Source organism: Mytilus trossulus, chromosome 11, assembly GCF_036588685.1.
Source record: "Mytilus trossulus isolate FHL-02 chromosome 11, PNRI_Mtr1.1.1.hap1, whole genome shotgun sequence".
Classification (NCBI taxonomy): domain Eukaryota; kingdom Metazoa; phylum Mollusca; class Bivalvia; order Mytilida; family Mytilidae; genus Mytilus; species Mytilus trossulus.
This window is the reverse complement of record NC_086383.1, coordinates 8,835,339-8,907,427: the sequence shown is the minus strand read 5'-3', so window position 1 is coordinate 8,907,427 and position 72,089 is coordinate 8,835,339. Positions and strand designations below refer to the sequence as shown.

General features: G+C 32.2%; 3 protein-coding genes across 3 annotated transcripts in view; all 3 read left to right on the top strand.

The window, feature by feature from the left end:
• LOC134691694 (uncharacterized) overlaps positions 1-13,473 on the top strand; it is a 32,333-nt gene extending 18,860 nt beyond the window's left edge. Inside the window, exon 2 of the mRNA XM_063552255.1 lies at positions 12,677-13,473. Coding sequence (XP_063408325.1) covers positions 12,677-13,463 — 787 coding nt within the window. The 3' untranslated portion in view covers positions 13,464-13,473. The remainder of the gene's footprint in view (positions 1-12,676) is intronic.
• A 6,296-nt stretch (positions 13,474-19,769) lies between these two features.
• Positions 19,770-20,572, top strand: LOC134689700 (putative nuclease HARBI1). The gene has a single exon (XM_063549667.1). The coding sequence runs from the start codon at positions 19,889-19,891 to the stop codon at positions 20,570-20,572; it is 684 nt and encodes a 227-aa protein (XP_063405737.1). The 5' UTR covers positions 19,770-19,888.
• Positions 20,573-24,878: 4,306 nt separating this feature from the next.
• Positions 24,879-71,334, top strand: LOC134689699 (uncharacterized). Its single transcript, XM_063549666.1, has 37 exons — positions 24,879-25,188; positions 26,041-26,419; positions 32,027-32,074; positions 36,383-36,492; positions 37,962-38,029; positions 38,846-39,018; positions 40,272-40,505; positions 41,253-41,327; positions 41,946-42,173; positions 42,835-43,059; positions 43,574-43,735; positions 45,499-45,723; positions 46,670-46,822; positions 47,714-47,944; positions 48,779-48,874; positions 49,365-49,475; positions 49,959-50,069; positions 51,199-51,325; positions 52,253-52,372; positions 52,731-52,780; positions 53,301-53,493; positions 54,256-54,536; positions 55,580-55,722; positions 58,104-58,260; positions 59,054-59,158; positions 59,723-59,863; positions 60,251-60,595; positions 60,904-61,020; positions 61,308-61,472; positions 63,656-63,789; positions 65,817-66,033; positions 66,647-66,757; positions 67,203-67,313; positions 68,736-68,903; positions 69,323-69,676; positions 70,224-70,292; positions 71,039-71,334. The coding sequence occupies exons 1-37, from the start codon at positions 25,027-25,029 to the stop codon at positions 71,158-71,160; spliced, it is 6,021 nt and encodes a 2,006-aa protein (XP_063405736.1). The 5' UTR covers positions 24,879-25,026; the 3' UTR covers positions 71,161-71,334.
• Positions 71,335-72,089: the final 755 nt, after the last annotated feature.

The window sequence follows — 72,089 nt, the reverse complement described above, 5'->3', positions numbered from 1 at the left end:
ATGTCTGAAACTAAAGCAAAACATTAACGGTTGCATTATTTCATGCATCAATTAATCAAATACAAATATCAGGAAAGCTACACAGGCTCTTTGTAGCCTCTAGTTGTGTTTCCTTGTTACATGTTTGTTGTTATAGAGATTATAACACATTTTTGACTATTGTACCCCTATTTTTGACATTTTTAACTATCATAAAATTGAGAATGGAAATGGGGAATGTTTTAAAATGTTCACATATTGTTGTTAATATAGTGAAATTTTATACGGCTGTCACCCAAGGGAGAGGTTCAGAGAATATGTACATTATGTAATGAGGGAATAGAGATGAGTTACAGTACATATATTGTTCATCTGTAAAAATGCTGATGCAACTGCTCTTAAATCAACGTTTATACCAAATTATTAGGTTATGAATCCAAGCAAGAATATATTTACTGGCTTGCTGTCTATATGCAACGTACAAGTTCAAAGGAAATTATGAAATATTTAAACTTATTATACCAATTGTCCTTTGTGATATACTATGTATTTATGTTTCGTCTGTCCTGTCTCGCTATGTATTATCTCATGTTTGTATATATTGTCCTCTTGTACATCTGTATGAGTCTGAGGTTATGAATAAAATCTTCAAAAATCTTGAATCTTGAAACTATATCTATAAAACCAGATTTAAACTACCGTTTTATAAGGAAATGATTTTTTCCAAGTCAGGAATAACATGGAAGTTGTTATCCGTTCATTTGATGAGTTTGGGCTTTTAATTTTTCCATTTGACTTAAGACTTTCCATTTTCTTCGGGGTATGGTATTTTCTTATTTTACTTTCTATATTGTTCAATTATATCCGTGTCGGACTAATGGGGTGTCAGAATAATGGGGTTTCGGACTAATGGGTGTCGGAATAACGGGCTGCCCCGATCCAGGGCCAGCCCCGTTATTCCGACACCCCATTTTGGATCAATCTGTTCTATGATAGGGTTGTTTTCTCTTTGACACATTCCCCATTTCCATTCTCAATTTCTTACGGATAGATTTAACTGTTTCAGTATATCTCTGACAGTCAAAGACATATATAATGTGTATCTAGGACTGCTGAGTTTGTCTCCCCTTGATGTACAACACTGTCTACGGAAAGATTGAACTGTTTCAGTATATATGTGACAGTCAAAGACCTATATAATGTGTATCTAGGACTGCTGAATTTGTCTCCCCTTGATGTACAACACTGTCTATGGAAAGATTGAACTGTTTCAGTATATATGTGACAGTCAAAGACATATATAATGTGTATCTAGGACTGCTGAGTTTGTCTCCCCTTGATGTACAACACTGTCTACGGAAAGATTAGACTGTTTCAGTATATATGTGACAGTCAAAGACATATATAATGTGTATCTAGGACTGCTGAGTTTGTCTCCCCTTGATGTACAACACTGTCTACGGAAAGATTAGACTGTTTCAGTATATATGTGACAGTCAAAGACATATATAATGTGTATCTAGGACTGCTGAGTTTGTCTCCCCTTGATGTACAACACTGTCTACGGAAAGATTGAACTGTTTCAGTATATATGTGACAGTCAAAGACATATATAATGTGTATCTAGGACTGCTGAATTTGTCTCCCCTTGATGTACAACACTGTCTATGGAAAGATTGAACTGTTTCAGTATATATGTGACAGTCAAAGACATATATAATGTGTATCTAGGACTGCTGAGTTTGTCTCCCCTTGATGTACAACACTGTCTACGGAAAGATTAGACTGTTTCAGTATATATGTGACAGTCAAAGACATATATAATGTGTATCTAGGACTGCTGAGTTTGTCTCCCCTTGATGTACAACACTGTCTATGGAAATATTAGACTGTTTCAGTATATATGTCTGACAGTCAAAGACATATATAATGTGTATCTAGGACTGCTGAGTTTGTCTCCCCTTGATGTACAACACTGTCTACGGAAAGATTAGACTGTTTCAGTATATATGTGACAGTCAAAGACATATATAATGTGTATCTAGGACTGCTAAGTTTGTCTCCCCTTGATGTACAACCCTGTCTATGGAAAGATTGAACTGTTTCAGTATATATGTCTGACAGTCAAAGACATATATAATGTGTATCTAGGACTGCTGAGTTTGTCTCCCCTTGATGTACAACACTGTCTACGGAAAGATTAGACTGTTTCAGTATATATGTGACAGTCAAAGACATATATAATGTGTATCTAGGACTGCTGAGTTTGTCTCCCCTTGATGTACAACACTGTCTACGGAAAGATTAGACTGTTTCAGTATATATGTGACAGTCAAAGACATATATAATGTGTATCTAGGACTGCTGAGTTTGTCTCCCCTTGATGTACAACACTGTCTACGGAAAGATTGAACTGTTTCAGTATATATGTGACAGTCAAAGACATATATAATGTGTATCTAGGACTGCTGAATTTGTCTCCCCTTGATGTACAACACTGTCTATGGAAAGATTGAACTGTTTCAGTATATATGTGACAGTCAAAGACATATATAATGTGTATCTAGGACTGCTGAGTTTGTCTCCCCTTGATGTACAACACTGTCTACGGAAAGATTAGACTGTTTCAGTATATATGTGACAGTCAAAGACATATATAATGTGTATCTAGGACTGCTGAGTTTGTCTCCCCTTGATGTACAACACTGTCTATGGAAATATTAGACTGTTTCAGTATATATGTCTGACAGTCAAAGACATATATAATGTGTATCTAGGACTGCTGAGTTTGTCTCCCCTTGATGTACAACACTGTCTACGGAAAGATTAGACTGTTTCAGTATATATGTGACAGTCAAAGACATATATAATGTGTATCTAGGACTGCTAAGTTTGTCTCCCCTTGATGTACAACCCTGTCTATGGAAAGATTGAACTGTTTCAGTATATATGTCTGACAGTCAAAGACATATATAATGTGTATCTAGGACTGCTGAGTTTGTCTCCCCTTGATGTACAACACTGTCTACGGAAAGATTAGACTGTTTCAGTATATATGTGACAGTCAAAGACATATATAATGTGTATCTAGGACTGGTGAGTTTGTCTCCCCTTGATGTACAACACTGTCTACGGAAAGATTAGACTGTTTCAGTATATATGTCTGACAGTCAAAGACATATATAATGTGTATCTAGGACTGCTGAGTTTGTCTCCCCTTGATGTACAACACTGTCTACGGAAAGATTAGACTGTTTCAGTATATATGTGACAGTCAAAGACATATATAATGTGTATCTAGGACTGCTGAGTTTGTCTCCCCTTGATGTACAACCCTGTCTATGGAAAGATTGAACTGTTTCAGTATATATGTCTGACAGTCAAAGACATATATAATGTGTATCTAGGACTGCTGAGTTTGTCTCCCCTTGATGTACAACACTGTCTATGGAAATATTAGACTGTTTCAGTATATATGTCTGACAGTCAAAGACATATATAATGTGTATCTAGGACTGCTGAGTTTGTCTCCCCTTGATGTACAACACTGTCTACGGAAAGATTAGACTGTTTCAGTATATATGTGACAGTCAAAGACATATATAATGTGTATCTAGGACTGCTGAGTTTGTCTCCCCTTGATGTACAACACTGTCTATGGAAAGATTGAACTGTTTCAGTATATATGTGACAGTCAAAGACATATATAATGTGTATCTAGGACTGCTGAGTTTGTCTCCCCTTGATGTACAACACTGTCTACGGAAAGATTGAACTGTTTCAGTATATATGTGACAGTCAAAGACCTATATAATGTGTATTTAGGACTGCTGAATTTGTCTCCCCTTGATGTACAACACTGTCTACGGAAAGATTAGACTGTTTCAGTATATATGTGACAGTCAAAGACATATATAATGTGTATCTAGGACTGCTGAGTTTGTCTCCCCTTGATGTACAACACTGTCTACGGAAAGATTGAACTGTTTCAGTATATATGTGACAGTCAAAGACATATATAATGTGTATCTAGGACTGCTGAGTTTGTCTCCCCTTGATGTACAACACTGTCTATGGAAAGATTGAACTGTTTCAGTATATATGTCTGACAGTCAAAGACATATATAATGTGTATCTAGGACTGCTGAGTTTGTCTCCCCTTGATGTACAACACTGTCTATGGAAAGATTGAACTGTTTCAGTATATATGTCTGACAGTCAAAGACATATATAATGTGTATCTAGGACTGCTGAGTTTGTCTCCCCTTGATGTACAACACTGTCTACGGAAAGATTAGACTGTTTCAGTATATTTCTGACAGTCGAAGGTAATCTATATATTAGTCACATTGATGCTCTTAATAGTTTTCTGTTCGGTGTGAGCCAAGGCTCCAGGTTGAACACTGTCCAATGACCTATTATGGTTTACTTTTACAAATTTTGACTAGGATGGAGAGTCATTTCATTGGCACCCATATGACAGCTTCTAATATCTTATAATACCTTGATAATTAGCTTAAAATGTGTTTTGTGATTTTATTTCAATCATTCATCATCAATTTCTTTGTGGGTTTAAATCTATAAGAATATTTCTCAACACCTTACTGTTTCTTTAAAGAGATATATTATTAATTTGTATATTTTGACTAATTTGATTCATTCCAGAATAAAGTCACATGTTTAACAATTTATTCAAAGGTTGACTGAAAAGGGCAAATTAAAAAGTGATATATTTGTTGACTTTAATTGTTCTTAAACTGTAGTCTAAAATGCAGATATATTTGATATTTTTTAGTGTTGGATGATAGATTGTTCCAGTCTTGTATAGTATCATAGACAAAGCTGTTTTTGAACAGTTTTTAATATTTGGTATAGAATAATCAGTATGTGCAGCACTTCCAATATTATGATTATTCAAATAAAAATTTTCACATAAAGACTGTGTATTAGATACATAATTTAATCAAAGTTGAGTAACTTAATCTTTTACACATAGCATATTAACATTATCTAAAAATCACATGTAATTCTAAACCCTGGACCCAGACCAAGGAAGTATCTCACCAACTTATTCTATACAACTTGCAATTTTCTTGTTTTCCCTCAGCCCACACTATTATACCATGAAGAACAAGATTAATCGAAATAGCATTGTATCGGAGTCGATGCCAGAGTCATCATTGATATAGTATGGAAATATTTGGCATTCTATAGAAAAAACTCTATATTGTAACACAGTAATTTTTTTGATGTTGGAAACTATTTGTTCACAATATTAAAAAATAATAATTATGAGATCTCCTAAATATTTGATAAAATCTGACAATCTTATAAGGTGATCATTACATTTTACATGAAAATTGATATTTTGTCTATTTTTTTTTTTGAAATGCTGTTTTTCCTAGAATAAAGAATGTATATCTTTTTATCAACTATGTGGAAATAATGTCTGCATTTTTATGAGTATGTTAATAAATAATCAACATAAAAAAAATCATTTATGTCTTAATCAATATTGATTGACATATCATTCATATATGTTAAAAATTACAGTGGTCCAAAGATACCTCCTTGTGAGACAGTTCCTGAGCCTATCATGGATTCTGAATTTTTGACATAACATATTTAAATGTACAAATTAAATTCTATCAATAAGGTAAGATCTTAAATGGTCTACAGATTAGTCTACAGATTGAACACCCATAACTTCAAGTTTGAACATAAAATATTCAACAGATAATATAAATATATACTTTTCAAATTCTTGGTTTTTATCACATTGAGAGATTTACCTTTTAGGATTATTAAAAAACCATGGACTTTAAGGTGGTATCTAACACTACAGGGAGATTACTCTGTAAAATCAGCTTAACATTTTAATTATGTGATGTTGTAAAAGAATATTAAGCTTCTCAATGATCAAAATTAGTGTTTTGTCAAACCAGTGTAGTTTGTCTGATATAATGTTTGGTTAAAATTGTTTGAAATTCTGAAATTTTTGTCAAGGGGTCAAAGTAAATACTTTGTCAAAATTTTAAGAAAAGTAAACCAGCCAAATTAATTTCAGTGAAGGTGTTGGATACCACCTTAAAAAATTATTGCAATTATTTTATCAAGATATAAAAAAAAACAGACTAAAGATGACATAGTCAACATTTAACCATATTGTTGTAATCTTATGATGAATGATATTGATAAATAGTCCTGAAAGTAATAGATGTGTGTTTTTGTTCATTACATACTAAATAATAAATTGATAAAGAGTCTAAACAGTACAACCAATTGATCTTTCCAATGGATTGTTGTTTTTTCCGCATACAGATAATTTAATATGGTTAAAAAAGTTATTTCTTGTCATGTATGACACTGTATACTTCAGTTTTTTTTATCTGGCTATTAAATTGTTCTACCACTTGGCTGTTTAGGTCTTTGTATTGTGGAAAACTTCTCATTTCATAGCTATCACTGCAACCTGCAATACAGGATTATAGTCCAAAGTATAGAAATTGAATGTGCTGCTGTTGACAATATAATAATGAATGTGATTATTTGAAATGTACAATAAGTCATGTTTATGCTATGATGAAGCTGGCTATATTGATTTTTATTAATATATTTTAATGAATTTCAAGAACAGAATATAAATTTCAGCCATCTTACATTCAAATCATTTAACAAATATTTAGCAAGTAAGCATGAAAGTGAATTTAAAAAGTAAAAGAAAAGAAATAGCTTATAAAGCAAAAATATATTATGACAAAACAAGTGCTTTTCAAAAAATGTCTTGGGCTAAGGCTATTAAATTACCAAAATGATTATCCCAATGAAATCCATCAACTTTGAACTGTGTATTTTTGAAAAAGTGTGGATCACGATTTAAGAAGTATCAATGAAGATTGCAGACATTGTCATAGATGATGAGTTCAGGAGCTGAAATAAAAAGTCTAGCTTTAAACATACAGTTAGATTAAAGAAATGAGTACCACATTTTGCAAATAACCTTCTAATTTTCAAGCATTGGGATAAATATCAACAATTTCTAAAATTAACATATCATATTGCATATAAATACCTACAACAAATATATTGTTTGAAAAGCAGGTTGTGACTAACATTTAATATGAAATGGAATATTAATTTGTATGGTGTAAATAGGTAAACATAGAAGGGAGATAATATTTACAGTCCTACATACATATTTTATATGTAGAGAAGACTGATAACCTTAACAAGAATCTGTAAATAAGTAAACATAAAAGGGAGATAATATTTACAGTCCTACATACATATTTTATATGTAGAGAAGACTGATAACCTTAACAAGAATCTACAAACAGGTAAACAGAGAAGGGAGATAATATTTAAAGTCCTAGATACATATTTTATATGTAGATTGACTTATAACCTTAAAAAGAAACAGTATATAGGTAAACAGAGAAGGGAGATAATATTTACAGTCCTACATACATATTTTATATGTAGAGAAGACTGATAACCTTAACAAGAATCAGCAAACAGGTAAACAGAGAAGGGAGATAATATTTACAGTCCTAGATACATATTTTATATGTAGAGAAGACTGATGACCTTAACAAGAATCTACAAATAGGTAAACAGAGAAGGGAGATAATATTTACAGTCCTAGATACATATTTTATATGTAGAGAAGACTGATAACCTTAACAAGAATCTACAAACAGGTAAACATAGAAGGGAAATAATATTTACAGTCCTACATACATATTTTATATGTAGAGAAGACTGATAACCTTAACAAGAATCAGCAAACAGGTAAACAGAGAAGGGAGACAATATTTACAGTCCTAGATACATTATTTTATATGTAGAGAAGACTGATAACCTTAACAAGAATCTGTAAATAGGTAAATACAAAAGGGAGATATTATCTAAAGTCCTAGATACATATTATACAGGCACATTTGTACTTTTGACATTAACAATAACCTTTACATATATAGTCAGGCATACAAGGGAGATAATATTCACAGTCTTAGAAATATATTAAATAAATTCTGAAAGTTAATGTGAATTTTTGAATGCAAATAATGTGATTGGACCTTTACCAGAACCTTTAAACACATATAGATATGCAAATCCAGATTCAAAATTATGCCTAGACTCACAAGGATATTTATCTTGACATGTAGATTGACTTATAACCTTAAAAAGAAACAGTATATAGGTAAACAGAGAAGGGAGATAATATTTACAGTCCTACATACATATTTTATATGTAGAGAAGACTGATAACCTTAACAAGAATCAGCAAACAGGTAAACAGAGAAGGGAGATAATATTTACAGTCCTAGATACATATTTTATATGTAGAGTAGACTTATAACCTTAACAAGAATCAGCAAACAGGTAAACAGAGAAGGGAGATAATATTTACAGTCCTAGATACATATTTTATATGTAGAGAAGACTGATAACCTTAACAAGAATCAGCAAACAGGTAAACAGAGAAGGGAGATAATATTTACAGTCCTACATACATATTTTATATGTAGAGAAGACTGATAACCTTAACAAGAATCTACAAACAGGTAAACAGAGAAGGGAGACAATATTTACAGTCCTAGATACATTATTTTATATGTAGAGAAGACTGATAACCTTAACAAGAATCTGTAAATAGGTAAATACAAAAGGGAGATATTATCTAAAGTCCTAGATACATATTATACAGGCACATTTGTACTTTTGACATTAACAATAACCTTTACATATATAGTCAGGCATACAAGGGAGATAATATTCACAGTCTTAGAAATATATTAAATAAATTCTGAAAGTTAATGTGAATTTTTGAATGCAAATAATGTGATTGGACCTTTACCAGAACCTTTAAACACATATAGATATGCAAATCCAGATTCAAAATTATGCCTAGACTCACAAGGATATTTATCTTGACATTATCATAGAAAAGTAGATTTAGATCTTTCTGTTAAGTTTTTTTGTAAATATCAATTTTTATGTATACATGTAAGTGTCAAAAAGGTGGTTTATATTAATTTGATAAATGTCTTTTTAGCCTTGTGAGTTTCGTCCCTTTCTAAAATAAATTAATGTAAGTTCATATGCAATTGGGACTCATCAGTAGGCATTGCATATGATTTCAAAAAAAAATATTGAAATGTATTTATATACTTTGTATGTATGTTCCTCGCAGTTTAAATATTAAAATTTAAGGGGCTATAAATACAGATTTCACTATTTTTTTGGTGTAAATGAATTTTATCTTATTCCCAATCCAAAAAAAATAAATGATGTATAAAGGAACAATAATAACCTACTCTCTTCTTTAAATTATGAGTGTAAAAAAGGATAATAAAATTTAATGTATATTATGCAAGTTATGGCAGATGGTAAATAAGTGAATTCATCATATTTTACTTCAAATAAATATTAATATATCTGACTGTTTCGTAGCTTTAAGATAGCATAAGTAATATCAATTTCATTCAAACTCAAATTACATTGTTAGCAAGTAAAGATCTGCTTTGAAACTGCTACTACACTCTGAATCTTCACTTGTGCCTTCACTTCCATTTGCTCGTTTCATTTTTTACTATTATTTAAACTTCCTTTCTGTAATCTCTAACCTAGCAGCACCTTTGAAGTATCCAGAGGATTCTCTCCTTCTCTACATGAAGATTTAAACCTATGTTCAGTTTTAAATCTAGTTTTCTGAAAATACAGTTTTTAATTATATATATATTTTAAGTCTTACTAGCATAATAAAAAGAACAAGTTTTTGAGAGTATTGGGTGGCAATACACAGGGCTCACACTACTTCAGAATGATAGGGAGAAGCTACTTTTCTTTTAAAAATTGAGAGGGAAATAGGTGAGATTTGAAAAAGCTTTTGTTTGCTCACTGCACTACACTACAATCATGACAATGTTGTATATTTTTTACTATTAATACATTAAGGGTCATTCTTTTACTGTGGATTCATTATTATTCGTTGGATACCTTTTTCGTGGATTTCGTGGGTACAGGTGAACCACCAAATTATATGCCAATAAATAACAAATTTATTATAGGTTCGTCTGCAAAGTTTGACAAAACCACGAAATCAAATATCCACGAACATGCAATTTTTTCTCAATCCACGAAAATTGATACCCACGAAAATAAATGAATCCACAGTATATTGTTAAAATTGTACCTGGATATACAATTAAAGTAACTGTTGTTTAATTTTGTCATATCAAGTGTTTTTGTAAAAAAGGCAATTAATTATAAATATCTTTCAATAATAAAAACATACATGACATATATCAAAAACGAAAAGAAAATTGTTATATCAATTAAAAGTCGATTGAAAAACTACTATGTTATCATGTTCATGAAGCAAAGTATTTTTCATTAAACAAGAAACAACAGTTCAGCTCTGACATTTTAATATATAGATTCTACCACTGCATCGAGTGAGATAATATATTTATCCACTCCAGACAGTTAAATTTTCAATTTAAAACGTGAGGCTCGCTGAGCGTTTTTAATATTTAAATTAAACTGTCGAGAGTGAATAAATCTTTTTGATTTTCAAACAATATGCAGGCAAATGTATTCCTTCTTTATGAAAAATCTGCAAAAATATGTGTTCTTTCTATGTGACGTCATCACATCATTTTTTTCTTTTGGGATCAATTTTAGTCTGTCATCAGTGCCATTCTTGTGTTTGTAGTCATTATCCCAACTATGCAGATTTCAGTTAATGTTAGTCCTTTTCCAATGAAATCCCTACAAGATCTGTAGTTGTACAACAATATGCCCAATAACTTGAATAGCAGCCCCAGACAAAGAAAAATTATACAAAATAAACAGTGTTGTTTTGATCTGAGCGTCACTGACGAGTCTTATGTAGATGAAACGCGCGTCTGGCGTATTAAATTTTAATCCTGGTACAAAATGAGCGTCTGGTGAATTAAATTTTAATCCTGGTACATTTGTAACTTTAATAACGATTGTACATGATATTGCGAAAAAAATGTGACATTTTTAATGCAAAACATGAACAACAAATTACTTCTTGAAGTGCGAAAGTGAGTTGGGCGCGAACGGACATGATACCTTCTGACATACACCTTTATATCACTATTAGCCTTCCTAGCTGGCCGACCTGGCCGCTCGACCTTTTGACGCATACAGCAATCACTTTTCCATTGTGGTGTCACATATTTTGTTTTATGACGTCAAAAATTTACGGGAACCTGTGTGATATCCAGTAATGGCGGACAAATAGCGATAAGGTGTATTGACTCAAGATGCAGGATTTAATGCATCATTGAAGAACACTTAATAGCCTTCTGCTGTTGTTTACACTTTAGTTTGGTTATTGTCTCATTAGCATATTCCCATTTCCTTTCTCAATTTTACTATCGGGAGAATTTTATCAGGGAGTTGTTTACAAAGCAAAAAAACGCTGTCATATTATTATTACAATTAATTATTTTTACATCCAATGCTTCCTTGGTGTCAATCCACAAATTATTTACCTTCATTTCAGCTTGAAACCATAAAAGTCAATAGGTGAAGTTACTTTCTTATTATATCGTTTTTCAATTTCAATTTAAAATCAGTACTCGATAGTTCTATTTATTAACCCAAGATTAAAATTCTTATTATTTTATCTCACCTCTGAAGAGTACATAATTGCAACAGCGAATTTCATTGGTTAAAATCACTGTGACGTCGCAGTCCTTCAGTTCAGTCCAACCACATATTTTACGCTTGCTAATAACTCAAAAATAACTCAATCTGAATAATCATAAGAATGGATGACAAATGCGACTATGCATGTTACCTATAGGACACAGAGGCATGATGATTGATTTATTGTGGAAGGAAGAGAAGCGACACCCAAAATGAGGTCTTCTCGTTTAATAGTATAGATGATAACTATATTTAGTAGGTGCGAACCTCGCAATGTCCTCATGTCCGTCAGACAGTTTTCACTTGACCTCGACCTCATTTCACGGATCAGTGAACAATGTTAAGTTTGAGTGGTCAATTCCATATCTAAGATACTATAAGCAATAGGTCTAGTATATTCGGTGTATGGAAGGACTGTAAATATGTACCTGTACATGTCCAACTGGCAGGTGTTATCTGACCTTGACCTCCTTTTCATGGTTCAGTGGTTATAGTTAAGTTTATGTATTTTGGTGTGTTTTTCTTATACTGTATGCAATATAGGTATACTATACTTGGTGTATGGAATGATTGTAAGGTGTACATGTCTAACTGACAGGCGTCATCTGACCTTGACCTCATAGGGTCAACTATATTTGGTGTATGAGAATATTTCATGATCTAAATGTCAGTTGTTTAGTTTAGTTTAGTTTTCTTGGTTAATGTTAAGTTTACGTGACAGTCGTAATAAAGCTTTATATTTAGGACTATCAACACAATATCAATGATAAGTAAAGATGGCGAGACATTTCAGCGTGGGCACTCTTGTTTCAACATCCGACAGAAATATTATTTAAGAAATCGATTTTTTTGAAAGTTTGATACACCTTTGAATTTCGTTCAACCCATGTGACTTAATATGTTTCTTTACAAATAATTTTTTGCCATTATTCAATTTGTATATTCCTCAAACCCCACACAGACGCTCATAAACATAATAATCTTGTTATTTACCGTACTAAATTTTCAGACATACTGAAGAAGAGAATGTAAGGGAAACAAGGAAAAGACCAACTGGGAAACCGAGAGCCAATCAGAATGATCCACTAATTGAAGAACCAGAGGACCGCCGTGGTTCTCCCATAGAGGAGCCCCGGAAACAACGGGGACCTGTGATTGAGGATGTTACCGGCCCAACGCGTTCAGAAACAAGAAACGTCGACAAAGAATCAAATGTTTCGAGAAGACCACTTCCTCCGAACACAAGAATATTTGATGAGCGACAAGCAAATATCAATACGCAGAAAGTTGGACCAAACTCGTTAAGCAATCATGGTCCAAGTGAAGATGATTATCAGACAAACAATCAATATACTACCTCAGAAAAACGTTCATGGCATTATAATTCATGGAGAGATTCGGGACAGAAACCCTTAGAGAAAGGGGGCAATGTTAGAGAATATAGGTATCGTCCATCGTCGCATAAATTGAATTCACAAAAGACTGTTTTAACAAGACCTGATAAAAACAACAGTTTAAGAGAGAAACCAGCAGAAAGACCAAGAAGATATGTATTGGTTAAAAAAAAGATGGATGACAATTTTGACAATTCTATTCCTAGAAAGTACAAAACGGACGAGGAATCAAAATTAACCGAACAAAACACGAAAACGGACAAAGAATCAAAATCAGACGGCCAAAACATAAAAACGAAACCAAACATTGAAAAGACAAAATCAGCTGTAGAAACGAACAACAATAGTACCGATGGTTCTACTAATGAAATTGTAGGAGGAGTACAAATGTGGATGCCATGAATAGACGAATTAACACCTCACTAGAATGTTGTTTTTTTCTGAAAATATAGATACTTTTTTTTTTTAAATCTGCTTATTTATTGTTAGAAAATCCCTAAGCATTTGCTTTTTATTTGTACAAAGGAAAACAACATCAGAGAGACCGCTTTGTTGATCACGAGTGAAAGTTGTCCATGTTTATAGGCAATGTAAAGGTTCAGGATCCGATACCGATCAGTTGTCCTTTACATGCACAGATGATACATATAACTGACTTGAACCCCTAGCCAAGTCTAAGGTGACCTGCCACCATGCCCTCTTGATGTTTCCAAAGTTTGACTCTTAAGATCAACTTTTACACTTGATGATTAGGGACAACATTGCATTCACCATCTATATCCGTCCGATAAACCGATAAATATTGTCGTCCCACTTTTCTCGATTTAAAAATTCAACATTGTCCGTTTATTCAGTCCTCAAACCCGCCCATCATGTCCCAGGGCTAAGCGATGGTCATATCGTGTAAATGAACACACTTCCTACATGCTACCATCACGGACACTGAACTGCAAGCTCTTGACTAACATGGAACAAGCGGGGTTATAAGCTTTTTTCAGATGAAGGAATAAAGGTAAAAAAAAAGGGAGGCAGTTGAAAAACAAAATCTAAAGACAATACTGTTATTGAAGAGAAAACATACGAAAAGACAAACAATAGTTCATAAAATGTAACGATTAGAAAATTAAAACTTTTTAAGCTGGGATAAATGCGAAAACCGTTGATAAACAGTCTCATTGGTTGTCATTGTTGATGTGGCTCATAGATTAAACCGTTGGTCTTCCAGTTTAAATGATTTTATACTAGTCTTTTTTTTTGGGTCCATTTGTAGCTTGCTGTTCGGTGTGAGCCAAGGCTCAGTGTTGAGGACCGTGTTTCGACCTATAATGGTTTACTTTTACAAATTGTGACTTGGGTGGCGAGTTGTCTCATTGCCACTCATACCACATCTTCTTATATCTATCAATACTATTGCGGTAAGGAGTAGGAGGATTCTCAACAAGGATCTTACGAAGAATGTTATCTAAAACAAATAAATAAGGTCACTTCAACATATAACCACGATATCAACTTTATACAAATAAATAGGTGAAATGACTACCTGTTAACATTTACATATCATAAAATTAATGTCACTTATCACAGAGAGAATCTAAACATTAAAATACACCTTTATGTCATAACAAACATATACCTATCTGTTGATGAAATCTACAACAAGATGGTAAGTAAATTATACCTTACAACTAATTTGAAATACTGCGGTAGGATATATAACGGATTCCTTTCACTTTTATTACTGAAAAGTACATATTAACATATTTGATGGCTATACATATATACTATAGTCGAAATGACTAATTGAACTATTAGTACGTGTAATGTTGTCTTAATTGTAGTATTGTACAGATGTCTAAAATGGTCTTCGTGTACTTATCTCTATTTTAAAAATAGATATCTGTGTGAGGGTAAGATTTCTCCGAGAGTACTAGCTAGGGGACTTTATAAAAACTAATACGGCAATGATTATGTGTGATCAAGATAAAATGAACTATTCTGATACATAAGTCTGTCTGTCTGTCTGTCTGTCTACAGGATTATTGGTTAGTCTATATATACTGGGTTTCCTTTGTATGAATTCGTGCTTTTTTTATTGACAATAATAAAATGCTCAATGTTGTATACTATTCATTGTTTATCTCTGAATAACCATTAAAACATTATACTTCATGTTAATATGCAGATTGGTTTGCAACCAACAATCAAAGAAATGGAGCATAAAGACCGACACCTTGCACCCCGCCCCTAAAAAAAAAGAAAACAAAATCAAACTAAAAATAGAAAACGAAAACCGCAACGACACCTCATAACTCTTATATGAGGGAATAAAATTTTATATTATTACAGGTTCTACACACATAAGTCAACGAAACAATGTATGGTATTTCATTTTTTTTCTCTCAAATCTGTTCTGGCTGCAAAAACAGGAAATTTTACACATTTTTCTTGCTATCAATTGTGTTTGATATATCACTTAACATAAAAAGTAACGTTTACTTCCGTTAGGCAATGAAAGTCAGCAAAATTAATTCAATTTATAAAAAACGAAATTTCATGTAGTTGTGAAATACCAATTTAAAGAGAAAACACGTCTCCTGTTTTTACACTACATTAGTGTATATGAATACAAAGTCATTTCCATCGTTCAATTTTTATAGTTAATCGCAATGTGCCGTATGAAGCCCCTTTCGTATACCATTATGCATGGTAAACAAAACATTTGAGACAACTTTTGGCAGTATCTGCCGACTAGAAGAACCGCGTTACACATTATTTTATTAAGTGTTTCTGTTCTCGTATGAATAAAAGAAGATATGGGGTACACTAAAAAAAAAAAGTCAGACACAACAACCAAAAGAAACAAAAACAAAAACGTCTCAATATACAGCAGTCAGACCATTACTGAACTATACTATGAAACAAATAACATTAAGTATGTAAGTTCTAACACATTTAACATAATTATTATTCGGAATTAACACAAAACACTGAATATATAGTAATTGTTTGAATAAATATAAAATCAAGGAAATATTTTTACACAACTAAAATAAGTTGACTTCCGAGTTATGTTTTAAGACTATCGTGCGTATTTTCTTTCAACTTTTTACAATATTTTAATCAGAGGTCACGAAGTTACAGCCATCCGTGATTTAATATTAATTGGTAAACGACATAATTCATTGCAGTTAAAATTATAAGACATTTTTTGTCTGTTTGTGTACATCATTGTATGACAAATTCAGTCATGGCGTTCCATACCATTACATGCATAAGTGAAGGTTGCGAGTCCGGAAAATATATCGTAAATCTTTTACATATATATGAAAAAAGCTAAGACCTATCAAATCGTCCCTAAAAAAATTATCGTTCATATATTGTTTAATTTGGTAAATTTCTACAGTTTTTTGGCGCATTGATTGGTAAACCCCTAACGTCCAGTGGCAAATAGCTCATGCATGTTAAGGACGACTTAGTACACATGCATTATATATATACATGCATTGCCAAATACTATGATGAAAAAATAATAAATGGTTTTTAACTTTCTTTAGATATCTCTGAGGCACAATCGATCCATAAAAGGGAATAAAATCAATGTCCCGTAACCTAACGTTTATACTAAGTCAGGACGATCTTTTTACGTGTTGTTGTTAACCGCAATGGAATGTCAACGAGCATTTTTTGAATTTTTAAATTGAATACCCGATGATTTTGGAAAATAATTTCAGCATAATTTTAAAATTACGTAATAAAAAGAGCACCCGTATACTGAATAGATTGATACATAAGTAGTGACATGCTGAAATACCCTTTATTTATTTTATGGTTTAAAGATTTATTGCTACTACGGGTATAAAAAATCAGTTAACCGTAAAGAAGAATTTAAACTTTGTTGATATTTATTCAAAGGGAGCGTTTTTGTGCATCTGAATCAGACTGTTTATATAAAAACAACATGTTTGAGATTTAAAGTTATTCCTCGTCTAGGATTTAAACAGCATGGATCTTAAATTAAACGGAAAGCGGGTATGTCTTGATTTATATAGGTAGTTAAAAAAGATAAGTAGGTCATTTAGAGCAGCTATAACCCGGCTTTTTGTAATTATATATATATAGCACAAAAAATGACAAAGGTCACGGTTAAAAAAAGCTAGTGTACATAGACTTTTCTCATAGATATTTGAGATGAAGATATAAAGATCTATATATTTTGTGTTTTACTGCTAGCGCTGTTGTACTTCAGTCTCATCCCACATCTCCTTTTTCGTAATCATAATGATTACACGAAAAAAAGAATGAAAAGAGAAACATGTGTATAATGACCATATATATACCACATTTTCCACATTTTCCTATATATATATGTATATATAAGAATAATACCCAATGCATATCGACGGCCACGCACGGTGATTGGAAGACATTTATTTAAATCCTCGGCTTCTATTCTCTCTTTTACAAATTGTCTTCCGCTACATAAGTTTTTCATAAGTAATTTTTGACGCACAAACAACAGCTACATATAACCAACCCCCTTTACAACTATTTTACAAAGAAACTTATGCTTCCTCAGTTTGTCATAAGTAATTTTGACGCACGAATAATAACAAGTTTTTCTCGTTTAGGTCTTCACACAACCGTCTAGCCACATTCCACTGTTTTTCATTTTCAGATTTCCCCAATTTTACCAAATTTGTAAATTAAAGTGTCTCCTCAATACGAACAATGCAACAGTTTTACAAGATTTTATCGCAAGTCACATAAAATGGATGAGTTCATCCTGATCGGCGTAATAAACTGTGGTTGGTCATCGTCAAATATGATGTCAACAATTTTGAAGTTTTTCTTATCAAATAAAAATAAAGTGGGTTGTATTTTCTTTCAATTACAAAATTGAAATACTCGATTAACATTTACTAGTAGGATCATTAAGATTACTTCATCATAGTCATCTACAGGGTAGAATTTTAAATGGGTTAGGGAACATGTTCTCGATGCTTAATTGTGAATAAAGACACCAGTTTTTAGTTCTAGACGTAAAAGACATACATTTTGCTACAAAAAAAAACAGCGTTCTTTCTAAAACATTGATCTACTGCGAATAAAAAGAGAAGTGGGTTAACAACCCAAACAACATAATCGGACCAGAGACGATTAAGATCATAATAGTTTGTGTAAATACATGTCTATTGTAGAAGACTGTGCAGCATTGCCGTCAAAAGTCGATGTTGTTTTAAGGAATTAGTTTTGATAATTGCTTGCTATGTTATTAACAGAAAACCTATGTTTCATTTTCTTTATATTTGATAGTGTATAACGGTAAACACATTTCGTAAACGCATGTTTAACTTATAAGCGTCTCCTTGTCCTTGAAAATGACTTTTCTCATGATAATTATAGACGACAGTGACCAATATTATACAAGGAATAATGCGTTTGATAATTCAGTTTAAATGCTTATTTTATTTGTACCTATATATTCTTTAAATTTCCTTGTGACACAGGTGTTTTAGTACTTACATAGGTCTTATGTCGCACTATTTATCAAAAGACTTTTAAATTAGTCTGGCTTTTATGTAAAATTTAAATTATTTCAATAAATCATATGTTTGTTTGTGTGCTACCGTTACATAATAACGAGGAAAACAACATCTGATCGTCGTAAATCATTTAAGTTTCACTTCTTTGTACTTAAAATTTTATATTATTATAACGGGTATAAGTTAACATCAGTTTTTTTTTTTTAAATTCTGATATTAAATTTTTGTGGACATCTAATTACTCTCGTCAAATTTTCAAAATATTACGATATAGACAAAAATCCAACTGACTTGTTTCGTTGTTGTTGGGTCTTGTACGCACTATCACGTGTACAATTCCTGCCAAATTGTTTTAACTTAATATCATAGATATATACAGGTGTTTGCAATATTTCAGGTGAGATTGAAGATCAGTGCCGATCAAATATTTTTGAAAGAGTTATGGTCCTTTAAAATCTAATATATATGGAAAATTGCACAGTAAGCGCTCTTGAGCCTTTATTTCTCTAAGACATTTATAAATTGTGAAATTTATTTATGTAATTAATGACTTCGGTAATCTAGAGTATGCATACAACACATATTGATGAGGGGGGATAGGACCTTTATCGGGACTCCGGGATCAGGTGTTTTTAAGCTCGGGATTTAGGGATTGACCCTTACGGGTTCTGGGAATCCTTTTTTTTTTTTTTTTGATTTCGGGACGTCGGGATTTACTTTATTTAAATTCGGGACCTCGAGATTTCGTTTTTTTAAGTCCGGCATTTCGGGACCAGGACCCCTCCTCAGTCCCCCCCTCATTGATGTACATGCAAATTGATTAGTTTGAGACCACTCTGACTTGCCCTTGGACTTCTTACTTTACTGATCAGTTTGAGACCACTCTGATTTGCCCTTCGACTTCTTACTTCACTGATTAGTTTGAGACCACTTTGATTTGCCCTTGGACTTCTTACTTTACTGATTAACTTGGAGAAGATCGTTCACCGTAAGTTTTCAATACAGACCGTGCAAGGTCTGTATAGCCAGTCAAAATCGTTTTTAAAACTTCCAACATCTTCGGGACATTGCACTTATATGCACGTACTTGGTGTTTAATTACCTTCTCGTGCTCAAAACAAAAACTAATCGTAACTCTACGATTGTCGTAAGGTAAGGTTTACGATATCGTAAGTTGTAACTTGTATTCATGAAAGAAACTTACGATGCGAGATGTTGTAAATATTGTCATAGACTTACGACTGCTCGAGGCCTGTCGTAAGTTGCAAAGTTACTATCGCAAATATGGCGGCAGCGCTAATGTTGAGAGAAAATGATAGATTTTTTAGACGAGAACGAGTATTTCTAGATAGATCTAACCCCCTAGATAGGCCTGATGACTTTTTATTGAGGGCATACAGATTTCCGAGGCATAAAATAATTGAGCTGTGCAATGAACTTAGACCAGATTTAGAGAAGGCAACTCTTAGGTCTCATAGTATTCCTGTGGAACTGCAAGTTTTGTCTGCTTTGCGTTTTTATGCAAGTGGTAGTTTCCAGAATGTCATTGGGGATGTATTTGGATTGAGCCAACCAAGTATCAGCAGATGTATAAGTGATGTTACAGACGCTTTAGTTAGAAGGATAAATCAGTACATAAAGTTCCCAGATGAAGCCGAAAGAAGAACGAATAAAAGTGACTTTTACAAGATAGCGCATTTTCCGAATGTAGTGGGTGTCATTGATGGTACTCATATACCAATCAAGGCGCCCAATGACAATGAATATCAGTATGTAAACAGAAAGAATTTTCATTCAATAAACGTTCAGTGTATATGTGATGCCAACTTCAAAATTATCAACGCTGTCTTCAGGTGGCCCGGCAGTACACATGATTCCTATATCTGGAATAACTCACAAATTTGCAGGCAGTTTGAAGAAGGTGACATAGCTAATGGCTGGCTCTTAGGTAAGTCAATATTATATTAGAACTAGACTAAGTACTTAAATATCGGTAACAATAATTGTCCCAACACTCTTGGCCCATAAAAATTGACATTATTTTTATGATAATTTCCTGTTTATTGGAAGATCTTTTTTTATTCTGTTTGAGTTAAGGTTACATTTTTAGAAAACCCTTCTTGAGCAACTTATATCAACCTATTAAAGTTGTAGGTGGGGTTCTTGTTGCTTATTCTTTAGTTTTTCTATATTGTGTCTCGTGTACTATGGTTTGTCTTCCCATGTTTATACGGGTATGGTGACATATCTTCCTGTTGATTGTTTCATAATGCACGAGCACGAAAAAAAAGCATGGTCTTTATTTTTTACATGCACATTAACGTGTTCTCGTATTGAATATGCATTTAGTTTGACGCAGAACATTACACCAGTAGCAAATTCAGGTGGCTGAGTGAGCGTAATCTCTTTTTGTTTGAACGTTAAACCAGTAGCAGATTCAGGTGCCTGAGTGAGTGTAATCTCTTTTTGTTTGTACGTTAAACCAGTAGCAGATTCAGGTGGCTGAGTGAGTGTAATCTCTTTTTGTTTGTATGTATCTTCTTTATTCACCATAAAACCGATGACAAAAAAAATATAAACCCACACTCGGCAAGTGACTGGTTTTGAAATAATTATTTTTGTTGATTTACAGGTGACAGTGGTTATGCTTTAAAACCTTGGATGTTAGTTCCATTTATGAACCCCTCTACGCCAGCTGAAGAGGAGTTTAATAGAAGACATTGCCGAACAAGGGTGACAATTGAGCAGCTGTTCGGAATCGTAAAATCTCGCTTTAGATGTGTTCACAAAACAGGGGGATGCCTGTGTTATGTTCCAGCAAAATGTTGCAGAATAATTGCAGCTGTATTTATTTTGCACAACATATGTGTGGATAATAAGATACCATGTCTCGAAAATGACAATGTACCAGATGAAAACAATGACCTAAATCCGCCATTGAACGAAGCTAGGTGTAGTATGTGGTAACGGACAACAGCTCAGAAGAAATCTCGCCGCTCAGTTCGTTTGAAAAATTGAACAGCAATAAAAAAGATAAATTTAATTCAAATACTGTTTCACTATTTTTATTTTCACACTCACCAAGAAACAGCTTTATCAGAACAAAACAATATGATTAAGATTTAATATGACATCATATATTGAAAGTGTTTGAATTCAAATTCAAATTATAATTTGATTTCAAATCGGGCACTTGCTGACCAAAATCCTCCTCTGTTACGTAAAATGATTGTTCTGGTGATTTACGACATTAGCAACTGCGAGACACTTACAACAGTACTACGACAACGTTGGAGAATACAAATAACGACATGTCGTATGCATGTCGTATATTTACGATAAATAATTAAGATACGACAAGTTGTATCGTATCTTTAGTGAATACGGGGCCTGGCAAAATAAAAATTCTTATACGTTTGAAATGTTACTAAGTGAACATGTTTAAAAATAGACTGTTGATTTTTTCTTTTGAATTGTTTTCTATTTTGTTTTTTTCCATTCTCAATTTTAACATGCCCGATCTGAATTTTTATTAGATTAATGTTGATGACTTTTAATAAAAATGCGGACTCTAAATTGAATATAAAACTTCTGTATATTAATGCAAATTCAAAATCCTCGTCGTAACAATGCACAAGAAGAAAATATATAGGGTACCACTTATATATTTTGCTTCTCTTTGCATCATTGATTTTATCATTGGCTTATCCGGGGGAAAGAGGGGGCGGTCCGGAGGTTGGAACCACCCTTTTTTGACGATAAAGGCATTTGAATGGGCACACATGGCTGAATGCCCTTCCCCTCCTTTATCCTGGATTGAAAACCCAACCTTTTGAAAATGGCTTCATTGGCGGATCCAGGGGGGGGGGGGGGGTCCGGGGGGTTGAAACCCCCCTTTTTTGGCAGATGAATGCATTTGAATAAGGCATACGTTTTTTGATTGAGTTAAGTCTGCTAATTGATATTTTATCGTATGTTTTTATATGTTGTGATGTTATGCTATTGTTTCAGAAAAAGGGAGAAGGTTTGGGCCCATTAAAACGTTTAATCCCGCTGCAAATGTTTGCACCTGTCCTAAGTCAGGAATCTGATGTACAGTAGTTGTCGTTTGTTTATGTAATATATACGTGTTTCTCGTTTCTCGTTTTGTTTATATAGATTAGACCGTTGGTTTTCCCGTTTGAATGGTTTTACACTAGTAATTTTGGGGCCCTTTATAGCTTGTTGTTCGGTGTGAGCCAAGGCTCCGTGTTGAAGGCCGTACTTTAACCTATAATGGTTTAATTTTTAAATTGTTATTTGGATGGAGAGTTGTCTCATTGGCACTCACACCACATCTTCCTATATCTATATAGTTGGAACCCCCTTTTAAAATGGCTTGATTCGCCCCTGTTTATAAAGTTGTACACAGTGAAACACAAGGTAGCAATACGGATCAATTATCTTAATGCATTTCAGTTTATCGACTCAGGACATCATACTTTCAGAGATAGTTATCTCACCGCAATAACGAATTAGTGTCATTTCCACCACATCAACAAACGATCCTATTGGACCAAACAGTAAACCCTTCAAGCTCAATATAGCACCGAAACTTGTCAACATCAAACATCAAATTATATACAAAAGTATTGAAATTAATATGACATATATGTAAACCTCAGGTGAAGACTCACCTGGGATTGACACTACATTATACATTACTATAGTAGATACTAATTCATTTTATAGGACAAATTATACTATCTTTTCTTAATAGTGTAAGGATACTAATATACTATTTCATTTTGAAGGACAAATTATACTCTCTTACAATAAAAAACTGAGATATTATAGTAGATACTATTTCATTTCATAGGACAAATTATACTATCTTTACTTTATAGTGTTAGAAATTAAACTGAGAGATTAACACCATTTCAATGCGATGTTTTTTTCTTGATTTTAACGGTTTTGGTGCAAAGGAACGTCGCACTGTGTAATCTTTTATATGTTATTCAAGTATTTGTGAAAATAAATGAGGATTATAAATGCTTTGTTGGTTTTCGAATAGGAAGGACAGTAAAGTAGTCAAACGTCATATAAAGGAAAAGTTGTAAATAGTTAAACATAGGTAAAATGTAAATATACAAACGGGATATTTATGTCATGACCAAAGGTAAAAATTACAGGTGATTCATTTCATTGACAAACTTAGGTCGCATCAAAAATAGATGAAATAACTGGAATATTATAAGCTAGTGGTGAAAAGTTAAAATTCAAAATTCGAGTGGATAGAATAACCGTTATTGCAAAATGACTGATAAAACTGGTCAAGAATTTCGACCACCGAAAAAGTTGTCCATCTCAGGTCAGCAAGATGTGAGACAAAGGGTAAGTCTACAATAAAATGTGCATTCAATTTTTAAAAAGTCTAACTAACCAAATGGTCTAAAGAAATATTACTATTAACAAAGGGGTCACTCTCTCGGCGTGTTTATGTCACGGTTGACTGGTGTTTGCTTAACGTTCAGTGGCAAATAGTTCATGCATGTTGACGGAAGAGAACAAGTTAACAATAAACAGAGACAGGCCTAGAGATGAAATGCCATTGTCAAAAAGGTAAATCTTATTGGGACTGAAATATGAGCAAACCGGGTGCCACATGTGGAGTAAGATCTGCTTACCCTTCTGAAGCACATGTTGTTTGTTGGGTTCGTGTTTCTCATGCAGTCTTTATAGGTGTTTTAAGCCATGTCTGTGTCAGTTTATTTATTTGCGACATATGAGTTTGAAAGTCTCATGGTATATATCTTTCGCCTCTCTAAAATAACTGGCTTTATTTCATTTATGATAGAGGTTAGGTGAAACCGTATATATGTAATATATGAAAACAAAAAAAAACAAAAAAAATGTACTGTTACCAAATTAAACTTATCTCCGACGTTTGAATAAAAAAAACACTCGAAGCTAAGCTGTGTACTTGAACATATAAGGATTATTATTTGTTTAGATCTTTACTTCCAGGAAAGAAAAAAAATATAAGATAATCTTTTAAAAAATGTATACTTTGTACCGTGTTTGGGGTTGGGTGCAAGTACAATATGACGTCCAAGCTATAAAAAAAAATGAAAATAATATGTATTTTTAACTATACTTGTGACCGTACTATGAAAACACGGAAATAGGAAATAACAATAATAAAGCGGAAAGTCGTACCCTGTATACCGTCATTTGTACTTTGATAATGATTATTTCAATAGTATAAGCATTTGAACTTAATGTTTCGTGACACACACACGTTGACGCGGTTATTTTTTAAATTGATTCCTGGAGGCTCGAATTGTATGGATATTTTCCAAAGTCCGATATAAAAAATATTCAATATTCAATATACATGTACTTAAGACGCTTATACGAAAACAAATTAAATTTTGATAAAAATGACAATTTATTATAATTCTAATGGTAGCGACAAATCAAAGGATGATAATACATGCGCCAAGGTAAGAAGAGACAATCAAATTAAAACTGACCAAAATGGTCAAGAATTTCGACCATCGAAAAGGTTATCTTTCTCCGGTCAACAAGATGTCAGACAAAGGGTAAGTCTACAATAAATTGTAAATTTGAATTATTTTTTGTATTTATGTTACTTAATTGGACGTTAAGCAAACACCAATCAATCAACCAACCGTGACAATAATACGCTGAAATATTCACCCCTGTGATAATGCCCCATTTATGGGCATTATGTTTTCTGGTCTGTGCGTCTGTTCGTCCGTCCATTCGTTCTTCCGTCTGTCCCGCTTCAGGTTAATGTTTTTGGTCGAGGTAGTTTTCGATGAAGTTGAAGTTCAATCAACTTGAAACTTATATAGTATATAGGAAGCAAAGTCAACGGAATTGAAATATAGAGTCTCTGATTTTGCAATTCTCGAGAAAAAAAAACATCACATCAGGCTTCTTCTACTTCTATATATAATATAACGCAAGTTAAGATAGATTTGAATTTGAATCACATAAGAGCGGCAAAGTTTTAAACTTCAAACTTGCCGGTGCAATGTGCATCGTGAGAATTAAGAAATGCTTCAGTAAAAAAAAAACCAACAACGCGGGAACGAATAAACATGTTTAAGTTAAATAAAATAGAAAGACAATTTAAGATAAAAAAGAAATCGACATTTTTTTAAAAATCTTGCCGTTAGTTTTATTGTTTGGATTTTTTTTACTTTTGTCATTTTGGTGCTTTTGAATGCTTGGTATGAGCTATGTTTTTTGCTCATTGTTGAAGGCCATATGTAGGCCTGTAGTTTTAAACTTATACATCATTTTGTCCACTTTGTTGGAGCAATGTCTCGCTAGGTATAAAGGCATACAACTTCGGATCTTCTCAGATGGTTTCAGATACATTATAATAAATACAAATCAAGCAGTTATTTTTTTTCTTTTTTCAGAAATATAAAGTCAGCCATGACGTGACACCATCACCAACAGATTCTGAAAATGGAAATTATTATAGAAACTTGGCATTTTCAGCCTCATCACAGGACAATATACCTGCAAATAGAACTTCTACATTAAAATTAAATTTTGATGAAGACAATATAAATCCAGCCAATGATGATGTGTTTGTCATATCACATGCAGATAGTGCAGTGTATTCAGAAAAATCCAAAGCTAAGCGAGTGGAAAGTGCACGGACTTCGCCGTCGGACGAAAATCCGTCAAAATCGAAAATTAGGAAAATATGTTTAATAATAATGTGCGTAGTGATTATATTAGGACTTTTAGCAGGCATAACTGTGATAGTAGTGTTTTATTTTTTAAATTTAGGTAAGTGAAATATCATCTGAAACAAATGTTTGAATAGTACTATAAAAGTTCATAAAATACGTCAAAAATTCCTGTCGAAAGAATCCGGGATTTTTTTAACCGTCTTTGGGTTGAATATTTTACAAACCGGAAGTTACAGACGATGCAAACAAAAAAAGTAAAAAGTGAAAAGTGAAAAACTGTTTTGACGGGTAAGAAAAGTAACAAAAAAATAGATTAACTGCTCCCCACTATTCATTTAAGTAATATATTTCAAGCATTCTAATTAGTAAACTTTAAGGTTCATCATAAGGAATTGAAAAATATGGCCGTGTTTACACCTCAAAAATTACTATAGTATCAGTATGAGTACAGACAAACTGGTTGCTACATCATCACCTAAACCACCCGTGACGAAGCAATTAAGAAATAAGAATATTAATAGACAAAACTCATTAAGAGTTCTTCAGATTAATTTTAGAAGTTGTAAAAATAAAGTTCCTCAAATTGAAAATTTATTAACATCATCTAAACCAGATATTATTATTGGTAATGAAACTTGGTTAAACAAAGATGTATTATCTTCTGAAATTTTTCCAAACACACTATTTGAAGATGTATTCCGAAACGACAGGGTCGGAAAAGAAGGTGGAGGTGTATTAATCGCCATTAAAAAAGGTATTATTTGCCAAGAAGTATATAAAAGCAAAAATGTAGAACTTATTGCTGCCCAAATTAATATAACTGATACTAAATCCTTAGTTATTATTTCTGCATATAGACCACCAAATAAAAATGATATAGACTATCTTAAACAAATGATCATTGAAATTAATGAACTTAAGTTAAAATTTAAAAATTCCACCTTCTGGCTTGGTGGTGACTTTAACCTTCCAGACATAAAATGGCCTGAGCAAAATATATCTGGCTCAATGTATCCTAAGGAGCTGAATGAAGCATTTATAGATATGCTTAACAACTTAGGCATTGAACAAATGGTTGATTTTCCAACTAGGAAAGATAATATACTTGACCTTTTCTGCACAAACCAACCTGCATTAATAACAAAAATAAAATCTATACCAGGTATATCTGACCATGATATTGTTTTAGTGGATGCAATCTGCAAGCCCCAAAGATCTAAACAATCACAACATAAAATTTATTTATGGAAAAAGGTAGACATTAAAAAGATAAAAGACGTAACATCTCATTTTATATCTGAACTTATATCTCAGACTAATGAAAATTTAAATATTGACCAATTATGGAATAAATTCAAAGAAGGTAGTAATAAAATAATAGATGATAATGTACCAAGCAAAATCACTAAATCTAAATACACCAACCCTTGGGCAAATAGGGATATAGACCATTTATGTAAAAATCAACGTAAAGCTTACAACAAAGCTAAAAAAACTGGTAAACAAGAACATAAAGATAAATATAAAAAGTTAAAAGCTACTGCTCAAAGAGAAATAAGAAGAGCCCAGAGCACATATATGCAAGAAATAATTAGCCCCCAGTTAGAAGAAAAACCTAAATCTTTCTGGCAATTTATTAAAAGCAAAAAAACAGAAACATCTGGAGTGTCACCATTAAGAGGAAAGGATGGCTTATTGTATAGTGAGCCGAATACACAAGCTAACATCCTAAACGAACAATTTAAAAAGGCTTTCACAACCGAAGATACATCCTCTATGCCAAATAAAGGTACAAGTCCCCACCCCACTATGCCAGACATATTTATTAGTAATAATGGCTTATTAAAATTACTTAAAAACTTAAATCCACATAAAGCCACTGGCCCTGATAATCTGCCAGCATATTTTTTACATAATTTTGCAGAAGAATTGTCTCCATTTTTGACATTCTTTTTCCAAAAATCTATTGATACTGGTAAAATCCCAAATGATTGGAAGCAGGCTAATGTTGTACCTATATTTAAAAAAGGTGACAAGCATAACGCTATTAATTATAGACCAGTTTCATTAACTGCAATATGTTGCAAAATTTTAGAACATATTTTAACAAGCAACATAAGGAAACACCTTACAATTAATAACATATTAAATGATAGTCAGCATGGGTTTAGAAGCAAAAGGTCTTGTGAGACCCAACTTATCATCAGCATACAAGATCTTGCTAAATCATTGGGATATGGTAACCAAATAGATGTCATACTTTTAGATTTTTCCAAAGCTTTCGATAAAGTCCCCCATAAAAGATTAGCCCAGAAATTAGAATTTTATGGTATTAGAAATCAAAATTTAAATTGGATAAATGACTTTTTAGCTGACAGGCAACAGCAAGTACTATTAAACGGTGTAAAATCTTCAAAATTAGCAGTTGATTCTGGTGTCCCTCAGGGAACAGTTTTAGGCCCAACATTATTTTTACTCTTTATAAATGACCTACCCGAACATGTAACTTGCAATGCAAGACTTTTTGCAGATGACTGTTTATTATATAGAAATGTAAATAATAGTTCTGATGCACAATTACTTCAAAAAGATTTGTCTAGTTTAGTAAAATGGGAAGAGGATTGGCAAATGAATTTTAATCCTGAGAAGTGTTATGTAATTCATATTTCTAAAAAAAGTAAACCTTCAACTTTTGATTATATATTACATAATCATATTTTAGAAGCAGTAAAAGACAGCAAATATTTAGGCGTAACTATAAGCCATGATCTTGATTGGGGAACGCATATTGACAATATTACTTGTAAGGCAAATAAGACCTTAGGTTTTCTTCGTAGGAACTTAAAAAACTGCACACGTAAGGTTAAAAACCTTACGTACACATCACTTGTCCGTCCGGTCGTCGAATACTCTTCCCCTGTCTGGGATCCGTACAAAAAACAACACATCACTCAGGTTGAGCAGGTACAGCGTAAGGCAGCCAGGTTTGTCTTTAATGATTATAAAGACAGATCACCTGGAGCAGTTTCAAATTTAATAAAATCATTGGAATGGGAAAATTTAGAATCTAGAAGGAAGAAGGCTAGATTAACTATGCTGTATAAAATAAATTGGGGGTTAGTGGAAGTTCCTAAGGACAACTTAACAATTTCTGATAGACGCACTAGGGGGAAACATAAATTTAGGCAAATATCCACAAATAAAGATTTCTATAAATTTTCATTTTATCCTCGCACTATTTCGGACTGGAACTCACTACCTGAAGCAATAGGTATGTCTGACACCCTGGAATCCTTCAAAAGTGGCATATCCACTCTAACACTTGAAGGATCCACAGCAACTTATTAAACTTTAAAGCCACTGTACATAATGTATATATGTTATTGATAACGATTTTTCTTTGTCATATTGTTTTTAAATTAAGTCCATATGTACATAGCACACAAGTTCCGGGAAGTTTTACACTCCTACCTAGGAGTCTACTCCCGTATTCGGAAGAAGAAGAAGAAGAAGTACATCCAGGAAAGTTTTAAGGCATGGCAGGAACTAGATATATAAAAGTTATATGAAGTCTACGTTTCAGAAAATTAATAACTTACCTGCATTTTGATGTGCATTTTTTTCCAGTCTGCAGAAGATAGAAAAATAAACAAACACCCGAGTTTCATTTGATACGGTCCACTCAGTTACACAGTTTAAACCTGTTAAATCACCTATTGTTTACAGGTGTATATTGTCCATCTATTGTCCATTTAAATTAATACTACTCACAACATTGATTATATGAGGGGAGCTTCTCAATCGTTTTCACTACTTAGTTAATTTTTGCACATTCTGCAGGAACGAAAAAAAAAGGGATAGCAAACTCTAGAAAAGTTTATAACTTTCTGAAACATAAAATGCATTTAAAATTTATATATCTAGTTCCTGCCATCCATTAAAACTGTTGCAGGTGTATAGGTTAGTCTGTACTCAGAGTAAAATTTGGGGTGTAAATACGGCCATTTTAGCCAAAAGGTTATGATGAACCTTAACGTCCCACCCTGTTAATTGCTGTGACCAGAATTGCAGAAACAGAATGACTGATTTCTGTTGGGATTAATTTCTTTCTTGCTCTTCTTCTTCTCACTCATTCAATCGGATACATATAAATGGCTAATTTATAGCTTGTGTTACTTTTGAAGGAGAACGAATGACAATCAGATGTACACAAATTTTGAGGGAAATCAATATTGCATCACATTAAACATCATTTCATCAAAGACAAAAGTCAAAGATTTGTAAAGTCTATTGTGTTCTACCTATGCAAATCCTTAAACACATGCATAACAATAGAAGATACATGTATATACACAGGAGAACTATTATAATCTTATGAGAAGCAACATCACACATAAAGCGCACATCAGTGACATCACACATGCATTACATAAGACTGGAAGATACATGTATATACACAGGAGAACTACTGATGATCTGACTGATATCTGATGAGTTAAGCCTTTTTAAACTGATTTTTATAGTTCGTTCTTATGTTGTACTGTTATACCACTGTCCCAGGTTAGGGGGAGGGTTGGGATCCCACTAACATGTTTAACCCCGCCACATTATTTATGTATGTGCTTGTGCCAAGTCAGGAGCCTGTAATTCAGTGGTTGTCGTTTGTTTATGTGTTACATATTTGTTTTTCGTTCATTTTTTTTACATAAAGAAGGCTATTAGTTTTCTCGCTTGAATTGTTTTACATTGTCTTATCTGGGTCTTTTATAGCTGACTATATGCAGTATGGGCTTTGCTCATTGTTGAAGGCCGTACGGTGACCTATAATTGTTAATGTTTGTGTCATTTTGGTCTTTTGTGGATAGTTGTCTCATTGGCAATCATACCACATCTTCTTTGTTATATACTATAATCCATACAATACATGAGACTGGAAGATACTATAAACTTCATTACACATACATGACATAAAGCACAAATAAGCACCTGCATCACAATAAGGATGCACCAACCAAAATGAGTTTTACTCTGAACTAGACAAAAAACTTTAGAATATCAAAGCTTTAACATTATATTGCTCTGTTCATTGTTCTAAATTATAAACAGAGGAAACGGACAGCCATGTAACATATTATATTACAGGTACTCACTACTGACATGCAAACTTATATAGCATTACTGTATTTTTGCTTTGTTCCCAGCAGCTAGAAAAGAAAACACAGTAAAATTTCACTGGATTTTACAAGGTTTATCCCTTCTTATACATTTCTTAATACAACTGCTAATTATTGAGTATACCTGAAATAGACCATACATGCAATTGCAAGCTCAATGCATGCCTCCATCAAAAACTTTGTTTTAGTGAAAACTGTTGTTCGTTAAAAAAATAACAGATAAAAAAAAATGGTACATATGGCAAATTCTATAGGATTTATATCTGTATATGGATATAACTTATTATATAAATTGTATAACAAGTGAGTAAGTTGCCAGCTAAAAGTTATCAAAAGCTTCAGCAGTTTAGATTTACCTTAATTATTCTGATAGTTCATAGATCTCAACATATTTCATGCTTTTAATTCCCTAAGAAAAATAGTTATAATAAATTGTAGAAATACCAATACCACACCAACTCATTATCATTATATTAATTAATAAAAGCTTAGCAGTATATTGCTATACTAACCTATTCTGCTTGTTTCAGATCAAAACCCTGAGACAACTACACAAAGTTCTGTCTCTACAACTCAAAGTAAGTTATACAATGTTTTATTCAAAATACAATTAACAGATCTACTAAATAAACAATGTATTTATTTTTATTAAACATCTGTAGGTGGCGCAGTAGTATTTCCACAGGGATTTTTAAAGTGAGCACCACTTTCATACATTTTCACGGTGAATCACCTTTATGTAAACTTATTACACCCGTTTGGGAAAGTATATTCAGTGGATACATTGACTTAAGAAGGGTGCACAAAAGAGCAACCTAAATTCTGAAATCTTATACTGCTGCGCCACCTGAATGTTTCATACACTGAAAATCTAAAATTGTCTCTACCAGGTCTACAGATTATTAGCTCATTTTTCAATGTACCTTTCCTTTTACCATATACATGATATATATGTATCTTTGTGTGTTTCAATGGAACAGCTTTAATGTTTGTGTCATTTTGGTCTTTTGTGGATAGTTGTCTCATTGGCAATCATACCACATCTTCTTTTTTATATTGTATAACCATGATTTTAGTATTTTCTAACAACATGTTTTACAATATATTTTACATGTGCATCAAGGTAGCAATTGAAAAAAAATATTCAGGACAGTTTTGGAAAATCTGTCATTCCCTGCTGATCATGCTTGGTGTTTTCCTTTAAAGTTTCTGAGGAACAGGAGGTCAGGGAAGGCACTTTCATAATGTCCTATTTTTCCTGAATGATTCAAAATTTTCTGTTTATATAAAAAAAAAATATGACTCAGATTGAAATTTTCAAATTTCAAAAATAATTAATTGATTCCTTTCAAGTGCAACTTTTAATTAGAATACTTCCTCTGCAGTATTAATGTTGCATTTCAATAGTGACACACCACCAGCAGTGCATGAACTGACAGTCATGGCTGTAGTGTACATGTATAAGTAGTTCATTAGTAGTCTGTCAACTGTCTGTTATTAGTCTGTCAGTTTTTCTGTCCATAGTCTTAAGTATTCCTTAACTTGCTTAAGAAATCAGTTAGTACATGTAGTAGTTTGTCAATAGTCTGTTAGTGATCTATAAGTAAACTGTCTGTCAGTAGTCTGTCATAGCTGGTTCACAAGTCTATCATTAGCTTTGTCAGTATGTCAGTTGTTCAATGGAAGTCGATCCTTGTCTGTGACAGCAGTCTGTCAATATTCTTGATAGTTCATCAGTAGTTTGTCAGTAGTATGATATAACAACAGATTGTTGAACTCTCAGGCAATAATAATTTTTGTGAAAATTTCATTCAAAGATGGATAAACAGTTTTGTTAGATGTATAATGGTTAATAATCAGGTTGACAATAGCAAGAATTTCAATGTACATGTATCAAGAAATGGATTGCTCAAGTGCAGTGTTCTCTCCATCCCTTAAGAGATCAGGGCCCCACACAGCTTTATTTTTTTACATGATTCTATCAGTCTTAGCGCTGTTGTATTTTTTTTGTCTGTGGTGCTTAAATATTTAGTTATTAATTGTAAATAGGTAAAATTTTAAAAGTGACTTTTAGATATTAAATGCAGCTTCTTATTCTAATGCACCTATAGTAGTTCATCCTTTTTATAAAGTACAATCAGGAAAAACAAATTTAAAAGTGTATCCATATTATCATGATAATTTTGAACAAACCCAAAAGGATATAAATTTAACTTGATACATTAAGGATGAGTGTTCGTTTAAAGGGATGACAATTAGCTTGTTTGAGTTTTGTCTATTATATTGTTTAACATGTGTTTCAATGACATGATCTATTCTCATTAAGCCAAAATAAATAATGTATGTGTTTCCGATCTTTGAAAATAATAAAGTATGTAGGTCATGTAGGTAGGGATTTTTTTTTATTTTACTATATTTTTTTTACATTGAGTCTATTGGAGGGACATTCTCAATTTAATACTGCTTATTGAAGAATGACAACTTTTTTTAGGGTAGGCTATTTTTTAGCTGAAAAAATGGAGAGGATAGGGAAATAGGAAACACACATCTTTTTCGTTGGCCTTATGATTGCCATGTTTACCTTGTCATGTTCTCTGTGTGTTAGTTGTGGTCGTAACAAAACCTACATTTACATATAAAAAGTATTTTAATTGAAATCAGATCAGTTAACGTTATGATTCATTTCCTTTCTATTTGGTTTCTTTTATTCTCTTTTATTCTCTTTTATTCTCTTTTATTTGAAAATATTTTTTTTGTTATGGAGTCTTAACATGTAAGTCTGAATCTGAGACTACTACAAATAAACATGGTGCGGGAGTTTCTCACTGCATTGAAGACCTATTGGTGACCTAGCTTCTGCTGTTGTCTTTTCTATGGTCGGATTGTTATCTCTTAGACACATTCCCCATTTCTATTTTCAATTTTATTCAACTAAGATACCAGGATTAGATTTTATATTTCCACCAGACGCTTGTTTCATCTACAAAAATCTCATCAGTGATGCTTGAATAAAAAATGTTTAAAGGGCCAATTATTTTAAGTACGAAGTTGAAGAGAATTCAGAGCCAAAATTTCCAAAAAGCTTTCCCAAATATATATATACAGATAAATGTAATCTATTCCTGATACAATTTACGGTTCACATCGTAATCTCAATCTCAATCAACACTGAAATATGAACTATACTTGAAAAATATATAACAAAACAATCCTATGAAAAGGATAATGTCCTATGAATTACTTTATGCTAATTATTATCATCAATTTTGGCTAGGACTTATAGGTGACTTCATGAAGTAAACTTAGTCCCAGATTTTGGACAAAACATGTCATAGAATATATATAAGTACATACTATATACTTCACAAATACTTTGTAACCTCAAAACACAATAAGCCTTTTAGAAAATGATATTTCCTTTGTTAGCTATAGTCAATCTTTTGTTATTTTTAATCCAAGAACACAGTTTAAGCTTTGATAACAGAAAAACTATTTTTTTCAAATAAAGAAGGGAGAAACAGGTCTATGCTGTTTATTGGTTTAAGTATTTGACTTTTTGAAGAACAATACAACTTTTCTAGGAAATCCAGGCATATTTATGGTTATTTCATAGATTTTTTTTTATAAATTTTCACTTGTTCAATCATCCTATAAAATACTCATTAAGAATAAGAGGAGATTTATTTGTTATTTATGAACATATCTACAAAGTTGACTGTTGAAAAATAGTTAACAAGTTACTGAAAACATGTTGATATGTGAATGTGCCTGGCTCTTAAGTAAGTAATCAATGTTGTTTGGTCAAGAGTTGAATATTTTCTGATTGTTGTTTGGTCAAGAGTTAAATATTTTCTGATTGTTGTTCGGCCAAGAGTTAAATATTTTCTGATAGTTATTCGGCCAAGGGTTAAATATTTTCTGATTGTTGCTTGGTCAAGAAACTATTTTTTTCGATTATGTTCTCTTTATATTCATTCCATTGATTATTTAGGAATTCCTTTTACAATCAATTGTCAAACAGACATTTTTTACTAACTTTAGCTTCATATGACCCTTAATTTTTTTATCATCATTCGTCAAACCTCATATTGCAGTGACTGTTAGCATCTAATGGAGAAAAATATTTATTGTTAAAGTCAATTTAACCATTATTTCATCAAACAGGGTATGGGCTTTGCTCATTGTTGAATGCCGTACAGTGACCTATAGTTGTTAATGTTTGTGTCATTTTGGTCTTTTGTGGATAGTTGTCTCATTGGCAATCATACCACATCTTCTTTTTTATATACCCCATTCCCAGCCTCATCAATGTAAATAAAGTAGAACATGAGGTAGCTCTACCTTTCTCAAGGAGTTCTTGTTTCATGTTTATACAGCGTCATTCACAACACCTATTGAATTTGTTATAACATTAGAGGAGTGAAATTAAGTACAGGGTCTTATTTCACAAATGAAGTATCACTTTGAATGTAACTGCATAATCATAGTATTGTAGACAAAAAGATTATTACATACATTTATTATTGCCTTTTTTGGAGAATGGACAAAATTGGGAGAATAATTATGATATTGCATTTTCAGTTAAATCTGCATCTTATAAATGCGATACTCACCCAGTCACAGTAAACCAATGATAAAAACCTCACTATAATTTTTCTAAATTTACAGTATTTCAATTCAAGAAATTTAAGCTAGTACATGCAATTTACACCATATAAAATACTCTTGATTTTACAATAGCTGTGTCAGACTCTGAGGCATATACCTGACATTGTCACTGAATGTTCATTACACATGATTTATACCATACAAACACTCTTCAATTAATAATTGTTGTGTCAGAGACATGATATAATAGTCACTAAATGTTTTATTTTATTTTCTAGGTAACATTGTTTTAGATAGTAGTGTGAAGCTGAAGAATGATTGGTCCAATCAATTATATAATTCTTCATCAGATTTTTATAAAACTTTGTCACAAAATTATACACAAGAGGTATGTATATTTATATTTTTACTTTTAAACATAAATTAGTTTTAGACAAAATATTAATAAAAAGTATCACTGCTAAACTGTAAAATTTTATGCTTGTCTTTTTTTCTTAGAAACATCGTGCATGGATAAAAATTTAAACAAATTGACAAAGTTAACGACTTTATCAGTCTCAGCTCAGACATGAATAAGTCTAATTTTACTTTTGACCCATATAATAAAGGTTTTAATTCATATGTTACATGAATTATCTCCCTTTAAGATAAATATCAATATGACTTCAAGAAGTATACTTAAAGCTAAGATATTTGACCATAATCAAACTGTTCAGATAATTAACTTCTTGAAGTCAATAATTTACAAAAATTGTCTTTTTACAAACTAGTGAACAAATATAAAAGGTCAAGCATCAGCATGAATTTATAACATGACAATTGAAAAGGCATTTATTTGTCTCCTGAAAACTTAAAAGAGAGACAGGAAGACGTTAGGAAGATTTTTTACGTTTTACTGATTTTTTTTTCTCGTTTGAACACCGTCTACAGTAATTAAGGAAATTGGATGATAGTGCTTCCCGTTTATTCCATTCATTCTTCAAATAAATATTTTCATTTTGCTCAGGGGCTGTATTGCTTATATATTAATGCTGTAATACTATCAAGACATTGGGGAATGAAAAACTGTTAACAGTTCAATATAATTTAGAGTTTTTGAATAGTATGGCTAAATTTAACATACATATTTTAAAAAGTCAATAGAAAATTGAATTCTCCTATGAATTGTAAATAAACAGTGTTGTAAATTGATATTTCATCACATTAACATTTATGACTTATGGTAATGTTATGCATAGGAGATGAATGTGAGACAATACTTATAACCAATATATGTCAAAGAAAATACCCCTTAATTATTGTTCTGGCCTTAAAGTCATAAAACATTAGAGTCAGTTTTTTGTACTCACTCTCCAAAATCAACCAATCAAAATGTTAGATTTCCTGTTGCGAGCATGTTTTTTGTGCTCCAACCACTGAGCAAAGTTTTATGACTTCAATCCCTGTATCAATACAGTTTTTTTTTTAAATCTGAAGAATAGTATGAATAATTTAAATAGTTCTAAAAATGATGTTGATGATAGATTGCAGTTTTAAACTTTAAGTGACAAATTAAATGCATATATAGGACGATAACATGGCAATGTGATATGAACTTTAACCCTGTTTTGTACAATGGTAGACTGGGATGCTGAAAAAATCTTTGGTTTGACCTGGAATGGTATCGTAAACAGATACTTCTCCCACTCAAGACAAACAAAACCACATGCCTTTTTTCCTTCAAATGATTCGTTTAAAAAAATACTTTGAGTGATTATTGTTTTATAAATGTATATGACATATTTAATTTTACAAATAATACTTAACCTTTGCCATATGTAATCTTTCAATGATGTCTGTTTGTATTTGTCTTTCCAGATTGACAATCTCATGCAAAATAGCAATGTATCACAATATTATCTTGGTGTCAGGGTACTGGATTTCAGGTAAGTCGATGATTTTATTTTATGTGTTTTCAACACCCCCTTTGGGCTATTTCATGGTGGCCAGTTTTGATTGATGAAGGAAGTCAGAGTGCATGGAGAAAACCACAGACCTTAGATAGAAAAACTGACAATCCTAGTCAATTAATTGGAGTCGAGTTCACTCGCAAGTGTTGGGTTCTAACTCACAATCACAGTGTTGACTGGCTAGTGATTACAGTAGTTACTACGTAGACCACTCAGCACTGAGGCCCCTTTTAAACGATATGTCAATTCACATAAGAAAAATGAAAAGTTTAGACCATTTAAAAAAAAAATTGCATCACTTAAAATTTAGTCACATGAAATAGTTTTAAATGAATTTAAGCCACATGAAATTGAATGACCTGAAATTGGGTTATGATTGAGCCACTTGAAATTGAGCCAGGTGAAATTTTTTAGATTGTGGTTTAGACCACTTTTAGCCACATAAAAATTGAGTTACCCGAAATTTGGGCCACTTAGGATTGAGCCACATAAGATTGATTTACTTTAAATTAAAATAGGCCATATGAAATTGAAACATGAAATTGAGATCAAAAGATCATTATTTCACAAAAAGGAAATCCATTTTATGTATTTTTCAATGGAAAAAGAATAGACAAAAAGGCACAACTATTTGCTAGTCAATCAGATAATGAGCTTGTCTCAGACATTTTTAACTTAATTCAAATATAGATTCAAATTCTATTTTTAGGACAATTTTAACAATACTTATGAGTAAGAATCTTGTCTTTGAATATTAGTTGTCTACTTTACATTTTTTTATTTGACTTTTAGCCCTGGCAGTATCTTTGTCCATTCTGAGATCTCATTTGGACCAGATGTGTATTCAGAAACATTATTTTTCGATGTTTATGATTTATCAAATGGTATAGAAGACATTATACGATTAGAGTCGTCATTAGGAAAAACATCACTACTCATAGATACCAGACAGATTTATGTCAGCGGTAAGTTATGTTAACCTTAGGAGGGGCCTCATTAGGGAAAACTTCTTTACTCATAGATACCAGACAGATTAATGTTAGTGGTAAGTAAACCTCAGCAGTCGCATTATCTAAATTATTGAAATTCAGGAAATACTTTGGTTTCATTATTATTTGTTGGATATAAAACAAGAAGATGTGGTATAATTGCTAATGTCAATGAGACAACTTTTCACAAGAGACCAAGTGACAGAAATTAACAACTATAGGTCAACCAATAGCTTTCAACAATGAGCAAAGCACATACTGCATAGTCAGATAGTCATCGTGGATTTGGTGGTGAACCACAAAATTAAATGTTCCATGAATATCAAATTTTTTATAGGCTTGTGGTGCAGTCTTTTGCAAAACCATGACATTAATTATCCATGAACATGTAAGTTTTCCTTAATCCACGAAAATAATAACCAACAAAAACAAATGAATCCACAGTAATATATTGTTATTATGAAGGTTATTATGAAGGTAAATATACAAAGGAATCAACATTGAAGTTCGTAAAACTCATATTTCTATTTTGTCGTGTAATGATATACTAAAACATACACAAACTTCCAAATTAAAACAAATTGGCGGAAATGTTATTTAAAAGAATTTACATTGATGAATGCACATATTAAATATTTGAGTGTATAAGTAGGAAATAATTATTTCATGTCGTGCTTAACTTTTTAGTTTAACATGGGTAGGCATTATATTATATTTGTCAATATCTTTTGATTAAGTATTACTAAATTGCATTTAAAATTCAAAATTTATTTTCATTCAAATACTTTATAGATTTCAAGGCCTACCTATAAAACAAGGGTAGAACAGGGAAGGCCTACATATACAATAAGGGTAGAACAGAGTCGCTTAGTTTTCTCTGTGAAAAAAAGCCACTTAATTAACACAGTATTAAATACCAACACCAAGTACTCAATAGGGGAAAAACCATCAACAAAATTAGTTAACATTTTGCAGAATTTTTAACAAATGATTTTCTTGCAATTCTTCCTTTTTAGTAGCTGCAGATTCAAATATTTAAGAACCTCTGAGGATTGATTCTGCAGCAACAATAACAATAAGACTTTGTAAACAATATTAAAGTAATTTTAAACTAATCAGCTCCATAAAAGTTGATCAGCACATGCAAATATAAAAATTATAAAATATTAGCTGTAGCTGAAAAAAAATATTTTTCATTATGCAATTTATGTGTACAATGTATTTTTCAGGTAAATGTATATCATTGGATTTTAATGTGTGTTCATCATTTTATAATGCAACAAGTTTCCCGAACTTTTATAAACATAAAACTTATGCGGATGCAGTGACCTACTTCCAGAATGATTTACAGCCTGTGATTGACAGTGGTTGTTCTAGTCTGACCTCATTATTTCTTTGTGGACTTAGTTTTCCAAGTTGTAATAAAGCAAGACAATTACTGCCATGTAGAAGTGTTTGTAAGCGTAAGTATAATTAGTGATACCATCCATTAATTTCTTTGAGTGATTTGCCATACATCCACTTGGACTGCAACTTTATATAAATAACACATAGCTGAGAGGGTGATAGAGCAGATTGGTACCCGGAGAAAACATTGTCAACCGCGGCGAAGCCATGGTTGACAATGTCTTTTCGAGGGGTTCCAATCTGCTCTATCACCCTCTCAGCTATGTTATTTAATTTATTATACTGAATGTTCTGTTATTACTGTCGATTTTTTTTAATTCAAAGTAATAAACTGTGACATCTTGTACATAACCATCCATATTTAATAAAGCGCACACTTGATCAAACGTCTCCGTGAAGGGTAATAGAGTATTTGCCATAGGATAGTGTCGTATTGATTAAAGCGCACACTTGATCAAGCGTCTCTGTGAAGGGTTATAGAGTATTTGTCATAGGATAGAGTCATATTTAATAAAGCACACACTTGATCAAGCGTCTCCATGAAGGGTAATAGAGTAAATTGACACCCTCATATTAGCCAATCAAAATCTGGCATTTTGACATGAAGTATAATAATATAATTTAATTTTGCTTTAATACAAATATGAAACAAAAACATAAGTCTCTATTACTATTGATAAGTATTATAGAACTTTCAAAAAATGAATACAAGCTTGTACTATAATTGTTAAACATTTCATTAAAGGAGGTGTCGTTGAAATTCTGTAATATTTAAATCTTATCAGAGACATTTTATGTTTCAGAATACAATATAGAATGTTCAGACTCTATAGATTGTTTTCAGTTTGAGGATTCTACCGATCGTAACATATGTCTCAGTAAGTTTGAATTTTATATATACATTATTATTTTTATAATGGAAAACAATGTGCAAACCTATGATTGTATTGGATAAAAACTGCAATTTTTATATGTGTGTATGCAAATCAAATTTCTTGGTAGTTGGGTCTAAATATAGCACATTATCCAAAAGACTCAAAAAGTGAAAAAGTATATATAATTTTGTATATTCAACTTGTTGATAGATAGATATAAACTGTAAGTAGCCCAAATGATCAACAAGATAAGATCTACAAGTCTACAAACAAGCCATTAGGTCCAAATCTTAAATCTTTGTGTTACTGGAGTAATTGGAGTAAGTTGTTCTCCCTTTAATGGTGATTTTTGATTCAGCCATGCTTGAAGTATGTGTCCACTCCCAATTACGAGATAGTGAAAAATTCTAAGTTACAGAAATGTCATGAATATAATAATATATTTATAATGCTTGCAGAAACTTTATACACCATTTTAATCATTAAATGTCAACTTTTGAGATGTTATTTGTCCTTAAATTAAGAAAAGGTTGGGCAAACAACTTATTTATTTTAGATAAACACTTGCATAATATAGTTCCTTAGTAAATTGAAATTTATATTTGTTTTCATTAACTGTAGCCATGCCCACATCAACAACAACAAAACAAACAACTGCCATGACAACAGAAGACATAACAACTACCATGACAACAGAACCTACAACTGCCATGACAACAGAATCTACAACAACTACCATGACAACAGAACCTACAACTACCATGACAACAGAAGCCACAACAACTACCATGACAACTACAGAACAGACAACAACAGTAACACCAGAACCAATATCAACAACACCAAAAGGTTTGCATTGAATTATCAGTTATTTGGTTGAAATGAATGTGAAACGATAGATAATTGATCAGGGGAGGAGATAAGGTAAATTGGAAAACAAATATGACAAAGAGTAACTAACAAAAAACACTGAATATCATGACTAAAGACAGATACAAATATAAAATGTGTCAGTAAAACATGTTTAGTACTCAACCCTTCTGATTGACCTGGGACAGTGGTGTAAAAACACAACATAAGAATATACTAAAAATCAGCTGTAAATTGCTTAACTTATCAAACTAGCACAAAGCACAAAAAACAACTGTTGGTTTCCCTGTTTGAATGGTTTTACACAAGTCATATGTTTTGGGATCCTTTATAGCGTGCTGTTCAATGTGAGCCACAGCTCCCTATTGAAGACCATACTTTGACCTATAATGGTTTACTTTTACAAATTGTAACTTGGATGGACAGTTGTCTCATTGGCACTCATACCACATCTTCTTTATTTATATCTATTTAGTACATAAAGTTTCGATCTGAAAGTACTAAAAATTACTGAAAGCTAGGTCAAGTCCAATAACAATTGTGAATAAATCATGGTCTATATAACGATACAATATTGTCTGAAATGTATATCATAACCATGATAACTGTATAGAATGATATCAGTATTTTTTATTTCCAGCACTTTGTGAAGATGTACAAGCAGTTCAGTGTCAACGAGTTGGTATAAACCAGACAACATTTCCTAATCATTTTGACCAGAATTCTCAGTACGAAGCTCTGCTGGTTTTTAATGAGTTCATCAATGACACATGTTCAGAGAATTCTACCCTGTTTTACTGTGCAGCATTGTTCCCCAGGTGTGACGAAGGAGCATTAGAAAAACCGTGCAAGGATTTGTGTTTAGGTATATATTATATGTTTGAAAATGTTGTGTGTGTCTATTTTATGGTTAACATTTTTACTTCAGATGTATCCTACGTTTAACTGTTTATTTAAATGCATGTTATAAAGGCACAGACTACAAATAATGAACCCACCATTGCTTGAAAAGTGAAGAGAGACAGACAAAACAATTACAAAAAAGACAAAAAGTATACAAAGTACTATATTTAAACTGAACACCAAACAACAGAAGCCTGACCAAACATTGAGGCTTAATCTCAGGTGCTCAAGAAGGGTAAGCAGACCATGCTCTACATATGACAGCTCTCGTGTTCCTCATGTTTGTAAGAGGATGTCACATTCAAGGAACAGAAAACTGGATGAGACTTGCAACAATTGAAAAACCCCTTCATTATATGACTTATTTAAAAAAAATTAATTGAAATATGCAATAAGTATATCATGAATATATCTAAGAATAACTATATATTTTTGAATCTTTAGAATATTTCATTAAAAACAATTTATTTTATCAGCGGCCATGAGAGAATGTGGTGACAATGCACTACAGCTTTTCACTGAGAAAGACTGTAACCTGTTTAACGATCGATACTGTGTTCGTCCATTACCCTCACCTCCAACACCAACAGAAACATCAACAACACCATCAACAACATTAGAAACTACCACTTCAACAGGTAAGGCCATGAATAAACTAATCATAGATACAAGGATGGAAATTTTGTATTTGCACCAGACGCCTGTGAGTTTACAAAAGACACATCAGTTACGCTCAAATAGAAAAAAGTTAAAAAGGCCAAATAAAGTACGAAGTTGTAGAGCATTAAGGACAAAAAATTCCTAAAAGTTGTGCAAAGTGAGTGTTAACTACTACATCTTTTGAAAAAAAATAGGGTAGGTAGGTATGAATATTGAGTCTATGGGGGGACATTCTGACTTTTACAGTGCTTATTGAAAAATAACAAAAACAACTTGTGGTTAAACTATTTTTTTCCCTGATAGGAAACACACATTTTTAGCTCACCTGGCCCAAAGGGCCAAGTGAGCTTTTCTCATCACTTGGCGTCCGGCGTCCGGCGTCCGGCGTCCGTCGTCGTCCGGCGTTAGCTTTTACAAAAATCTTCTCCTCTGAAACTACTGGGCCAAATCAAACCAAACTTGGCCACAATCATCATTGGGGTATCTAGTTTAAAAAATGTGTGGCGTGACCTGGTCATCCAACCAAGATGGCCGCCACGGCTAAAAATAGAACATAGGGGTAAAATGCAGTTTTTGGCTTATAACTCAAAAACCAAAGCATTTAGAGGAAATCTGTCATGGGGTAAAAATGTTTATCAGGTCAAGATCTATCTGCCCTGAAATTTTCAGATGAATCGATTAACCTGTTGTTGGGTTGCTGCCCCTGAATTGGTAATTTTGAGGAAATTTTGCTGTTTTTGGTTATTATTTTGAATATTATTATAGATAGAGATAAACTGTAAACAGTAATAATGTTCAGCAAAGTTAGATTTACAAATAAGTCAACATGACCGAAAAATCTTCTCCTCTGAAACTACTGAGCCAAATTAATCCAAACTTAGCCACAATCATCTTTGGGGTATCTAGTTTAAAAAATGTGTGGCGTGACCCGGTCAACCAACCAAGATGGCCGCCACGGCTAAAAATAGAACATAGGGGTAAAATGCAGTTTTTGGCTTATAACTCAAAAAACCAAAGCATTTTGAGGAAATTTGACATGGGATAAAAATGTTTATCAGGTCAATATCTATCTGCCCTGAAATTTTTAGATGAATTGGACAATTGGTTGTTGGCTTGCTGCCCTCCAATTGGTAATTTTTAAAGAAATTTTGCCGTTTTTGGTTATTATCTTGAATACTATTATAGATAGAGATAAACTGTAAACAGCAATAATGTTCAGCAAAGTAAGATCTACAAATAAGTCAACATGACCTAAATGGTCAATTGACCCCTTAAGGAGTTATTGCCCTTTATAGTCAATTTTTAACAATTTTCATTAATTCGGTAAATTTATGTAAATTTTTACCAAACATTTTTCTCTGTTACTAATGGGCAAGGTTCATTATAGATATAATTGTAAGAAGCAAGAACGTTCAGTAAAGTAAGAACTTCAAACACACCACCATCACCAAAATACAATTTTGTCATGAATCCATTTGTGTCCTTTGTTTAATATGCACATAGACCAAGGTGAGCGACACATGCTCTTTAGAGCCTCTAGTCTCTAGTTTTATTTGGCCTTAGGAACATCATATCTCATTATATAACTTAATTTATGTAGGGAAATCTAAAAATACATGGATCACTTCTGTTACTTTAAAACTATTAATTCAAAGAGTTTGCCCACAATATTTCATAAAGGTTTTAAGACAAAGGTTTCTTATATGTCAGGTAATGATATGACTATTATTTTTACTTGTAGATAAGTGTGTAGCTGTACAAGCCGAGGTCTGTCATCCAGTTGGTTTAACTACGACAGCCTTTCCTAATTTCTACAGCCAAAACAGCCAAGATGAAGCTCTAAAGACATTTAATAGTTATATCAATGATAGCTGTTCAGCTAATGCTACGCTGTTTTACTGTTCGTCATTTTTCCCCCATTGTGATCAGGGACACAAACAAAATCCGTGTAAAAGTCTGTGTTTAGGTAAGAGGTAATGGTTAACTGTGGATTTTTGTGGATTGAGGAAAAAATATATTTTCTTGGATTTAGAATTTGTAGTTTTGCCAAAGTCAAAAAATTACTTTGTGGAATATTTAAATTTGTGGTTTCCCTATACAAGCGAAATCAATAAAAATAGATATCCTAGCAATAATAGAACATCCACAGTATATCAATGAGAGGAAAACAAAAGACTTGAAAATTAGTATTCCATGATGCATATATTAGAGCATTTTGAAGTAAGTGCAAGGACTGGTCTGTTGGGAGTTGAAAAAGTGTGTATAATTTTGGGTGTATAGATATAAGAAGATGTGATATGAGTGCCAATGAGTCGGCTCTGAATCCAAGTCACAATTTGTAAAAGAAAAACCATAATAGGTCAAAGAATGGTCTTCAACACGGAGCCTGGGCTAACATGGAACAGCAAGCTATAAAGGGCCCCAAAAATGGCTATCATAAAAGCATCCAAACTGGAAACCCAAGGGTCTAATCTATATAAAAAACAAGAAACGAGAAAAACTTATTGAACACTTACACCTACAATAGTAGAAGGGCATTATGTTTTCTGGTCTGTGCGTTCGTGCGTCCGTCCGTCTGTTACACTTCAGGTTAAAGTTTTTGGTAAGGTAGTTTTTGATTAAGTTGAAGTCCAATCAACTTGAAACTTAGTATACATGTTCTCTTTGATAAGATCATTCTAATTTTAATGCCAAATTAGAGAATTTATTCCAATTTCACGGTCCAGTAAACATAGAAAATGATAGTGCGAGTGGGGCATCCGTGTACTGTGGACACATTCTTGTTTTTAAATCAGGATTCATCTTCATATTAAAGTTACATGTTCTTTTCCTAAAATGAATGTAATATTTGCCACTGAATGTTAGAAACCAACTCATTTAGCCAATTTTTAATTTTTATTTTCCTTTTATAGCTTCTTTAAAAGAATGTGGTTCTTCTGTGCGACTTGCCAGCCAGGAAAGCTGTAACAGTGGGTTCTATCCAGAACAGGACTGTGTAGAACCACTTCCTTCACCAATATCAACACAGATATCCACTACACCATCAACAACAACTCAAACTTCAGGTAAATATAAAATATTGGGTCAATGTCAGGAATATATTACCTTTTTCGTATGTGGCTTAGAAACTATGAAGAGCCTATTTGTCTCATGTTATCTTTATACTGGAACTAACATTTGCTTCAACTCTAAGGTATTTAACAGATGTCAACACAAAAGTAACACTTATTTTCCAGCCCTTAATTACCCCCTTTTTTTTAGAAGAAAAATGAACTGACAATACTGATATGAAATCAGCATTGCTCAAAGTAACATTTTTTTTCACTCTATGTTTTAAATGAAGACAACAAGAAATGTGCTATCTGCAGTAGCGATACCAGTTACTAAAAATTCAATGAATCTACAGTTCTATAAAGGATAGACATCTGCTTGTATCATATTGATATCTAGTCTGGACCTTGTTTGATATAATTTTCTCGCATTACAGAAAATATTTCATGTCATAGGCCAAAAACAAGACACTTTATTGCTATTTGTCCGCCATTACTGAATATCACACAGGTTCCCATAAAATTTTGACGTCATAAAACAAAATATCTGACGCCAAAATGGAAAAGTGATTGTTGTTAACGTCAAAAGTTCAAGCGGCCAGGTCAGCCGGGATAAGCGATAAGGTGTATTGTTTTGCAAACATCATTAATTCAGATCAATTGGTGCAAAAAGTGAGATAAGCTTGAGTTGAATTACGGAACTCTTAAGTAGAGTTTATGTTTAATATGTCACGTGTGTCAAATGAATGAAAAAGATATTTCTTGTGTTTATTTTTTTTAGGTACATGATTTTGAAAAATTATTACTTTTGGCCAGAACAAGGTCTCTATATTTTTAATCATATTTTTACTATTTATGCACTATAATGGAAATTAACAATAAACTGATTTTTTTCCATCTTTTCAGATTTGTGTGAAAAAGTGGCGTATAAAGACTGTCAACAGTTCAGTAACTCCACGATATTCCCTGGCATGTGGAGTAGTACAAACCATGACATGGCCGTACAGGTTATGTCAGCCTACCAATGGATTGTAGATATGCAATGCTCAAGTTATTCACTGAAGTTTTTCTGTAGTGGAGCATTCCATCATTGTGATAAAGGGGTTAAAAAGCTTCCGTGTCGTAGCTTGTGTGAAGGTGAGTGTAATGGTAGGGGGTGTGGTGTGTGTGTAGTGGAGCATTCCATTACTGTGATAAAGGGGTTAAAAAGCTTCCTTGTCGTAGGTTGTGTGAAGGTATGTGTAGAACGGGGCATTCGTTGATTTTTGTTGGTACTTATTTTGGTGGATTGAGGAAAACTCCCTTTTTCATAGATATCTTATTTCATGGTTTTGCCAAAGTCTGCATTCAAGTCTATGACTTTGTAAATTGTTGAAACATTTAAATTTGTGGTTCACCTGCATCCACAAAATCCTCAAAAATTGGTATCCAACAAAAAATTATGAATCTACAGTATATACTATTTTTTATTATGAGTTTAGAATTAATGACTGTGAAAATGAAACCCAAGAATAAAAAAAATGACCACATTAAATCATTATTGAATTCATTTTGTAAAGTATAAAGCATTTTTCAGTTAGGTTTTATCATCCAGAAGTAGTTTTCAAACTTTCTATTTTATACACTTGAACCCTGATCTTGGCAAGATAAGTTTGATTCTTGATCCAAAGAGACAAAGATTGCTAATTTTCCTGCAGAAGGTCTCTCCTGATACCCTTTATCCAACATTAACAATAATAATTGACTGCCATGATATTGCAAGGAATGATGAAATGGCATTTATCACAAGCAGTCAAAAGTAAAATCACAAAAATACTGAACTTAGAGGAAAATCTAATCAGAAAGACCATAACAATCACATGGCTAAATCAAATGACAAAACACATCAAAGACAAATGGACAAGAACTATCCATTTATGGTAATAGAACACTTTGAAATTATCTCTTGACAAATTGAGTTTATATTTTCAGTTGTTGAGAAGGACTGCCAATTCCAAGGTTTTTTTAATTGTACTTATCTGCCAGAAACTGATTGTGTTCCCATGGATACAGAAACACAGCTCCCAAGTAAGTAATTAAGTTATAAAATGAATTATAGGAGATACAGGTCTATGTCAATTCTTTGTCTGTAATAGACGGATGTTTACAATAATTTAAGACTTAGAAAGTGGTTTATACATACCTGTATATAAAAATAGCTGCAAATCATATAATATTTTGTTAAGCTGCAACCACTGAATGATATGATCTCACCAGAACACATATTTGTAATCGATTTTATTTACAAAAAGTTGATGGAACTATTGTCCACCAAATTTAATGTATGAATGAAAAAAATTATTGACATAGATGTCATAGAAATTTGTGATTGTAAAATAAGGACTAAAACAGGAGATTAATAGTTACAATTTTATGAAATGCGTGCACACTTCTAAAATGTGAGTTTTCATATTTGCATACCAGATGCTTGGCAATTTTAACAATTATATAAGAGTTGAAATTGTTAACAGTATTATTTGCTGTGATAGCCGTGTATATTAAAGTTTTTATTTTCTAGATTGTACATTAACCGGACAAGTGACCTGCCCTGATGGGTCTTGCATTATGTCTGAGTGGATGTGTGACGGCGAGGCTGATTGTTCAGACAAATGGGATGAACTAAATTGTAGTAAGTGGGTTTTTCCAACTTTTTTTTTTTTAGAATTTTCAAATCAATTCATTGCTAAGAAAATTTTCACTTCATATTGCTGTTTATATAATAAACAATTTCCAAAAATCTGTAGTTTATTTGCATCTGAGGCATGAGGGGGATAGGAGGGGTCCTGATCCCGAAATCCCGGGCTTAAAAACATGAAATCTTGAGGTCCCGAATTTAAATAAAGTAAATCCCGACGTCCCGAAATCAGAAAAAAAGAATTCCCCAATCCCAAAAGGGTCAATCCCGAAATTTCAAGCTTAAAAACACCCAATCTTGGAGTCCCGATAAAGGTCCCATGCCCCCTCAGACACGGGTTGGCAACATCAAACATATTATTGCCTAATTGACCCATTATACTTCTAACTGTTCTGAATAGTCTTGTCATGTGTATTTGTTGCAGTGCCAAGTAATAAATTTATTTGACGAAGTTCTAACCCATTAAATTTTTTGTAGCTAAATGTTCTGCTGAGCAGTTTACCTGTCATGATGGAACTTGCATAGATGGATCTAAAAGATGTGATTCAGTGACAGCATGTCCTGACAAATCAGATGAAAGAGATTGTGGTGAGTTATCTCCCTTGGCAAATTAATTGAACAAAATCTGGTGAGTTATCTACCCTGACAAATCAGATGAAAGAGATTGTGGTGAGTTATCTCCCTTGACAAATTAACTGAACCAAGTCTGGTGAGTTATCTACCCTGAAAAATCAGATGAACGAGATTGTGGTGAGTTATCTCCCTTGACAAATTAATTGAACCAAGTCTGGTGAGTTATCTACCCTGATAATTTGATGAAAGAGATTGTGGTGAGTTATCTCCCTTGGCAAATTAATTGAACAAAATCTGGGGAGTTATCTACCCTGACAAATCAGATGAAAGAGATTGTGGTGAGTTATCTCCCTTGACAAATTAATTGAACAAAATTGGGGTCAGTTATCTCCCCCTGATATTTTGCTGAACGTTGTGAGTAATCTCTAAAGGAATGAATTAATCTGCTGTGTGTTATTTCCAACTTGGAAACAAGGTTATCAATGTTGTAGATAATCATCTCCCCTAGCAGATCAGAATAAAGAGATTATTGTGAGGTATTTCAATGAAAAGTAAAAATAATGAGATTGCAATGGGTGATCTCCCCTTATAATAATTTATTGTATGCTTATGAAGTGATATATACCATTGCTCCAATGAGGCATTTTAAATTTAAACAAAATGGTGTGAGAAAGGAAAATGAAATAAAAAGCAATTAATCTATAAAATAAAGATGTTATGCTTGAAGTTCTCTACCGTAAACAAATGAAAATATCAGAAAGTATTTTGTAATACTATTCAGTGAACCAAAGATACAGTTATAAAGTCTGTAGGTATTAGAATATGTAAATTAAATACAACGGGTGATACATAAAGATAAAAAGACCACATCTTGTATTTTTACGAAGAGTTGAAGGTACCCTATGCACTAACGCATTTCAATTAAAAAAAGTATATGCAATCCTGCCAAAAGTTGTCATCCTGATCATTGAAAAGGTATTCAGTATTGTTTGTCCACTAGTTTTGATAAGGTACCCTTTTCACCAACAATTTCAATAAAAAACCAAAAATCATCTGCAATCATTTCAACAGTTGTCATCTTGATAATAAAAAAGTATTCAGTATCATTTGTCAACTAGTTTAATATTGTGTTTTCTATTTGTAGTACGTCTGAATGAGCAGATACCTGGTGTATTGATGGTTAATTACAAAGATTACCATATACCATTTTGTTATGACAGTTGGTTAGATGCCTTAGGTTTTCATACATGTACATATGTACTTGGCAATCAGTAAGTATCAACATTCAATTTACTTATTTTCTTTTACATTATCTATATTAAAATTCAATCTTTAAAGCAACAGTCATTTAAGGTGGTACCTAACACTTGAACTAAAATTACTTTGGCTCGTTTTATTTTCTTAAAATTTTGACAAAGTATTTACCTAGACCCTTTGACAAAAATATAAAAATTTCAAAAAATTTGAACCAACCGTTTTATCAGAAAAATTACACTGGTTATATAGCAGTTTGACAAAACACTTATTTTGATCATTGAGAAGCTTAATATTCCCTTATGAACTCAATGTAATTAAAACGTTCTGCTGATTTTACAGAGTTATCTCCCTGTAGTGTTAGGTACCACCTTAATTGTGCTATTAATCATGCATTATGTATTATTTGGCATATTCAATGAATTAAACTTAGTGAAAATTAAAACCAGGATAATGTAGCTATTTTACTTATACAATTATGTAAAATTGGAAATGGAAATGGGGAATGTGTCAAAGAGACAACAATCCGACCATAGAAAAAAACAGCAGCAGTGTATGAATACCAATATGAATACTTTATCAACAAATTTTCCTTCCATTAACTTGATACAGGGCATGCTCCATATAATGATTGTAAATTTTTGTTGAATTTGATTTAATGGTTGAAAATATTTGTTTATTGGTTTTGCTAAAGCGTCAACCTCAATTTATGACTGTCAAATCATCATACTATCTGCTCATCATAAAACTTTGACATCACAATTTAAAAAAAATTGATGTCACAATTCAAAGGTGATTGTTGCTTGATATCACAAGGTTATTAGCAGCATATCTTATACCAAAAGTAAAAATACATTTTTAAAAATAATAAATAGATTAATAATCGTCAAAGATTCAGAGAAACATATTTCGATTGTTAAATAACTTAACATTTATTTTTTTAGAAACTATACGTCGTCTTCTGGTGTAGATTTCCCGGCCAGGACATATGCACATCTCGTAATGGGGGTACCAGAGAGTGAACCAGGTGCATATCCTTCACAGTTCGGTTACTTAGTAGGAAAGTGAGTATTTTTCTAGATAGAAGAAATTTTATTCTGAACACACTCTTTATTTTCTTTTATTATGTGGTTTTTGAAAACTATGACTTTTAACACTAAAAGATATTTTCTATCATTTTATTAGTTTGTAATGTTTGAAATCTACACATGTGACAATATTTTCTAGATATCAGAAAATGCAGGTCAATAAGACTTAGAAACAATATATATACACTATGTCTTACATTGTCAGAAAATATCAAATTTATTTCTAAAAGCTAAGTAGAATCAGGACAATTTTTTTTTATTATTTTACCTGTAATTTGAATTATAGTTGACTGATTGCAGGATAAAAACATATATTTGTTTTGTTTCATTACAGGTCAACTTGTAAAGACAATAAGGTTGTGTCATTAATGTGTGTTCCTAAAGGTGAGATTGATCTGTCTCAAGTAAAGATGGAAGATATAAGTTTAACTGAGGCAGGGGAAAAAAATGCAATAAATTAAAGAAAAAAAAAACTCATCAAGAATAAATTTTGTTTGAAGTAATTTATTGCTTGCATTTTTGAAAGTCATGGTCTAAAACAGTTTTAGGTGCCCATAAGTGGGTGAAATATTTGAGTTTTACGTTTGAAAAAAAGTGTTAGCAGTGGCTGAATATTTGTGTTTCAGATAGGTTGTGATAAATCAAGAATTATTTTTACTTTACGTAGGTTGTGGTCAGACATAAACTGTGGATTCATTTATTTTAGTGGAATGAGGAAAACTTGCATGTTCGTGGATATTTAATTTCGTGGTCTTGCAGAAGTATGCATACAAGCCTATGACAAATTTGGTATTCGCTGTACAGTTCACCTGTTCACACGAAATCCACGAAAACTGGTATCCAACAAATAATAATGAATCCACAGTAGATTGCAATAAATAAAGAATTATTTTTACTTACGTAGGTTGTGGTCAGAAGCTTGTTGGAGGTGGAATGGTTGGATATATTGTCAACGGGTATACTGCCGCTCCAGGGGCGTGGCCATGGCAGGCAGCCCTAGAATTACAAGTAACGGGAACAACAACATTCCGTAAACATTTGTGTGGTGGTGTACTTATATCACCAAACTTTGTATTAACAGCTACGCATTGTGTCAAGTAAGTTTATAATCAGATTTAAAAGCACTTGAATTAAAAATAAAAGTTAAATTTCAATTAATTTATAAATGCTTTTGATTGTTAGAATGTTTACAACTTTTATGAAATATTTCATTAAACCCTCTGACCTTTTTCCTGTGCTATGTATGACAGGAAAAAAATTTGTGTGTCAAAACATATTTTTTCAATAATTTTTACTCCCATTTACATGACATAATGGTATACCATTGTCCTTCTGTCCTTCATCAACATGTCGGACATTAACTCTAAAACAACTTAACCAAGAGTATCTACAGATCCTGCCTGAAATCTAGCTAAATAGATCTATGATTTTGCTGCATTTTCATTATTGATATACAGAAAAATTAGTTTACGGAAAGAAATCTTCTATTTTATCTGCAAATATTTTTATCACTGATTTTTTTTATGCAAATGTGAAATTAATGGTCAGATGTAATATTCTTTTGTGTAATAATTATTTAGGATTCAAGAACAATTATAGTTAGAAGCAATATAACTTGTGTTGACACTTGTTATTAAAGATGGGCTGTTCCAGAATAAATTGTGGGGTAATGGGAGGCTCATGCATTAATTAACGAATTGTGGGTGATTGCATTTTCCTTTGAATTTTGTAAATAATAAAAGTAAAATGAACATTCTGTAATATAGGTTGTTTGGTTCTTACAAGAAATGCCTACAATGCTCAATGGGTTTAATTCTATAACAGCTGTATCATTGTAAAACAAAAATTATCTATTTCAGTGAATATTCTGATGTTAAATTATACCGTGTAATACTTGGTGCTGCCAACCGGAATAATCTTGGTGCATCATCAAAAACGTATGAAGTGGAACGTACTAACAGATTTGATGATAAATGGTATAGCTTCCAGTCAGGGGACATAACCCTTCTACAGTTAAAACAGACAGTAGAGTATACACCATACATCCAGCCTATATGCTTACCCTCAGAATCAGATGTGACACCCACCACAGCTATTTGTTATGGGACAGGCTGGGGGCAGTTGACTGGAGAAAAAAATGGTATGGTTTAAAATAAAATAAAATGTATAAACAAATGTTATGTAAAAAGTTAAATCACAAAATACTGAACATTGAGGAAAATTCGGAAAGGAAAGTCCCTAATCAAATGACAATAAAAAAACTCAAACACATCAAATGAATGGATAATATCTGTTATATTCCTGATTTGGTACAGGCATTTTCTTATCTAGAAAATGGTGGATTGAACCCTAAATTATTTAAGGTTGTGCCGTGACACTGAGAGTTGCTAATATATTGTGTTTTAGACTCTGGAGAATAGTTCTAACATTGGGAATCATACCACATCTGATTGTTTTAATGTTATTTCTCAGGTTAGGAAATCAAACAACTTTTAAAATTCCCAAAATTCATCCTGTATAATTAAAATAGAGGATGCAGTGTTCAAATTAATAGATCTACACATAACTTACTCAGATCCATCACATATTTATAGATTATCGTTGATCATTTCAATGAGATTGATTTTATAGCTTGAGCCAGTATGGTGAAAGTGAGAAAAGCAATTGAGTTGAGATGAACAATGATAATCTGTGTATCTCTATTTTACTTTTATTTTTCATTGACAAGGGCACATGCCCCCCCATTAATTTCTAGAAATATTTTTTTATATCAACCAACTGTGAAAAGGAAAATTTCATAAAATAGAGAAAAAGTTTAAATCAAGAATGTTAGGTTTTGATTCATGAATTTGATTAGGTTGAAATTGTGAATCTCAATTTTGGTATGGTTTTTTTCTAATTTGAATTTAAATTTGCTTCCGCTAATATGCAACAGATGCTAATCTGTATAGGTATTTTTTATAAATCAGAAATATTTCATTCCAATCTTGCTTTGTTTTACTCTTTTCTTTTTATAAAGGGGGACTAATATTGAGTGAGTGATTAAATCATGCAAAAAGATACTTCAATTTTTATGACTTCTGAAGCTGTAAAAGATTAAAGGATCTTGATAATTTTCATAATTTAACTCTTGTTTGCAAAAAATATCTACTATTTTAACCAGATGTTTTCTGTAATTTTCAGGTAAATTTGCTGATGATCTACAAGAACTGAAATTGAAACTTTGGAAGACAGAGAAATGTAATGGAAGTAAAGCGTGGAATGGTAAAATAGCTCATGGTTATGTATGTGGAGGCTACGAGTCTGGTATTAGGTCTATGTGCTCAGTAAGTTATAAATGTTTTTAGCTCACCTGGCCTAAAAGGCCAGGTGAGCTTTTCTCATCACTTGGCGTCCGTCGTCGTTGTTGTCGTCGTTAACAATTTTTATAACACCTTCTCCTCTGAAACTACTGGATGGATTTGGATGAAACTTAGCATGATTGTTCCTTAGATTATCCTGCACAAAGTTAGCGCTTTGTTTTTGATCAGTCAAAAAACATGGCCGCCGTTACTTAAAATAGAACATAGGGGTCAAACGAGTTTTTGGCTTATATCTAAAAAAAGGAAAGCATTTAGAGCAAATTTGACAATGGATAAAAATGTTCATTAGGTCAATATCTATCAGCCCTGAAATTTTCAGATGAATCAAACAACCCATTGTTGGGTTGCTGCCACTTAATTGGTAATTTTAAGGAAATTTTGCAGTTTTTGGTCATTATCTTGAATATTATTATAGATAAAAATAAACTGTAAACAGCAAAAATGATCAGCAAAGTAAGATCTACAAATAAGTTAATATGACCAAATTGGTCAATTGACCCCTTAAGGAGTTATTGTCCTTTTATGACAATTTTTCACAATTTGTTCATCATATTTGCTAACTTTAAAAAATCTTCTCCTCTGAAACTATGGAATGGATTTGGATGAAACTTAGCATGATTGTTCCTTAGATTATCCTGCACAAAGTGTGTGCTTAGATTTTTGATCCGTCAAAAAACATGGCCGCCGTTACTTAAAATAGAACATAAGGGTCAAATGCAGTTTTTGGCTTATATCTCAAAAACGAAAGCATTTAGAGCAAATAAGACAAGACAATTTGTTCATCATATTTGCTAACTTTAAAAAATCTTCTACTCTAAAACTACTCAACCAAATTCAACCAAACTTCAACTGAATGATCAGTAGGGTGTATAAATAAAGTTTGTGCTTTGTTATTTATTTCATCAAAAAACATGGCCGTCATGGCTAAAAATAGAACATAGGGGTCACATGCAGTTTTTGGATTATATCTCAAAAACTCCAGCATTTAGAGCAAATGAGACAAGAAGTTAAAGTATTTATTAGGTCAAGGTCTACCTGTCCTGAAATTTTCAGCTGAATAGGGTAACTAGTTTTTCAGGTATAATGCCCCTGAATTGATGATTTTAAAGAAATTTTGCAGTTTTTGGTTATTATCTTGAATATTAGTGTAAACAATATTTTTATTATGATAAATTATAAACACATTCACAATAAGGATCCAGAAACAAGCAACAATTGCTTATATTAATCTGTCTTCTTGGTAAATTAAATACATTATACACAAATAAATCAAAACTACATGCTCTGTTACATAATAAAAATATTGATATTGTCAGTTGAGTTACATAATGAACTGAAAAGTAAAGAAAAATGCAACTGATCTTGAATATTATTATAGATACAGATAAACTGTTAATAGGAAAAATGTTAAGCAAAGTAAGATCTACAAATAAGTCAATTGACCAAAATTGTCAATTGACCCCTTAAGGAGTTATTGCCCTTTAAAGACTTTTTTTACAATTTGTTCATCATGTTGAATTACTGTAAAAAATCTTATCCTTTGAAACTGCTGTATCAATTTCAGCCAAACTTAGGCTAAATGAGTTTCAGAGTATCTAGTATAAAATTTATATTTCATTTCTTTGTCTGTCAAGAAACATAGCTCCTATGGCTAAAATAGAACATAGGAAAAAATGATTTTGTTTTGCTTTTGAAGAAAATAGGACAATTCAAAGAACATTTAAATAAATTGAAAAGCCAAAATAATCATTGATGAGAGATTTAACCAAAAAAATTAAGGTGAGCGATTCAGGCTCTTGAGAGCCTCTTGTTTACTTTTCATCTCATTAAAATGATTAAAAGTAAAAATTAAAAGTAATTCATGTTAACTTGTTTTTTTGCAAGATCATGATTTATTGATTGATTAATTTTTGGTGTTTAATACCACTTTTGGCACTTTGGGCTATTTTGCTGCAACCAGATTTTATTTGTTGAAGGCTACACAACACTCAGCAGGGAAACTGGTAGTCCTAGTTAATTTTAAAAGATTTGAGTTAAAATGCCACTTGGTCACTGAAGACCTATTATATATAGAAACAAGATGAAAGAGTATAGTTACCAATATATATCTACTGTAAATTCAGAAATTATTGCAAAATATGCAACAGGGTGATAATTGCAAAAAATTTTAACTCACATTTTGAAATATCTCATTAAACAGGATTTTTCTCAATATCACAAAAATTAAAACTACATTTTAGTCTTAATTTGACAAAATTAAAATAATTTCTGAATTTACAGTATTGACTTTTTCGAGGAAACAGCCAAGAATAACAGTATAATATTTTTTATATGTTGTTAAATAGGGAGACAGTGGCGGCCCTATGGTATGTCAAGATAATCAGAACAACTGGTACCTTAAAGGGATAGCGAGCTATGTAGCTAACTACTGTAACATGACAAATCGTCCAAACGTCTTCACTGATGTACAAACTTATCTGGGTTGGATAAACAACAACACAAGTAAGGAATTATTTATATGAATCTTAAATGGTCACATTTGTAGAATTTTTATGCCCCAACTACACTACAAGATTAGGGGGGCATTTTGTTTTCTGGTCTATGTGTCGGTTTGTATATTTATCTGTCTGTTCATCAGTCTGTCCCACTCTAGGTTAAAGTTTTTGGTTACGGTAGTTTTTGATGAAGTTGAAGTCCAATAAACTTAATATTTAGTACACATGTTCCTTATGATATGATCTTTCTAATTTTAATTTCAAATTAGCGTTTTATCCCAATTTCACAGTCCACTGAACATAGAAAATTATAATGCGAGTGGGGCATCAGTGTACAATAGACACATTCTTGTTTCCTATGCTGCAAGAGGCAAAAATACCAGAAAGTCTGTTATCAAATAGCATAATCAATAGTTCAAACACATCAAAGGAATATAAAACAAATCTCATATTCCTGACCTGGTACAGGCAAATTGCTTATGTAGAAAATGTTTGATACAAAGTGTAACAGATAAAATACCAGAACAGAATTTCCGGCTGTTAAAATGAGTTGCCCTTTGCATCTATAAATAACTTTTTTTAATACATTTTTAAGGTAATACTTTACCTAATGATTAAACTATAAAACTAGTGAAAGAAGATTTAAAGTTGTATCAAAATCAATTCATGACATATCTCAGAGTCAGATAAATCAAATTATTAATGGTATCCATATTTGGGTTAAAAGTTTTAATATCAGATTTATTTGATTACATTTTATTTTGAAATAATTCAAAAATAATTTTGTAATATATTTTCAGAGTGTATATTCAAATGTAAAAATGGTAAATGTATTTATGATAGTGAGTTGCTATGCAACAGGGAGGATAACTGTGGAGACAATTCTGATGAGATAGACCAATGTGGTGAGTGATCTTTATTCTCTGCTGCTCTGCAATAGCTACATTATCATTGTTTTTATCGTTAAGTATGAAGGGCAATTTGTGTGAAGTTTTTCTTCAATGATGTCACAAGTTCTAATAGGCAAAATATATTCTTGATAGTAAAGTTATACATAAAAACAGCAATGAAATTTTAATATGCAGTTAAAGTTAAATTGCGTATTATTTTATGGTGTTAAAATAATAAGAAATATACTCTTTTTTTTATGCCCCCATTGCAAGAGAGGGGAGGGGCATTTAGTGTTTATTGTAACCTTCTCCTTCTGTATGTTTTTAAGAAGTATATGTCTATACATGCATTGGTTTCCTTTCTCTAAATTTAGTTTGCCTCAACCAATTGTTATGAAACTTATATATTCAATGCTTATTACAAAACACAGATCATCTTTGAATTTAGGTGGACTCACTTCTATCTGGGGCATTATTAGGTCCTATGGACACATTCTTCATTGATTTAATAATTTATGAAATAAAATCTTATAATATTTATTATTGAAATTTTTTTAAAGTATTTTGTCTAATTTGTAGATGTTTCTGTGAGCTGTACATTTGACGACAAATTCATGTGTGGATATGGAATTGAAGGATTTCAACAACAAAGACAGATTTTAAATTCTCAGGACCCAACAACTTTACCATCATTTGACCACACCTTTGGTCGCTATCCAGGTAGGAATTTTAGAACTATAGATACCAACATGCGGAAATAAGCATTTTAGTATCACTTAAACACACATCCATAAAAAACAAATAACTTGTGTTTTATTTTATTTTTTTCACATACTCTAGCTACTTTAGGTTTATCATTAACATTGCCTGTGACATATTTTGATTTCAGAATAAAAAAAGTTGACTTGGTGCAGATATCACATGAAATATTTCAGTTAATGTTTCTTTTTTTCTGGATACTTATTTTACAAGTGAATCTTTGAAAATATTTAACTATGATGAAAGATGTGCTTAAAATATAATTTGGTTTTCAAATATATATTAAAAACCTATTGTTCCCAGCCAATGAGATACAACCAGCTTCACTAAAATTGTCATTTTTTTCAGGATATTATATGGCGGGAAAAACCCCATCATCTTCAGGAAGTGAGGGGAGACTAACCTCACCAAAGTTCACAATACAAGGTTCTACGTGTATCAGATTCTTCTACAATCTCCGTGGAGACCTGAATGCTGGCTTGAAGGTACGAATGTACACCTTCTCAACATCAGGAGACAGGTTGCAAGGTCAACAGGTGTATGCGTCAGGAGAAGGTGTATTTACTGACAAGTGGAGACTGGGATACATTGATCTGAGTATCGGTACATATGAGATTGTGTTCATTGCCAACGACGGGATGCAGGTTGCTGTTGATGATGTATCTATGCTCAAAGGAATGTGTTCTCAATCAGGTAAAATTACACTGCAAAAGATAAGTGCTCTTTTCACAAAAAATATTACGTCAAAAATTTATTTATATATGTTATTCTGATTTTTCCATGACTTGCAAGTATTTTTCTCATAACATTTTTTGTAAAATGATTTGCGAGCCCATAAATTACCCCTGACATAAAAAGAATTAAAATATTGCAATTGTTTCCTAGATTTTCATAAATGTAAATAGGCAGAGCTCACAAAACAAGTTTTCTCTTAAAAGAGGAGATCTTTATTGGAGGTTTCACTGTATATATATAAAAAAAATCATTGACCTTTATTTTAGTGTGTCTTGCCAATGAGTATAAATGTACATCAGAAGCTGGAAGTGATGCCTGTATAAACTTTAATTCCCTGTGTGATGTTGTCAAAGATTGCCATTCAGATGAACTTAACTGCAATCGTAAGTATTCATTACCCATAATTCCCTGTGTGATGTTGTCAAAGATTACCCATAATTCCAATTAGATTATTTAAATACTAATTTTCCATAAAGTCATTCTAAAGGAGTTTATAGACGTTTTATAAATGTATATGTACTGAATACTTGAGTAATCACTTACCGATAAATTTGCCAAAATCAAACATTTTCCACTTTGGTGAAATAACACAAAATATAACCTTGCCAATATGACATATTCCCAAAATAAAGCTATATATATATATATATATTGAGTGATTGTTTTTCAGATTCTGAGCGACACTATGATTGTGAGTTTGAGAACAGTGTCCTCTGTGATATCCAACAGGAGACCTTTGACAATGGAGAATGGCTTATTATTAACCAGACCTATACTAAATCATTTGTACTGTACAGTGAATCTTTCCCAGATCACACCACGGGAACAGATCAAGGTAAACAAACTTATTGATAGATTGATTATTTCATTGGTGTTTAATGCTACTTTCAGCAATATTGTGTGTGCTATTTTTATGGAGGTCAAAATTTATTGGAGGAGGAAGTCAGTGATTACCACCAATCCTCTGCAAAGAAAACTGACAATCTTAGCCAATTAAGATTTGAGTTGGTCACATCTGACACACACGCCATTCAAACTCAAAACCACTGTGTTCAACCTTATAAATTGAGGTTAATTTTGTCCCTATTTTAGTTTAGACCATTTGTTGGTAGATATGTCTATGAATGAATATGTTTTTCTTCCAAAAAAGTTGTATGTAATATAAATGAATATTGAGAAAGAAGAATCCTTTGAAATATTTTAACAATTGAAACAAAGCTTTTATGAGGGGGGATAGGAGGGGTCCTGATCCCGAAATCCCGGGCTTAAAAACATGAAATCCCGAAATCCAGAGCTTAAAAATAAGAAATCCTTAGGTCCCAAAATCCAAAAAAAATCCTGAAAGGGTCAATCCTGAAATCCCAAGCTTAAAAACACCTGATACTGGAGTTCCAATAAAGGTCATATCCCCCCTCTTTTATGTCCACAAGTTAACTTTATTGCAGAAAGGACCAGACCAAAAGTTAACAGTAAAACAAGACTGGTAACAGTATTAATAAATTGTATAATTATATAATATGAATTTCTGCTTTCAGGTTATATGTTGTTTTTAATGACAAACCTTTTGATGAAGTCAGAATTTCTGCTTTCAGGTTATATGTTGTTTTTAATGACAAACCTTTTGATGAGGTCAGGATTTCTCCTTTCAGGTTATATGTTGTTTTCAATGACAAACCTTTTGATGCAGTCAGAATTTCTGCTTTCAGGTTATATGTTGTTTTTAAATGACAAACCTTTTGATGAAGTCAGAATTTATCCTTTCAGGTTATATGTTGTTTTTAATGACAAACCTTTTGATGAGGTCAGAATTTCTGCTTTCAGGTTATATGTTGTTTTTAATGACAAACCTTTTGATGAGATCAGAATTTCTGCTTTCAGGTTATATGTTGTTTTTAATGACAAACCTTTTGATGAGGTCAGAATTTCTGCTTTCAGGTTATATGTTGTTTTTAATGACAAACCTTTTGATGAGGTCAGAATTTCTGCTTTCAGGTTATATGTTGTTTTTAATGACCAACCTTTTGATGAGGTCAGAATTTCTGCTTTCAGGTTATATGTTGTTTTTAATGACCAACCTTTTGATGAGGTCAGAATTTCTACTTTCAGGTTACATATTGTTTTTAATGACAAACCTTTTGATGAGGTCAGAATTTCTACTTTCAGGTAATATGTTGTTTTTAATGACAAACCTTTTGATGAGGTCAGAATTTCTGCTTTCAGGTTATATGTTGTTTTTAATGACCAACCTTTTGATGAGGTCAGAATTTCTGCTTTCAGGTTATATGTTGTTTTTAATGACCAACCTTTTGATGAGGTCAGAATTTCTGCTTTCAGGTTATATGTTGTTTTTAATGACAAACCTTTTGATGAGGTCAGAATTTCTACTTTCAGGTTATATGTTATTTTTAATGACAAACCTTTTGATGAGGTCAGAATTTCTGCTTTCAGGTTATATGTTATTTTTAATGACAAACCTTTTGATGAAGTCAGAATTTCTGCTTTCAGGTTATATGTTGTTTTTAATGACCAACCTTTTGATGAGGTCAGAATTTCTACTTTCAGGTTACATATTGTTTTTAATGACAAACCTTTTGATGAGGTCAGAATTTCTACTTTCAGGTTATATGTTGTTTTTAATGACCAACCTTTTGATGAGGTCAGAATTTCTCCTTTCAGGTTATATGTTGTTTTTAATGACCAACCTTTTGATGAGGTCAGAATTTCTGCTTTCAGGTTACATGTTGTTTTTAATGACAAACCTTTTGATGAGGTCAGAATTTCTACTTTCAGGTTATATGTTGTTTTTAAAGACAAACCTTTTGATGCGGTCAGAATTTCTACTTTCAGGTTATATGTTGTTTTTAATGACAAACCTTTTGATGAGGTCAGAATTTCTCCTTTCAGGTTATATGTTGTTTTTAATGACCAACCTTTTGATGAGGTCAGAATTTCTCCTTTCAGGTTATATGTTGTTTTTAATGACAAACCTTTTGATGAGGTCAGAATTTCTCCTTTCAGGTTATATGTTGTTTTTAATGACAAACCTTTTGATGAGGTCAGAATTTGTTGCCATGTCATTAGATGTATCACTGCAAGACAAAGATTTCTGTTTGACCTTCTGGTATAGATCAAAGACAGAGGCCACTTTCAAGGTCAGTTTAATATTACTGTAAACAACCACTTTCAAGGTCAGTTTAATATTACTGTAAACAACCACTTTCAAGGTCAGTTTAATATTACTGTAAACACCTTTCAAGGTCAGTTTAATATTACTGTAAACAACCACTTTCAAGGTCAGTTTAATATTACTGTAAACAACCACTTTCAAGGTCAGTTTAATATTACTGTAAACAACCACTTTCAAGGTCAGTTTAATATTACTGTAAACAACCACTTTCAAGGTCAGTTTAATATTACTGTAAACACCTTTCAAGGTCAGTTTAATATTACTGTAAACAACCACTTTCAAGGTCAGTTTAATATTACTGTAAATAACCACTTTCAAGGTCAGTTTAATATTACTGTAAACAACCACTTTCAAGGTCAGTTTAATATTACTGTAAACAACCACTTTCAAGGTCAGTTTAATATTACTGTAAACAACCACTTTCAAGGTCAGTTTAATATTACTGTAAACAACCACTTTCAAGGCCAGTTTAATATTACTGTAAACAACCACTTTCAAGGTCAGTTTAATATTACTGTAAACACCTTTCAAGGTCAGTTAAATATTACTGTAAACAACCACTTTCAAGGTCAGTTTAATATTACTGTGTACAACCACTTTCAAGGTCAGTTTAATATTACTGTAAACAACCACTTTCAAGGTCAGTTAAATATTACTGTAAACACCTTTCAAGGTCAGTTAAATATTACTGTAAACAACCACTTTCAAGGTCAGTTTAATATTACTGTGTACAACCACTTTCAAGGTCAGTTTAATATTACTGTAAACAACCACTTTCAAGGTCAGTTTAATATTACTGTAAACAACCACTTTCAAGGTCAGTTTAATATTACTGTGTACAACCACTTTCAAGGTCAGTTTAATATTACTGTAAACAACCACTTTCAAGGCCAGTTTAATATTACTGTAAACAACCACTTTCAAGGTCAGTTTAATATTACTGTAAACACCTTTCAAGGTCAGTTAAATATTACTGTAAACAACCACTTTCAAGGTCAGTTTAATATTACTGTGTACAACCACTTTCAAGGTCAGTTTAATATTACTGTAAACAACCACTTTCAAGGTCAGTTTAATATTACTGTAAACACCTTTCAAGGTCAGTTAAATATTACTGTAAACAACCACTTTCAAGGTCAGTTTAATATTACTGTGTACAACCACTTTCAAGGTCAGTTTAATATTACTGTAAACAACCACTTTCAAGGTCAGTTTAATATTACTGTAAACACCTTTCAAGGTCAGTTTAATATTACTGTAAACAACCACTTTCAAGGTCAGTTTAATATTACTGTAAACAACCACTTTCAAGGTCAGTTTAATATTACTGTAAACAACCACTTTCAAGGTCAGTTTAATATTACTGTAAACAACCACTTTCAAGGTCAGTTTAATATTACTGTAAACAACCACTTTCAAGGTCAGTTTAATATTACTGTAAACAACCACTTTCAAGGTCAGTTTAATATTACTGTAAACAACCACTTTCAAGGTCAGTTTAATATTACTGTAAACAACCACTTTCCATTTTTTCACAGTCTTTCTTTTCCAGGTGACTTCATGACAAGTGATAGTCAAATTATTGTGCTGTGAAAACGGTGTAGATTTCAACAATGAGCAAAATCAAAACAGTATATATAATCATCTTATAAAGACCTTGAAATGACAATGTGAGAAAATAATCAACCTGGTTTATGAAAATATAATACTGATAATACTGAAATTATTGTGTGCATTTATTATTGTGATTTTGTCAATTTGGACTCAAATGCAATTTTGATTTTTTTGATATTGAGAAAAATCCTGTTTAATTCGCATAAAAAAATTCAAAAATGTGAGTTAAAATTTTTGCGTTCATAATCCTGTCGCTTTTTTCACAATTATAAAAACATCACAGTAATTTCGAAATTGACAGTAAACAAAAAAACAAGCTTGATTGACAATAACCATAGACAATTGTGAATAAATTGTTATCTTTTAAATAATTTGTAGATTGACATCCTACACAATACAACTGTAATGAAACTAATGAGTTTCACAGACAGAACCACAAAAAATTGGACCAAAGCCCAGATGCAACTTCCACCAATGAGTGATGCTGTTATTAAATTCACTGTTGTCACGGAAACACCTGCTATTCATAGTTACTACAAACCACATCTGGCCCTAGATGATATACAGATATCTAACGGACTCTGTCCTGATTATGGTAGGTGCATACTTTACAGTTGGCTGTTTGAGAATGGAAGGGACTATTGACATATTTGATAATGTTCTTATCTCAAATATGAAAATAATGTCACATCATTGGTTGACTTTCCATTGTTTGGGACTTTTTTAACCAATTAAAAGGTTTTGATGTATTCTTTTGAAAAATTACCAAGAATTCATTTGATTCTGAAATGTTGAGCTTATGGATGAGTAGGGCTTTGTTAGCAAAACAGTGTTTATTAATCATGTTTTACAGTTTGAATAAATAAAATTATTTTAAAAAGGAGCCAATTTAGCTATAAGTTGAATTGGTAGATTGGAACATCATTAAAAATTAGGGTTTCATTAGCCGAAAGGTCAAAAGACTTTATCAACACCCTTCCCGAGTGAGTGAAGTTAACCCTATTAACACCGTGGTTATGAGTTTGTGTTGAAGTGTGTTTTGACTAGGATTGCTTGTTGTCCTGCTAAATGTAGTTAGTTCCTCCAGAATTCCTCCACCAATAAAAACTGGCTGCTATGATATATGTGATGAAAGTGGTGTTAAATACCAACAATTAATTAATCAATTATCATTTAGAAATTACAGATGACTTTATCTTGTTTTGTAGGTTGTCCTGAGAATTGGAGTAAGTGTGGTAATGAGAACTATTGTTATTCCCCTGAAGAAAAATGTGACAGAAAACTACAATGTTCTGATGAATCAGATGAAATCAACTGCAGTAAGTTTTCATAATTTAGTAAAAAAAAAATTTTGAAAATCTGGTCCTTATTACATTTTGATATTTGATATTTAAGGTGATAAAACTAAGAAATTTGAAGTAAGGATATATGCCAATTATTTCTCTTTCATACAATGCCATTAATTTTGATGGGAGATATTTGTATATTTTGCTATAAAACTTTTTACAACTTTAGAAACAATAAAACAATTAATTTCATATAATTCAACACACTGAAGTTGTGATTGTGCACTACATATAGGGAGGGGTATTTAGTAATAATGTTGTTCCATGTTTTTTTTAATTTTCTTTTTTAATTTGTAATTTAAGGCTATGAGAAAAAAAAAATGGTTATTGTACTTTAAAACTGTTTACATTTTAGATAAATCGTTATTATCATAACTAATATAATGTGTTTATAATCCTACATAATTATTCTTGATAGATTGTACCGCTGATGAGTTCCGTTGTAATAGTGGAAGATGTATACCATTATCTCAGAAGTGTGATCGGATTGGTCAGTGTCTGGACGGCTCAGATGAAGGAGATTTATGTGGTAAGTTTACTGTTCTCTTAATATCAACCTACTGTTCTCTAATTTTCACCTGATTTATATTTATCACGAAAATTTTTTTTTTATGCCCAACCTACGATAGCAGAGGGCATTATGTTTTCTGGTCTAATTTTCACCTGATTTATATTTATCACGAACATTTATTTTTTATGCCCAACCTACGATAGTAGAGGGCATTATGTTTTCTGGTCTAATTTTCACCTGATTTATATTTATCACGAACATTTTTTTTTTATGCCCAACCTACGATAGTAGAGGGCATTATGTTTTCTGGTCTAATTTTCACCTGATTTATATTTATCACGAACATTTTTTTTTTATGCCCAACCTACGATAGTAGAGGGCATTATGTTTTCTGGTCTAATTTTCACCTGATTTATATTTATCACGAACATTTTTTTTTTATGCTCAACCTACGATAGTAGAGGGCATTATGTTTTCTGGTCTTAATTTTCACCTGATTTATATTTATCACGAACAGTTTTTTTTTATGCCCAACCTACAATAGTAGAGGGGCATTATGTTTTCTGGTCTAATTCTCACCTGATTTATATTTATCACGAACATTTTTTTTTTATGCCCAACCCATGAAAGTAGAGGGGCATTATGTTTTCTGGTCTAATTCTCACCTGATTTATATTTATCACAAACATTTATTTCTTTTTTAATCAACATGTGATATGCTTGATCTCAATTCTTCATTGATAAATGTCCAAGGTCATTGTTTACTTTGGGTCAAATATGGCCTTGAAGTTCAATTTTATCATAAAATATCAAAATTGCTATACTTTAGTTCTTAAAGTGGTACCTAACACTACAGGGAGATTACTCTGTAAAATCAGCTAAACGTTTAAATTACGTTGTGTTGTTAAGGTAATATTAAGCTTCTCAATGATCAAAACAAGTGTTTGTCAAACTGCTATACAACCAGTGTAATTTTTCTGATAAAATGGTTGGTTCAAATTTTTTGAAATTTTTATATTTTTTTCAGAGGATCAAAGTCAATACTTTGTCAAAATTTTATCAAAACTAAACGAGCCAAATTGATTTTAGTTAAAGTGTTGGGTACCACCTTAAATGGATCTAATCTAATAGTCTGACTTCTTTGTTCTAGTAAATCTCATCAGAAGAATACATCTTTGGCTTCAGAATCAGCACATTTTGGATATATTGTCAAAATTCTATGATTTTGTGCAATGTTTTATATCTAAAAGCTCCTTTTATTGCTTTCCACTGACTTTGATATTGTTGCATCACAAAACAAATAGGAATACTAGGAAATTTCTGGCTTTTGATGTTTTTGTCCATAAATATTCTGTGCAAAATATTAAACTTATCAGATTTACATTTTCTTTTGCACCTTCTGATTACTTTCTCCCATTAATATACAATGATTAATTTCAGATCCTATGAATGCAGTGTCTTGTATCTTTGAAAGTCCTTATCTTTGTGGGTATACAGTATTGTCCAACAGTTCACTGACAAATGAGTACAAATGGTTATGGACATCCGGTGAAACACCATCTTTTTATACTGGTCCCAAGACTGACCACACCACAGGAACACCTCAAGGTATGTACTATACTGGAACCAGTCAAATGCTTCTAACCTTCTATTAGGTTATATTTTAGCTGAAAAAAATATATCTGTCCCAAGAAAAAAATTTCAAGAAAGGAAAAATCTGGTTATTAATTGACAAAGTAAGGCTAGGCATGTAGGGCCTCTGCTAACAGTGTTTGTTCTGTTTCTATTTCTAATTTATTAAAGACCAGCGTCCCATTTTACAAAAATCTTAAGAGAAAAAAGTTCGTAAGTCATGAACATTACAGTAAAACTAAGGATCAATTTTTGTGAAAAAAGCCCGGAATCTGGTAAGCTGTGTGATTTATTTTTGGTTAGCTTTCTCAATTTCTTAACCTGAAGTTGTTTTGAAAATGTTCATGTATATATAATAACTGCAGCTTTGTAATGACAAACATCTCCTTTTCTAGGGCATTACATGTATGCAGAAGGCAATGATGGTACACATGGAGACCAAGCAAGAATGGCGTCCATTTATTTCTTGACAACAGCCAATCAGAGTCTTACATTTTTCTTCCACATGTTTTTGGCACAATACACCAAGACTGGAGGTCTGCAGATAGCGACTAAAGAAGATGGATCAGATATTGAAAATGTCATCTGGTTCCATAATGAATCTTCTGGGGAACCATGGTTGTCAGGATGTGTGGATTTACCAGCCAATCAAAATCTGTCTATCATTTTCATATCCAATCGGCATTCTCTTTCTATACAGGATGCAGACATAGCTATAGATGATATAGCATTAAGAGATGGCCTATGTGGTGAGTATTTTTGTTTTTAGAGCCAATCTCATGGCATAACATTCATAAATTATTGACTTTCTACTACAAATGTACTGTAAATTCAGAAATTATTTGAGGTTTTTATTATTGCTAATAATGCAACAGAGTTGTAAACGCAAAAATTAAAACTCGCATTTTGTAATAATTTAACTGAATAAAGCATGACTTTTATCCAAAATCATAAAAATTAAAATCACATTTAAGTTAAAATTGACAAAATCACATAAATAAATGCATGCAATAATTTCTGAATTTACAGTATATAAATTAAAGATGTGGGGTAGAAATAAATGAGACAGCAATCCATGTACAAGAAGTAAACAAAATAATTCTAATTATTCAAGATATATAATAGATATAGGAAGATGTGGTATGAGTGTCAATGAGACAACTCTCCATCCAAGTTACAATTTATAAAAGTAAAAGTCGAGGTTTGGTCTACAACACAGTGCCTTGGTCTTTTTCAATTCAGCCCCTTATTATTAGTCACTCATACATGTACAATGTTTGTTTTTACTGCTTTCAGGAACGCATAGTGAACCAGATGTTACTACGGCTACCGCTGAATCACCAACAGAAACATCGCCATCTACAGGTATGTAGAGAAAATCATTATGATCATGGTGTTATAGATGATAACTTATCTTGAGGTTCTGATATGCATAAGAAAACTGTATAATTGTGAAAAAAACTTGCTGTGAATCAACTAGAATAGGCTAAATTTTGAAATAAAAATAAGTTGGTTTAAAGTAATGAATTTTAGCCATGACACATGTACGACCTTTCTTGACCCTAATGAGTGGTCAAGGTTGTTCAACACCCTCTAAAGTAGTATGTTACACAATCCCTCCAAGCAGCAAACCAACTACATATCAAAGAAATATTTTACTGCCATTATTACATCTCAAAACCACTGTAAGGTCTACAAGAAAGAGAAAAAAAACCTTAACTTGACCGCACCTGCACTTTCAAAATGACGTCTAGAACAGGATTCAGAGAAGGTCTGAACCAAACAGATATTCATTTGAAAGTTTGATGCTCAAACCATATACAGTCAATCATTTTGTTCTATTGTGGAGAGTTGTCTCGTTGGAAATCAAACCACATCTTTTTTTTTTTTACGAACCTGCTAAAAATATCACCTGTATTAAGCAAAAACCAGTGTTATAAGACCATCAATTTTATATCCCTCTGTAGTACATGTCCATGACATTGTGAAAATACAGTTTTCATGGTTCATTGATCATTTGTTGTTGGTCATTAAAGTTTCAATCACTTGCTACAGGTTAGGCCATACCTACTTAATTTATTTACATCCTAATTAGTTTATATTTATTTCAGGTTGTGCGTCAGACCAGTTTACATGTAACAATGGTATTTGTATACCAATATCAAGTCGTTGTGATACTTTTAGTGACTGTATCAATGGGGAGGATGAGTTAAATTGTAATACTGGACCCTAATTTGAATGACTATTTTCTCTGTGGAAGATGGGAGATGATTAACTGCAATCTTGGCCCATTGTCAATATGGACTATATTATGTATAGCGCAGATGATTAACTGCAATCTTGGCCCATTGTCAATATGGACTATATTATGTATAGCAAATGATTAACAAGCGAAGTTGATTAACACTGCAATCTTGGCCCATTGTCAATATGGACTATATTATGTATAGCAAATGATTAACAAGCGAAGTTGATTAACACTGCAATCTTGGCCCATTGTCAATATGGACTATATTATGTATAGCAAATGATTAACAAGCGAAGTTGATTAACACTGCAATCTTGGCCCATTGTCAATATGGACTATATTATGTATAGCGAAGATGATTAACAAGCGAAGTTGATTAACACTGCAATCTTGGCCCATTGTCAATATGGACTATATTATGTATAGCAAATGATTAACAAGCGAAGTTGATTAACACTGCAATCTTGGCCCATTGTCAATATGGACTATATTATGTATAGCAAATGATTAACAAGCGAAGTTGATTAACACTGCAATCTTGGCCCATTGTCAATATGGACTATATTATGTATAGCAAATGATTAACAAGCGAAGTTGATTAACACTGCAATCTTGGCCCATTGTCAATATGGACTATATTATGTATAGCGAAGATGATTAAAACTGCAATCTTTGACCATATTTCAATTAGGACTGTATTTAGTATGAAAGATATTTAACTGTTACAAATGTATCATATGACAGTTTTATTGGACCATATTCACTCTCTTATTGGAATATTGGTGACTATTGTAGTAAATTGTCCAAATTGTGTATTAGGGTTGTAAATTGACTACCTGTAGACTGTGGACCATGGTTGTAAATTGACCTACCATTACACAATGGACTAGGGTAGACAATCTGTCTACCTGCAT

Coding starts and splice junctions, on each gene's coding strand:
- LOC134689700 (XM_063549667.1), top strand. CDS start 19,889: ATGGCGGCAGCGCTAATGTTGAGAGAAAATGATAGATTTTTTAGACGA.
- LOC134689699 (XM_063549666.1), top strand. CDS start 25,027: ATGACAATTTATTATAATTCTAATGGTAGCGACAAATCAAAGGATGAT. Junction 52,781..53,300: donor ATTAATGTGTGTTCCTAAAG/GTGAGATTGATC, acceptor TTACTTACGTAG/GTTGTGGTCAGAAGCTTGTT. Junction 67,314..68,735: donor AGATGAAGGAGATTTATGTG/GTAAGTTTACTG, acceptor GATTAATTTCAG/ATCCTATGAATGCAGTGTCT.